Source organism: Lolium rigidum, chromosome 1 (assembly GCF_022539505.1).
Source record: "Lolium rigidum isolate FL_2022 chromosome 1, APGP_CSIRO_Lrig_0.1, whole genome shotgun sequence".
Lineage (NCBI taxonomy): Eukaryota > Viridiplantae > Streptophyta > Magnoliopsida > Poales > Poaceae > Lolium > Lolium rigidum.
The window spans coordinates 91,644,258-91,716,346 of record NC_061508.1 but is presented as its reverse complement, the minus strand read 5'-3'; the positions used below and the strand labels follow the sequence as shown (position 1 = coordinate 91,716,346).

General features: G+C 42.7%; 2 protein-coding genes and 1 pseudogene across 4 annotated transcripts; 1 reads left to right on the top strand and 2 right to left on the bottom strand.

Moving 5' to 3' along the window:
• Positions 1-20,069: 20,069 nt before the first annotated feature.
• Positions 20,070-23,050, top strand: LOC124648959 (annotated as a pseudogene).
• A 750-nt stretch (positions 23,051-23,800) lies between these two features.
• Positions 23,801-26,510, bottom strand: LOC124694257 (protein SOSEKI 3-like). 3 transcript variants are annotated; one of them, XM_047227357.1, is made up of 8 exons: positions 26,256-26,510; positions 26,054-26,117; positions 25,686-25,946; positions 25,538-25,607; positions 25,313-25,449; positions 24,347-25,235; positions 24,088-24,237; positions 23,801-24,022 (listed from the first exon to the last, which is right to left on the bottom strand). In XM_047227357.1, exons 3-7 carry the CDS (start codon positions 25,915-25,917, stop codon positions 24,132-24,134), a joined length of 1,434 nt encoding a protein of 477 aa, XP_047083313.1. In that variant the 5' UTR covers positions 25,918-25,946; positions 26,054-26,117; positions 26,256-26,510; the 3' UTR covers positions 23,801-24,022; positions 24,088-24,131. The 3 variants fall into 3 exon arrangements, with proteins under 3 accessions (XP_047083313.1, XP_047083249.1, XP_047083374.1); XM_047227293.1 differs by lacking the exon at positions 26,256-26,510 and having other exon boundaries at positions 26,054-26,249; XM_047227418.1 differs by lacking the exon at positions 26,256-26,510 and having other exon boundaries at positions 24,099-24,237; positions 26,054-26,249.
• Positions 26,511-43,710: 17,200 nt separating this feature from the next.
• LOC124694501 lies at positions 43,711-46,154 on the bottom strand. Its single transcript, XM_047227513.1, has 2 exons — positions 45,807-46,154; positions 43,711-44,922 (listed from the first exon to the last, which is right to left on the bottom strand). Exons 1-2 carry the CDS (start codon positions 45,945-45,947, stop codon positions 44,059-44,061), a joined length of 1,005 nt encoding a protein of 334 aa, XP_047083469.1. The 5' UTR covers positions 45,948-46,154; the 3' UTR covers positions 43,711-44,058.
• Positions 46,155-72,089: the final 25,935 nt, after the last annotated feature.

Below are 72,089 nucleotides of genomic sequence, written 5' to 3'. Positions count from 1 at the left end.
GTTTCTTCTTAGTTCATTTGTTAAACTTTGTTGAACAAATCTTTTGTGATTTGCGTCTTTGATATAATTTGGACAACAAATTTGTTTGGTCACACCTTTTATGCCTTATTCAATTCATTTGGTGTTTTGTCCAAAGTATATCTCTCTTGGATCTTTAAAAGTCTTTGTGCGTGCTTATATGTAATTTATTTATACTTGTGGCATGCTTGCTTTCTTTTGATCCATTATGTAGGATATACTCCATCAAATCCTAAATGGCTAAGATGTGCATGAAATTCAAACTTCATCTAAATATGCACATGTTTATATGGAGTGTGTCCTATATATTGTGGTTAGACTAACCATGTTGGACCCAATAAGTTTGGGGACCAAGATGTACTTGAATGATGTTTTAGGTATATTGGAGATGCAATGGAGGCTTGTCTCATCTATAAGGAAGGTGTAGTCACCATATGAGATTTGGAGTCAAGCTAGGATGATCGATGAACTCTTATCTACTACATCAAGTCATTGCTATCTCGGTAACAAGTATCTTATTCATGCACTCTCATATAGCATCCAACCTCTTGTAGGTTGTATCTTGGCATGAAATTATTTATTTCGAAAATATTGCGGTTCTTGAAAAACCCTTTTAAAGTAAAACTTCTTATTGAACATTTGAGTAATTTGAGAAGATGCATATGATAGGTTATATATATATATATATATCATATTTTATGATTCACCTATCACAAATATGCCCTCTAGCAATTTATTGCATATCAATTCCTCAAAGAGCTCTTGTGTGCAATATTGATGAATTTGTGAAATAAATCCGTATTTGTGATACTTGTTGCCTTTCTCAAAACACTCCAACTAGCTCTACTTCCCTTATTGTTAGTTGTGTTGTTGATTCACTAACTTAAACTATAGCTGTGTCGGCTGCTTTTAGATTAGCTATCTCCAAAGCATGCATGCGAGGGACCAACGGAGCATAAATTAGGCTCCATTCGGTCTTCGAACTCACTCGAGTATAAGCCTATTACTAGATTAGATAGGCATGCGTCGGGTGCGGTGTGTGTCCTTTCAAAACACATGCGCATGGCATAATCCGAACATCGCATAGCAACAACTTTCATACAACCGTTGATCTAAAAAAAAAACTTTCATACAACCAACTCACAGGGGCATGATACGTCTCCGACGTATCGATAATTTCTTATGTTCCATGCCATATTATTGATGATACCTACATGTTTTATGCACACTTTATGTCATATTCGTGCATTTTCTGGAACTAACCTATTAACAAGATGCCGAAGTGCCGGTTCTGTTTTCTGCTGTTTTTGGTTTCAGAAATCCTAGTAATGAAATATTCTCGGAATTGGACGAAACGAAGACCCGGGTTCCTATTTTCACCGGAAGCATCCAGAACACCGGGAAGGACCAGAGGGGGGGCACTGGGCCCCCAGACCATAGGCCGGCGCGGCCTGGGCCCTGGCCGCGCCAGCCTATGGTGTGGCCACCCCTTCGACCCTCCTGCGCCGCCTCTTCGCCTATATAAAGCCTCCGTCGCGAAAACCCTGATACGAAAAACCACGATACGGAAAACCTTCCGAGCCGCCGCCATCGCGAAGCCAAGATCTGGGGGACAGGAGTCTCTGTTCCGGCACCCTGCCGGAGCGGGGAAGTGCCCCCGGAAGTCTTCTCCATCGACACCGCTGCCATCTCCACCGCCATCTTCATCACCGCTGCTGCTCCCATGAGGAGGGAGTAGTTCTCCATCGAGGCTCGGGGCTGTACCGGTAGCTATGTGGTTCATCTCTCTTCTATGTGCTTCAATACAATAATCTCATGAGCTGCCTTACATGATTGAGATTCATATGATGATGCTTGTAATCTAGATGTCATTATGCTAGTCAAGTGAGTTTTACTTATGTGATCTCCGGAGACTCCTTGTCCCACGTGTGTAAAGGTGACCGTTTGTGCACCGTGTGGGTCTCTTAGGCCATATTTCACAGAATACTTATTCACTGTTGAATGGCATAGTGAGGTGCTTATTTATATCTCTTTATGATTGCAATGTGTTTGTATCACAATTTATCTATGTGCTACTCTAGCAATGTTATTAAAGTAGTTTTATTCCTCCTGCACGTGTGCAAAGGTGACGAGTGTGTGCACCGTGTTAGTACTTGGTTTATGCTATGATCATGATCTCTTGTAGATTGCGAAGTTAACTATTGCTATGATAATATTGATGTGATCTATTCCTCCTACATATGCATGAAGGTGACAGTGTGCATGCTATGTTAGTACTTGGTTTAGTCTTTTGATCTATCGTACACTAAAGGTTACTAAAATATGAGCATCATTGTGGAGCTTGTTAACTCCGGCATTGAGGGTTCGTGTAATCCTACGCAATGTGTTCATCATCCAACAAGAGTGTAGAGTATGCATTTATCTGTTCTGTTATGTGATCAATGTTGAGAGTGTCCACTAGTGAAAGTCTAATCCCTAGGCCTTGTTCCTAAATATCGCTATCGCTGCTTGTTTACTTGTTTTTCTGCGTTACTACTTGCTGCGTTACTACTGCTTGTTTCTTGTCCTGGGCAAAGCACTGTTACGGTGCCGTTGCTACTACTTATTCATACCACCTGTATTTCACTATCTCTTCGCCGAACTAGTGCACCTATTAGGTGTGTTGGGGACACAAGAGACTTCTTGCTTTGTGGTTGCAGGGTTGCATGAGAGGGATATCTTTGACCTCTTCCTCCCTGAGATCGATAAACCTTGGGTGATCCACTTAAGGGAAACTTGCTGCTGTTCTACAAACCTCTCGCTCTTGGAGGCCCAACACTGTCTACAAGAATAGAAGCTCCCGTAGACATCAAGCACTTTTTGGCGCCGTTGCCGGGGAGGAAAGGTAAAAAGGCACTCATACTCCGGTCTCAGGTAAAGTACTTTTCTGTTACCGTTGTGTGTGTGCTCGAAGCTATTTCCTTTAGATCCTGCAATTGCATCTTTTTGTTTCTTGTTTACACTAGTTTGGCATAATGTACAAGAGTGAGCTTCTTATTCTATTTCCTGATTTAAAACATGGATTGTTTGATGCGAAAATTAAAAAACCTATGAAATCTTGTTTGCATGCTTGGTAGTAATATTAGTATGAACGCTTTGAACACCATTGTTGATAATGATATAGAAAGTTCTAAGCTTGGGGAAGCTGGTTTTCATGATCTTTTTAGTCCCCCAAGCATTGAGGAGAAAATTTTCTTTGATGATACTTTGCCTCCTATTTATGATTATAATGATAGTGGTCTTTTGGTGCCACCTACTATGGAGAGTAAATTTTGTTGTGATTATACTATGCCTCCTACACTTGATGAGAATAATAATGCTAGCTACTTTGTTGAATTTGCTCCCACTACAACTAATAAAATTGATTATGCTTATGTGGAGAGTAATAATTTTATGCATGAGACTCATGATAAGAATGCTTTATGTGATAGTTATAATGTTGAGTTTGCTCATGATGCTACTGAAAGTTATTATGAGAGAGGAAAATATGGTTGTAGAAATTTTCATGTTACTAAAATGCCTCTCTATGTGCTGAAATTTTTGAAGCTACACTTGTTTTATCTTCCTATGCTTGTCACTTTGCTCTTCATGAACTTGTTTATTTACAAGATTCCTATGCATAGGAAGCATGTTAGACTTAAATGTGTTTTGAATTTGCCTCTTGATGCTCTCTTTTGCTTCAACTACTATTTTTTGCGAGTGCATCATTAAAACTGCTGAGCCCATCTTAATGGCTATAAAGAAAGAACTTCTTGGGAGATAACCCATGTGTTATTTTGCTACAGTACTTTGTTTTATATTTGTGTCTTGGAAGTTGTTTACTACTGTAGCAACCTCTCCTTATCTTAGTTTTATGTTTTGTTGTGCCAAGTAAAGTCTTTGATAGTAAAGTAAATACTAGATTTGGATTACTGCGCAGTTCCAGATTTCTTTGCTGTCACGAATCTGGGTCTAATTCTCTGTAGGTAACTCAGAAAATTATGTCAATTTACGTGAGTGATCCTCAGATATGTACGCAACTTTCATTCAATTTGGGCATTTTCATTTGAGCAAGTCTGGTGCCCTTTTAAAATTCGTCTTTACGGACTGTTCTGTTTTGACAGATTCTGCCTTTTATTTCGCATTGCTTTTTTCGCTGTGTTGGGTGGATTTCTTTGTTCCATTACCTTCCAGTAGCTTTGAGCAATGTCCAGAAGTGTTAAGAATGATTGTGTCACCTCTGAACATGTGAGTTTTTGATTATGCACTAACCCTCTAATGAGTTTGTTTCGAGTTTGGTGTGGAGGAAGTTTTCAAGGGTCAAGAGAGGAGGATGATATACTATGATCAAGGAGAGTGAAAGCTCTAAGCTTGGGGATGCCCCGGTGGTTCACCCCTGCATATTCTAAGAAGACTCAAGCGTCTAAGCTTGGGGATGCCCAAGGCATCCCCTTCTTCATCGACAAATTATCAGGTTCCTTCTCTTGAAACTATATTTTTATTCGGCCACATCTTATGTACTTTACTTGGAGCGTCAGTTTGTTTTTTTGTTTTTTGTTTTGTTTGAATAAAATGGATCCTAGAATTCACTTTATGGGAGAGAGACACGCTCCGCTGTAGCATATGGACAAGTATGTCCTTAGGCCCTACTCATAGTATTCATGGCGAAGTTTCTTCTTCGTTAAATTGTTATATGGTTGGAATTGGAAAATACTACATGTAGTAATTCTAAAATGTCTTGGATAATTTGATACTTGGCAATTGTTGTGCTCATGTTTAAGCTCTTGCATCATATGCTTTGCACCCATTAATGAAGAAACACTTAGAGCTTGCTAATTTGGTTTGCATATTTGGTTTCTCTAGAGTCTAGATAACATCTAGTATTGAGTTTTGAACAACAAGGAAGACGGTGTGGAGTCTTATAATGTTTACAATATGTCTTTTATGTGAGTTTTGCTGCACCGTTCATCCTTGTGTTTGTTTCAAATAACCTTGCTAGCCTAAACCTTGTATCGAGAGGGAATACTTCTCATGCATCCAAAATACTTGAGCCAACCACTATGCCATTTGTGTCCACCATACCTACCTACTACATGGTATTTATCCGCCATTCCAAAGTAAATTGCTTGAGTGCTACCTTTAAAATTCCATCATTCACCTTTGCAATATATAGCTCATGGGACAAATAGCTTAAAAACTATTGTGGTATTGAATATGTACTTATGCACTTTATCTCTTATTAAGTTGCTTGTTGTGCGATAACCATGTTTCTGGGGACGCCATCAACTATTCTTTGTTGGATATCATGTGAGTTGCTATGCATGTCCGTCTTGTCTGAAGTAAGAGAGATCTACCACCTTCATGGTTGGAGCATGCATATTGTTAGAGAAGAACTTTGGGCCGCTAACTAAAGCCATGATTCATGGTGGAAGTTTCAGTTTGGACATATATCCTCAATCTCATATGAGAATAATAATTGTTGCCACATGCTTATGCATTAAAGAGGAGTCCATTATCTGTTGTCCATGTTGTCCCGGTATGGACGTCTAAGTTGAGAATAATCAAAAGCGAGAAATCCAAAATGCGAGCTTTCTCCTTAGACCTTTTGTACAGGCGGCATGGAGGTACCCCATTGTGACACTTGGTTAAAACATGTGCATTGCAAAGATCCGGTAGTCCAAGCTAAATAGGACAAGGTGCGGGCACTATTAGTATACTATGCATGAGACTTGCAACTTGTAAGATATAATTTACATAACTCATATGCTTTATTACTACCGTTGACAAAATTGTTTCATGTTTTCAAAATAAAAGCTCTAGCACAAATATAGCAATCGATGCTTTCCTCTTTGAAGGACCATTCTTTTACTTTTATGTTGAGTCAGTTCACCTATCTCTCTCCACCTCAAGAAGCAAACACTTGTGTGAACTGTGCATTGATTCCTACATACTTGCATATTGCACTTGTTATATTACTCTATGTTGACAATTATCCATGAGATATGCATGTTACAAGTTGAAAGCAACCGCTGAAACTTAATCTTCCATTGTGTTGCTTCAATGTCTTTACTTTAAATTATTGCTTTATGAGTTAACTCTTATGCAAGACTTATTGATGCTTGTCTTGAAGTACTATTCATGAAAAGTCTTTGCTTTATGATTCACTTGTTTACTCATGTCATTACCATTGTTTTGATCGCTGCATCCACTACATATGTTTACAAATAGTATGATCAAGGTTATGATGGCATATCACTTCGAAATTATCTTTGTTATCGTTTTACCTGCTCGGGACGAGCGAGAACTAAGCTTGGGGATGCTTGATACGTCTCCGACGTATCGATAATTTCTTATGTTCCATGCCATATTATTGATGATACCTACATGTTTTATGCACACTTTATGTCATATTCGTGCATTTTACGGAACTAACCTATTAACAAGATGCCGAAGTGCCGATTCGTTGTTTTCGATGTTTTTGGTTTCAGAAATCCTAGTAACGAAATATTCTCGGAATTGGACGAAACGAAGACCCGGGTTCCTATTTTCACCGGAAGCATCCAGAACACCGGGAAGGACCGAGAGGGGGCACTCGGGCCCCGGACCATAGGCCGGCGCGGCTCGGGCCCCGGCCGCGCCGGCCTATGGTGTGGCCACCCCTTCGACCCTCCTGCGCCGCCTCTTCGCCTATATAAAGCCTCCGTCGCGAAAACCCCGATACGAAAAACCACGATACGGAAAACCTTCCGGAGCCGCCGCCATCGCGAAGCCAAGATGCGGGGGACAGGAGTCTCTGTTCCGGCACCCTGCCGGAGCGGGAAGTGCCCCGGAAGGCTTCTCCATCGACACCGCTGCCATCTCCACCGCCATCTTCATCACCGCTGCTGCTCCCATGAGGAGGGAGTAGTTCTCCATCGAGGCTCGGGGCTGTACCGGTAGCTATGTGGTTCATCTCTCTTCTATGTGCTTCAATACAATAATCTCATGAGCTGCCTTACATGATTGAGATTCATATGATGATGCTTGTAATCTAGATGTCATTATGCTAGTCAAGTGAGTTTTACTTATGTGATCTCCGGAGACTCCTTGTCCCACGTGTGTAAAGGTGACGAGTGTGTGCACCGTGTGGGTCTCTTAGGCCATATTTCACAGAATACTTATTCACCTGTTGAATGGCATAGTGAGGTGCTTATTTATATCTCTTTATGATTGCAATGTGTTTGTATCACAATTTATCTATGTGCTACTCTAGCAATGTTATTAAAGTAGTTTTATTCCTCCTGCACGTGTGCAAAGGTGACGAGTGTGTGCACCGTGTTAGTACTTGGTTTATGCTATGATCATGATCTCTTGTAGATTGCGAAGTTAACTATTGCTATGATAATACTGATGTGATCTATTCCTCCTACATATGCATGAAGGTGACAGTGTGCATGCTATGTTAGTACTTGGTTTAGTCTTTTGATCTATCTTACACTAAAGGTTACTAAAATATGAGCATCATTGTGGAGCTTGTTAACTCCGGCATTGAGGGTTCGTGTAATCCTACGCAATGTGTTCATCATCCAACAAGAGTGTAGAGTATGCATTTATCCGTTACGTTATGTGATCAATGTTGAGAGTGTCCACTAGTGAAAGTCTAATCCCTAGGCCTTGTTCCTAAATATCGCTATCGCTGCTTGTTTCTTGTTTTCTTGCGTTACTACTCGCTGCGTTACTACTGCTTGTTTATCTGTCCTGGGCAAAGCAACTGTTCCGGTGCCGTTGCTACTACTTATTCATACCACCTGTATTTCACTATCTCTTCGCCGAACTAGTGCACCTATTAGGTGTGTTGGGGACACAAGAGACTTCTTGCTTTGTGGTTGCGGGGTTGCATGAGAGGGATATCTTTGACCTCTTCCTCCCTGAGATCGATAAACCTTGGGTGATCCACTTAAGGGAAACTTGCTGCTGTTCTACAAACCTCTGCTCTTGGAGGCCCAACACTGTCTACAAGAATAGAAGCACCCGTAGACATCAGGGCAACAAATATAGTGCTTCTCGGGCGACATAATCTAAGCATGTGCTGGGCGAGACTCGATGAAAAATATTAGACACCAAAGTGGACAAAAGATGGGATATAACTCTTTCTTTAATGTTTAGATCTTCGGAGAGAATAGATGTGTACAATCTTGTGTCTATGTCTCTCTTTATCAAAGTTTTAAATAGCCAACTATAGCTCGGCTACAACTTTTCGAGAGTAGGCTAGAATGGAAATAGCCACTTTTTCGATAAAGGAAATATATTAGGGAGTGCCTATGTATCGAGGCGGCGAGAAAATGCTACGTCTCGGTCGACGTTCCAACTCCCAAGCTAGCAAGAACACCATTGCCTCCTTTGTTTTAGCATACGCACCAGTACACTACCCCACTTGTTTTCTTTCTTGTTTCTTGAGCCAGCTACTTCTTGTCCACGTTAGATTGTGTAAGGGTACATTGCCCCTATGTGTGGTTTTGGTAATTAATGACAACCCCTATGGACTAATGTTTTCATTGAGTTTATATGAAGGAATATTTCATAGGTACTACTTGTATTCCATGTGTTGGATTCAAGTATGGATGTCATGAAGATAAAGATACACCTTGTGTATTGGCATCAAGATCATTGTTTTAAAGATACATATGTGACATGATCAAGAAGAAGAAATGAAGATGGAGTTCTTATGTGGAACTCAATATTAGCCATGCTCTATCTTAAGTGAGTATGAGAAGATACAAGGTTGATTTGGGCAAGTTCAAGATGAGCATCTCAAGTGGATCACATGCTTGAAGCTTGCCGTCCATTGGTGATAATGGACATGTGAAGATGTACATCTATGGAGCTTTCCCATCATGGTGTATGGGGGAGCATTTGTGAGTCTTCACAAAGCAACATTGATCAAGTGAGGCATTCCGGCTTGTGTAGAGCTTGAAGAGTTATCATCAAGATCAAGCGGGATGCGCAAGGCAAAGGTATGACCTTGATAGGTTTTCTTTTTACCGGTCTCAAGGTGGTTGATGGGAGACCGGATTATAGGATACATAGCCGCACTATTAAGAGGGGCTTTCGGTTGGGTAACTTGATCACATCGTCTTAGGGAGCTCAATCCTTTGCATACTTTGCATATCCTTATTGCTTCTTGGTGTTTCTCCGTGTGAGGTTCTTGAGCTTGTTGCTAGCTTTACAACAAGCCCAAGTTCATCGAAAACGGAATCCGCATGCATCTTCTATTGCGTTTTCGAGTTTGGACGCCTTCACCGTTTCTTGACGGTGGGAGACTCCCTCTCTAAAATCATCTAAAAATGTTCCGTGTGGAGTCTCCATTTTTGTTGGGGTTCTATTCGTCGTTATCTTTCCAACAAAATTGGTTTCATGCGAATCGGAGTTCGGGAGCAATAGTTATTAAAGAAAAGGGAAAAAGGAAATATAAAAAGAGAAAAAGAAAAAAGGGGGAGGGACCAGCCGGCCGACCGGCCCAGACACCGGCCCACCCGGTCCGCGACAGGGTCCGGCGCTGGTGCCATCCGGGCCTCCTCCAATGGCTTTGAGGCCCAGGTCCGGTCGCAGGCCCGGTCACCGCCCGGCCCGCCCGGCGCCAGCTCCGGCCGGACCGGCCTCCCCGCCGGCTGGGCTTCTCTTCCCCACGCGCGGCCCACCGGGCGCTGCTCCGCCTGGGCTGCCTTTCCCCGCTCGGCCCACACCATGGCCGGCGCCCCCTGCTCCCCCGCGCGGCCCACACCTATCTGCCGCACAAGCACGCGCGGCCCACGCGCGTTGGGAGGAGCCAGCTTGCCCCGGCTGGGCTTTTCGCCTCCACGCGGCCCACCCGCCCCATCCGGTTGCTGGGCCGGTCCGACCGGGCTGCACGCTGGCATGTCCGGCTGCTGCTCCGGTCGGCCGGCCTGGTGACCGGCTGGGCCGTTTTTCTGCCCGTTTTTCTTCCCGTTTTTTCTGTCTTTTTCCCCCAACAGTTTTATTTGCTTCCATGCTATAAATAGCCTTTCTTCCACCTTGACCAAGTTAGTTCTTCCCATTCTCTCTCCTCCATTGTTGCATTTGAAGAACTTGCTCTTCCCTTTGATTCCTCTAACCATTCTTGCTCATTCTTGAGGGATCTAAGAGATGAGATCTAGATCTACACTTCCACCAATCCATTTCTTCTCTAAGTGAGAGAATCTCTTGGGATCTAGATCTTGGAGTCTTTTGTTGACTTTCCCCATTGTTCTTCCTCTCCAATCTCATCCTAGCATTTGTTGTTTGGGTGGGATTTGAGAGTGAAGGACTTGAACACCTCTAGTGTTCTTGCTTTGCATCATTGCATAGTGTTGAGCTCTCCACCACGATTAGTTCGAGTGAGAGACCGTGAGCTTGTTACTCTTGGAGGGAAACCTCCTAGTTGGCTTGGCGGTTGGTGCTCCGGTGATCTCTTCAAGAAGATTGTGAAGAGGCCCGGGCTTCTCCTTCGTGGAGCTTGTTAAGTGGTTGTGGAGCTTGCCATCTCCGGAGCGGAGGAAAAGCTAACCATAAGGAACGGGCCATTATCCTTCGTGGGTGTGGTTCGGAGAATAGGGTGAGCCTTCGTGGCGCGGGGAATCCTTCGTGGGACCTCCACTCCTCCAAACGTGACGTACCTTGTTGCAAAGCAAGGGAACACGGGAATACATCCTCGTCTCCGCGTGCCTCGGTTATTTCTATACCCGAGCTATCTTTGCTTGTGATAGCCATCGTGCTTGAAGTACATATATCTTGCTATCACTTGTGCTGCATATATCTTGTGCCTATCTTGCTTAGCTCTAGTTGCCATTGTTACATTTAGTTGAGCTTAGCATATTTAGGGTTTGTGCTTGTAAACTAAACATTAGTTTAATTCCGCATTCTTACAAGACAAATCCGCAAGAGTTTGTAATCGCCTATTCACCCCCCCTCTAGGCGACATCTCGATCTTTCAGATTGCTTTGTGGAAGACACTAGTGTTATTACGTACGAGAGTTATGCCAGAAAAAAACGATGGAATATAAATTGCTAGTTGCACTTTTTTAGAATAATACGAAATATTGTTGGAGTTGCATATTTTCCACGAAAAGTGTAACTTGTATGAAAAATCGGAACTAATTGCACCTTTATAGAGGAAAAGTGCAACTAGTATTAAAAAACGGTTGGAGTTGCACATTTTTAGTTAAAAGTGCAACTCATATCAAACACCGATTGATAGTTGCATATTTCATGAGAAAAATACAATTTATATTGACCACAGGTTGCTTGTTGCATATTTTTTGAAGAAAAGTGCAACTCATACTAAAATCGGTGGGAGTTACACATTTTTTGAAGAAAAGTGCAACTCATACTAAAATCGGTGGGAGTTACACATTTTTTGAGAAAAGCGCAACCCATGTCGGACATCAATTGCTGCTTGCACATTTCATGTCAAAGTGCAACTTGTATCGAAAATCAATTGCTAGTTGCACATTTCTTAAGAAAAAGTGCAATTCATGTTAAAAACGAACGCGTTGCATATTTCTTTAGAAAAAGTGCAACTCGTGTTAAAGCTCAAACGGAATTGCACATTTCCGGAGAAAAGTGCAACTCGTGTTAAAGCTCAAAAGGAGTTGCACATTTCTAGAGAAAAGTGCAATTCGTGTTAAAAATCGGACGGAGTTGCATATTTCTTGATAAAATAAATGCATCTCATGTTAAAGCTCAAACGGAGTTGCCCATTTTCTAGAGAAAAGTGAAACTCGTGTCAAAACTTTGTTGCTAGTTGCACATACTCTAGTCGCTCATGTCAAAATGATTGTAGTTGCAAATATGTTAGGGAAAGTCAAGTTGTTTTAAAAACCAGTAATTACACATCTCACGAGAATATTGCAACCATACAAAAAATATACAGGAAAATAAATAAAAAAGAAAGATGGCAGAATGGGAAAAAATAAAATCGATGTTTTAAAAAACAAAGAAAATAAACAAATTTTATGTTCTAATTATATATATGCACGTACTGTATTGGCTAGTGGCATATTGAGTCTTCTATCACACTGGTCTTGAACTGTTTGAAGGATCCGCGCTAAGTCATCTCTGGTTCAAATCACAGCAGCAGCGCACTTTTTTTTTTCCTTTTCAACTGCCCAGCACCGCGAATCTCCACGAAAATCTGACAGCCCTTAGGTCGACTGAGACTTAAGAAGTTCTCAGTCGCCTGATGACTAGCAAATCCGAATATATTAATATCAAAAGATACCAATTACACCTAGCCTCTACAACAACGCTATACTCTAATGGCAGTACGAATGCACACAACCCAAAAAACAGAAAAGAAAACTAAGAAACAAAAGTCCCACTATATCATCCTAGGCCTAGCAACAGCAATACAACCACCACCAAGACAACACCTGAAATACAAAATCTCCAAAAAAAAAGACGCTCCAAGAAGGAAACGGTGTACCAGCGCCATCGTCGCCCAACCAAAGATCTTAGGTTTTCACCCTGAAGATAGTTCCCGCTCTCAAAATAATGCCTCCAACAAGGTCATTGCCAGGCCAGACCTTGGATTTTCACCCTGAAAGGTAGGAATCTGAACTTCACCTGTGTTGCCGCCCCACTTCCACACCACTGCTGCGGAGCCCGGGAGACCAAGCAAATCCCTCAACAACGCAGAGACTTGAACCTCCCTTAGCTATTCATCCACTCCGGCCTTCATGTTATTCCCTTCTTCTGACTGCATCATGGACAAAATGTCTCTTGATACCAAACACAGAACAGAGCTTCGCGCCGCTCCCTCCAGAACCAATCGGCCGAAATAAAAGCATGGGTGCGCACGACCGAATACCACCGATCCAGCAAACTCCAGGCAAAAAAAGCACTGTTACATTCGCCGGCGGCACCTTCCGGAACACAACACTCCTGCCAGATCGAGAAGGGCAAACCTCAGATAAGTATTCATCTTCGCCCAAGAGAGACCCTAGACCGCCGCCTTTATTCAGGTCAGGCCCCCACACCAGCGACCATCCCAGGCTGGCCACAGTTGCCACAGGAAATAGCCACTAATAGGCCAACTATAACAATTTAGCCCCAGTTTAGCCATGTAGCCGCTAACTTCCAGCACAGCCGGCTCAAAAATTTTGGGCCCAAGATTTTTTGGCGGCCCAATCTGAAGCCAAAATTTTGGTCCCAAAACTTATTGCTACATGCTTTTGATTTTGTTGATTATGTAATATTTGACATAATTATATCCTGACTTGCTGCTACTTAACGATGTAAATGTGGATGTAATTATGTACTAGTTATTCGTAGCTCTGTTGTGATCATGTTAATATCTAATACTCATGTGAATTATTGATATATATACGAACATATGCTCATTTTTTTATTCTTTTTAATGTTTAGCAAAACCACTAAATGGCTTTAGCTACGCTATAACCCAGCCATAGCCTTTCAGAGCTTCTGAGATAGTCGGCGCTATAGGCTATAGCCCGCTATTTTAAACCATGCTCATTATATAGTGGACATACAAGACCGAAACTACAGCCTGAGCCTTGTTATTTTTTAAGACCCTAAAATATAACAAATTTCAATTCTATGATTTTAAATGCTAGTATTTTTTATTTTTTTTAATAAACGAGCTCAGGAGCCATTCGCCCGCTCTCTCGCATATAGGACTAGTTCGAGTAGCATTCCATAACCCTTTCTTGATTCTTGAGGTATGGGAGAAACCCCTAAGAGGTTCTTATCTTGAAAAACTCATTGGACCGTTACTCTCCCTACTCATATTATGCTCAAGCCTCGGTAAAACACTGAAGATCACGGGTATGAAAAAATGTGGATAAATGATGCTTGCGCGCTAAGTATGTGGTGCATGCATTGCCTCACTGCAAACTTGGCATTGAGAACCTTTGGTGGAACTTGATCACAGGAAAAAAGTACAATACTTTCTTGGATATGTGAAGGTTCTTCTCCTAAATTCTGCAGTTCTCTAAGTCTCATTATCCCGATCCCATGAGTAATCTAGTATGGATCTCTATAAATCTGCATTTCCACATAGCCCAATTTGCATTTTTTTGTAACGCATGCTATATTATCCATTGGATAATTGTTGATGCTCACCGGGAATCCAACCCACACAATATTTGCATCTGGTATTCCATTGCCATAACCAGTTGCATTCGGGGGTGCTTCTATGTACGTAGTGCAATTTATTCAAGTCAATCTTTATGACTTAAAAGAGCTTTAAGTTCTTCCACAAAGAATTCTTGTAATATGCGTTACTTGGATGCATACACATATTGTGGTTTACCACTACCTTGTACACCATGGACAATATGGCAGATTTGGGATCCTTGTTTCCAAGAAGCGCATGAGGACCGAAGCATTTTACTCAATGAAGTACGTGCCACGGTAACACATTTAGTCTTACAAGTCTTTACAAGGCAAATGGAACGACAGCCATTTTAGGCCAATATTGGGGGTTGGGGGAGGTGGGGTGGCCAACACCGAAATACCAACACCTTTTACCCAATTTTTCATGGGTAGGGTAGTGGGGGGCAGGTGCCCCCCGGTAGTCCACCAAGTGGCAGGTTGTCATCGCATAAAGCAATAACTTGTATGTTCTGCTGCACTACCGAAATGTTCACAAGAGGTATAAATAATAAATTGAACAAGATTTTTGCTACCTTGCTATATTGAAATGTTCTACTTCATGTTCGGCTTCCTTATTTTGTAGAAACGGAATTGTTTAATGACCTTGTGAACAGAACTTTGACAAGCATTCCTAATCTCAAGGGGCGCATAGTAAATGGTAATTAGGTTCAACTAGACAACAGTTAAGTTTAAATGTTTCAAATATATTCATTTCGTGTATATGTGACTCGGTGACTTCTTGTATGTAATTCTATGAATTTTAGAGGTTCGTCCAAAGGATGGCATCGAAAAGGATCACGCGGTCAACTATTTGTTTGACTACTTCTCAGGTTCTAACAATTCATATCAGGCATGATATGACCGATGAAGATGCATTCAAGGTGACATTCTTTAAAATATCATCTATTAATCGAAACCTCATCATTTTAAATTTTATTTAAACATTTTTCCTTTGTAGCGACCAGGTGTTTTCTATACAAGATGGAAGATTTGGGATCATTTTCTCTAAAAATACGCAGGAGGAGCCTTCTACTCCCTAAAATACTCACCTTAGGTATGGATGCATGCAATGATGTAGTTTGGGATGAGTCGCTACGAGAAAAATGGCTCGGAGGTATTTTGTCTATTATTCAGAGAGAGAGAGAGAGAGAGAGAGAGAGAGAGAGAGAGAGAGAGAGAGAGAGAGAGAGAGAGAGAGAGAGAGAGAGAGAGAGAGAGAGAGAGAGAGAGAGAGAGAGAGAGAGAGAGAGAGAGAGAGAGAGAGAGAGAGAGAGAGAGAGAGAGAGAGAGAGAGAGAGAGAGAGAGAGAGAGAGAGAGAGAGAGAGAGAGAGAGAGAGAGAGAGAGAGAGAGAGAGAGAGAGAGAGAGAGAGAGAGAGAGAGAGAGAGAGAGAGAGAGTGTGTGTGTGTGTGTGTGTGTGTGGGGGGGGGGGGCACATGGGCCAAATACGAAGGTTTTTAGGAGAAAAAAAATCATGGCATGGCTGGGGGAGTGTGTTTTACTTCGCCATTGTATGCATGTAAAAGCATTATTAAGTATATCTTGTAAACTGACTAATAATATTTGTACTTTTCATTTTGGTGAAAAATTTCTTGAAAAGGTAGTTAGCTGGAAGAATGAGAGGCTCAAGTTTCAGTTTGGTTTGCAATCTATTGACTATTTCTCTTGTCTTGCCATTCAGATTTCACGTGGTTAATAAAGAATAATAACACATCCATCTCCAGCCCCATGTCCTCCAAGGATGCTATTCATATGTTCATTGCCGATGCCATGATTCAAAATGATCATTAATTATCACTAAGATATGAGACGGTCATACTATCCAGGTATGAAGTTTAAACAGTTTATGCATGTTATACAGTCGTAATAAAAACATCTAAATAGCAGTATCCAAATACCAAATCTTTGAGTGCACTTCTAATCTTCTTGGAGGTAATATCGCAAAGTCTTTCAGCTTTCATCATAATGAGAACATATTGCATAATTATGTCCAAGTGGTCGACCCTCATTTTTCGAAAAGGGCGCTTTATTGCTCAAAAGGTTTGACGTAATACACCGGGCCTCTACATAGTTAGAATGCACACAGCCGTTCAAGAAGGTTACATAAACACATTGATCATTATAAAAAGGTAGCGAGAATGAAAAATCCTATCATGATGTAGGAGCCGCTATCCTCAGACTATGCAGCCGTCCATGTTGGATAATAAACTCCTTGGCCGAATTCTCCAATCGTGTATCCGTAAAGAGATCACGGTCCTCCAAGCGCTGAAGCGATGGCCATGAACGGAGCATAGTCGTAGACCGGTAAATTACCTGCATAAGAGAAGAGTTTTTGTCATTAAAAACCTTATCGTTTCTACATAGCCACAACGACCATATAACGGTAATCGCTCCCACCCTGATAAGATTCCTATACCTAACTTCTACCCCATTTAGCCAATTGCCAAAAATATTTGCAATGCTTTGGGGTGGGTGTAAGCTAGATCCTATCTGAATGATTGACCCTATAGCTCTAGCGAATCAGCACTGGAAGAAGAGATGTTTTATCGTCTCGTCTTCATAATAGAAAACACATTTCTTACAACCATGTCAGTTTCATTTTGCAAGGTTATCTTTGGTGAGGATAACACCACGGCGTAGGTACCAAGCAAAAAATCTTCGTTTTTAGTGGTATCCTCAGCTTCCAAATGGTCTTATTGTTATAAACCGGTTGGATAGGTTCTATTAACGCCTCATACATGGATCTTACCGAGAATATACCATTCATGGTGAGTTCCCAGCGGAACATATCTTTCCCTTTAACCAGTTGGATTGAAGCTAATCTTTGTAGCAATTCGTTCCAAGAGGTTAATCGGGGACCGACTATATCACGCATGAACATTATAGATGGTGGAGAAGTTTTCATCCCTGAAGAGTAACATCGTTATGACGTACAATCATGTACAGAGCTAGATATTGTTCCCGGAGCCTACATACTTCCTCCTCAACAAGTTTTGCCACACACCATTCTCAGTTAGAAACCTGGCCAACCATGTACCTAGTAAGGCCCAAAAAACCTGAGAAATCGCTTTTGAGCCTACATACTTCCTCCTCAACAAGTTTTGCCACACACCATCCTCAGTTACAAACTTGGCCAACCATTTACCTATCAAGGCCTTGTTTTTAATCTCCAGATCGTGGACACCAAGTCCACCTTGTCTTTAGTATGGCATATGACATTCCATTTTGCCAACCGATATTTCTTATTTTCACTATCTCCTTGCCAAAAGAATCTTGATCGGAGATAATCTAATCTATGAAGAATTCCTTCAGGCAACTGGAAGAACGAAATCATATACAATATCATGTTTGTGAGTACTGAATTTATGATTACTAATCTTTCACCCAGAGATAGTAATTTTCCGTTCCAACTACTAAGTATTTTCTGCAACCTTTCGTCTACTATTTTCCATTTGGCTAGTGTGAGTCTCCGATGATGAATGTGAATACCCAGGTATCTTATTGGAAAAGTGCCAAAACCACATCCGAAAAACTCGGCATATTGGTTAGCACCATCTTGGACGTCACCGAAATAAAACAATTCACTCCTATGGAAATTAATCTTTTCAAACGAACGAAGTGCCGAGTAATCAGGAGGATGACCAGAGAGGCACTCTAGAGGAATACCACCCTGCGGAGCAGCAGTGGGTTGAATATTGACGAGATAGGTGGCAGTGGAAACAGAAAAGTGAGGCGGAAGAGAAGCGGCAATCATCAATGCACGAGTCGTCTCAAGAAGGTGACGATGCTTGCGCTCAGCCACACCATTCTGAGCATGAGCACCAGGACAAAAAAACTGAGCAAGAGTACGCTCCTCGGTAAGAAAAGCGCGCAGTGAATGATAGATATACTCGCCAGTAGAATATGCACGAAACACACGAATAGGAGTGGAGTACTGGGTACGAACCATGGCAGCAAATTTCTTATAGATAGACAAGACCTCACTACGAGAAGACATGAAATATATCCAAGTGTGATGAGAAAATCATCTATAAAGAGAACATAGTAGCGATGACCTCCTTTCGACGGAAAGGGAGCTGAACCCCAAACATCAGAGTGAACAAGATCAAAAGGACGCTCGGACACAAACTCACTGTGAGGATACGGTATCTGAATCTTCTTACCAAGGCGACACCCTGACAATCCAAAGAAGCGTTTCTGGAGACAGACCCCAGAACACCACGATGAACTAAAGATGAGAGCCGAGAACCACATAAATGTCCAAGACGATGATGCCAATGCTGAAAAGAGCTAGTAACAATGGCTACAGATGCCGAGGAACTGGCGACGGTGGCATCAGAACAAAGACGAAGCTAGTGAAGCTCCCAGAGGCCATCATGGCGGCGAGGCCAGCACCAAGCATAGTGCCGGTGCGACGATCCTGAACAGAATAGGAATCAAAGTCGAGAGTGATGCTACAACGAGAGTCGACGATCTGACTACCAGAAAAAAGTTGCATGTTAAGTTGAGGAACATGCGCAACAGAAGGAACATGAAACGAGGAAGTACTAAGAATGCCTCGACTAATGACTGGGTGAGGGGTACCATCGGCAGTAAGAACACAAACAGGAGGGTCGACAGGTCAAACAGAATGCAACAAGGAAGAATCAGGAGTCATATGAAAAGAAGCTCCAGTATTAAGAAGCCATGGGGATGTACCTGGAGAAGGAGGAGGTGGTCGCTCAATGCCAGAAAACTCAGTTGCAGAACCAGCAGAACCTGTCGGTGAAGAATCCCAAGCATCAAGAAGGCATTGAAGCTGCGCTATCTCATGCGCAGAAAGGGGCACGACTGGAGAGGTCAAGGTACAATCAGGTGCCGACGAGGAGCTATCACCCACACACAGAGGCCGCCAAAGGTGGCGACGGAGAGCAACACGCCGATGAAGACGGAGTCGACGAAAGACGGTCACAACCGCCTGAAGAAGCCGCAAGAGTCGATGTCGAGCGGAGAGCCGACATAGACGGGGTCGGCGAAGCGCGGCCATAACCACGTGAAGAGGCCGCGAAAATCGATGTAGAGCGGCAGGCCGACGTAGACGAAGTCGGCTAAGGACGGCCATAGCCACGTGAAGAGGCCGTGAAATTCGGTGTAGAGCGGCAAACCGACGGAAACGGAGTCGGCAAAGCGCGGCCATAACCACGTGAAGAGGCTGCGAAAGTCGATGCAGAGCGGCAGGTCGACGTAGACAAAGTCGGAGAAAGGCGGTCATAACCGCGCGAAGAGGCCGCAAAGGTCGACGAAGAGCGGCGCGCCAACATGCATGGAGTTGGCGGACAAGCACCAAGGATAGAAGGAAGGCCCGAGTACAAGACGGATGCAGCGGAAGAAGTCATCGGTGGACAAGAGCAAGAAACGCCCGACGATAGGGACATTTTTTTTTTTTTGAAATAAGCAGCAGATCTGGATCTAACCCGCTCCGGTCAACGCACGAAACGAGTGGGCTCGATGGCCTCACGCATCAGGCGACGGGAGCGGAGGCCAGGGAGGCGGCCTGGCGACGGGAGCGGGAGGCAGGCAGGCGGACGGGTGACCGCGAGGGAGGTGGCCCGCGACGGGAGTGAGCGGTCGCTGACGAAGGCCGGGTGCGGGAGTGCCTCGAGGAAGTGCGCCGTGGCGGCGCTGCGGATGGAGTTCTTGATGACTGATTCTGGCCGGGGGCCACCGCAAGGGACGAAAAATTGGATCGGAATCAAGCACGAGTTGCGCGTGCGGGAGAGAGACAAAACCTAGGCTCTGATACCATGTTAGGAATAAGCAACTTGTATTATCTGGGGGCCAAAGACCATAATATGCAGGAAGCCCCCTAACATATGGGGAAACTACAATATACAAATATATACATGAACAGTGGTAACATCAGCATCCCCTACCCATTTGGTATCGAGCCTGGTTGCTACCATGATGGCTTTAACCTTACCTGTGACTACTCCTTCCCCTATCCCAAGCTGTTCCTTGGCGATGGCACCGTCGAAGTGTTCGAGATCTCCATTCCCAACAGCACGGTGCGCATCAACAGCACCAACATCATGCCGTTGGTTATACCGATGGTGCATCCAGGCCCAACACAAGCAGGTACCACACATGGGGTGGCCTGAGAGAGGGAGGACCCTTCTTCGTCGCACCAGATAGGAACAAGTTCCTTGTGTTGTCATGCAACAATATCCAAGTCATCCTCATGGGAGAGGATAACTCCACTATCAATGCCTGCGCCACTTACTGCCCATCCTTATTAGAAGACTCAGACTCGCAGTCTCACCTTATCCGGTATGGCGAATGTTCGGGCCTCGGCTGCTGTGGTGGAGGCATCCCAAAAGGCTACACCTCCTACCATATCCAGCTCCAGCCTTCTAATGACTCAAGCTTCGATGCTAAGTCGTCAGTATACATAGCCGAGGACGGGTCCTATAACATTTCAAAACTCATGTATGAACCTCGCGGTGTGGCGCTGCCTGCCTTGCTAGACTGGGTGATCAGTAATTCTTCATGTCAAAAACAGCGCTCTGTCGCTCCTGCATGCCGCAGTAGCAACAACTTTGTCAAAACTACACAAGCTATGTCTACAATGGGTACCAGTGCCGCTGCTCTGCTGGTTATCATGGAAACCCTTACATCCTGGACGGTTGTCAAGGTAAGTTAAATAAATTTACTTATATTCAATTGTTATACACGAAAATCAAATTAGGGTGACTATAATTCAAATTTAGTAGCTATCCCCACCTATTCTAGATTTAATCTTGAGCCGGTGAACTAGTCGGTTCTATAATTTTTCAAGAATATTAGTACAGTCCCACTGGGTAGTGATTGTTTTGACTTCGTTTGTAGCATATGGTTTGCTTATTTCCTGTTCTGTATTGTGATTTGAATAGATATTGATGAGTGTGTACATAAGGAAGCCCACTCATGCCATGGAACTTGTGAAAATATGCCTGGAACATTCCTCTGCCGTTGCCCTGATGGGACATATGGGAACCCCGCTGTAAAAGGGGGATGCATCAAGATCACGAATTTCTCTGCAGGTGACAACCACTTTGTATCATTGATTGCCTTTACTATCTATCCATGTAATCTGGTATTTATATGGATTATATTACAAGTACAGTAACATTTTGTTGGTACAAATTGGTAACTATTCAATGATTAATTCTAATATGTCAATTAATAATTATGATCTCCACTCCAATATATTATCCAACTGATAGTTGGGGTGTTACCTGGAACCATTTTTTGCCAAGACGCCAGACTGAACATATTTGCAGGAAGGAAAATTTATATATGTATCCCTTCGATTATTTGTTTAGTACTATTGTTTTTGTTGCTTGTAGTCTTGCATCACACCCTAACTATCTTGAAGATCTGTCTTACTGGTCAGAGTTGGAATGACTCAAGCCTATCATAGCCCTCCACTTATCAACTAATCATTTGGCTGTGGCAACTACTAATTATTTTGAGATTTTACAGACAACTTCGTAAGTTGAGAGCTTCATGTAGAGAAATTGTAGTTTGGATAGCAATCTCATCATACACAATGGAGAAAGTGGAAAACTGATGAACTGTATCACTGTCTGTGCCGTTAAGTTACATAATCTTATCTTCGTAACTTTCAGGTTTAACCATAGGCATAGTAATCAGCGGTGTCGCAGTGTTGCTTCTGGCACTTAGTGCTCCATTTGTTACACGTATTGTGAAGCTAAGGAAGGTGAAGAAAAGGAGAGCGAAGTTATTCAACCAAAATCATGGTTTGCTGTTGCAGCAGTTAATATCTCAAAAGGCAGATATTGGTGAAAGGATGATGTTTACCTTAGGGGATATATCGAAAGCCACAAATAATTTTGACAAGTCTCGTGAAGTTGGTGGTGGTGGACACAGTGTCGTGTACAAAGGAATCCTAGACCTACATGTTGTCCATCAAAAAATCAAAGATTGTAGTACAGAAAGAAATCGATGAATTCATAAATGAGGTTGCTATTCTTTCTCAGATCAACCATAGAAATGTCGTGAAGCTCCTTGGCTGCTGCCTTGAAGCAGAAGTACCATTGTTGGTTTATGAGTTCATTTCAAATGGAACCCTATATCAGCATCTTCATGTTGAAGGACCAACATCACTATCATGGAACAACCGGTTAAGGATTGCACTTGAAATTGCCAGAGCTCTGGCCTATCTGCACTCAGCTACTTTTCATAGAGATATCGAGTCCTCTAACATACTTCTCGATGAGAGTTTAACAGCAAAGGTATCGGACTTTGGAGCCTCAAGGTACATTCCAATTGATCAAACAGCAGTGATGACAGCTGTTCAAGGAACATTTGGCTACTTAGACCCCATGTACTATTACACAGGCCGGCTAACGGACAAGAGCGATGTTTTCAGTTTCGGCGTTCTCCTTGTAGAACTGCTAACTAGGAAGAAACCCTATGTGTACAGATCAGATAATGATGCCAGTCTTGTTGAGCATTTTGTCTCGTCACTGACAAAAGGCAACCTTGTTGACATAGCAGACCCGCAAGCCATGGAAGAGGACGACGATGGAGAACTCCAAGAGTAGCCATACTAGCGGCAGCCTGCACTAGATTGGAAGGAGATAGCCGACCAACAATGAAGGAAGTGGAGATGGCCCTTGAAAACTTGCGAGCGAGAAAGAAGCCTTCTCCGTATACTTCAGCATCGAAGAGATACGATGGGGATCAAATTGTTGCACCGTATAAGTCAATCGAAGATTTGCTCGCCAACAAGGAAATACCAATTGATGGGGCCATCGAGGAATCGAGTAGACAATACACTATGGAAGAGGAGATCTTGTTGTCCTCCCGGTATCCCAGATGATCTCTTTTGGAGCTGAACAAAGGAGAAGGCTCTGTTTATATGATGACAGATTAGCATGTGTTTCTGCCATTACTGCTCATGAAGTTATGGTTCAGAAAACTCTGTGTGCATGATGTCCACTGGAGCTTGTTTTTGTGTATGTCAGTTGTACCTATGTTTTCTTTGTCTCGGGTTGAGTACGCAGATTTCATTCCCCAGTTTGTTTTAGCTTAATTAAGCAAGAAAAATCGTCAGGAGTTCTTGCTTGCTCCATGACTGTTGAACTATATCTCAACAAATGAAAGCAATGGTTCATCACAGCTCTAATCAAATTTCAAACTGATCAAATTAATTAAGCAAGAACCCATTATCTATCCATCGATCGCAGAAGGGCCTCGCCAACGTGGTTATCAGAATTACACATGTCATGCTGCGTACGTCATCTGTTATTGCTGCCTTTCATCACGGACGACTTGCCATCTTTTTCGTCCTCCTCTTATTTGCTAATGTGTACTCATGCGCAGTCCTACTGTACATGTGAAAACATAATGGCTGAAGAAATTAAGGAGACACCAAGCTGCCAGCTGAAACAACAACAGCCAATTATGTCCATAAGCGTACGTGCGTACGAAGGTTTCCTGAGCAGTGACCACCTCGTACTCCACTTCATTAGCAGATAGCTGGATGCAAGATCTGAATCTCATCTTACATTTGCACTATGTACCCTTCTCCCACTCCACTTTATTAGCAGTAACTACAAGAGCTTAAGGCACGATAGTTACTTCCTCCCAAAGCAAAGTTAGTAGAGTAGTTGGTACTACAAACATTGTCATTATTATTGTTCTGAGAAGAAATTACTAGTACAGCAATATACTTTCTGGTCACTTATTATCTCCTTCACACAGCACCCTATTTCGTTGCATTGACACCGAAACAACTGAGTTTGTTCGAGCAGTTAACTTGTGGATGATGACCCAAGCTCCTGAAGAAAGCCTGCAATATCAGCTCATGGTCAAATGTGAAAAAAAAAAGTGAGACTCAGAGAGATGATTTTATACCGCTGTACCACCTTTCTTCCATCTCGGCCATCTTCTCCTTTTCATCATGGAACCACACTGCCCGACGATGACGGGTCGCCCATCCTTTTGCTCGTGCTCCTGGACGGGCTACCCAAGTCCCCTTTCGACAAGCGTGCTTCCTCGCAAACTCTGCAAGACGTTGTGTGTACGCTTCAGGATCTATGTAAATCGAGTGTAGGGATAAATCAGCACGAATATGTCGGGACAGACGATGTCCACAGTAGTCGGTAACACATACCCATCCTGGTGACCGCGAGATGAAGAAGAGCGTTCAAGCCTGCCTGCAACACCGCCAACTAGGCTACCGGTGCAGTTCTCTGTTTCTGAAGCTCTGGCGGTGGACGCGCTACTAGTCCCAGGCTTCAGCACACCAAGAGGGGACAGTTCTGGAGACGCCGATGGGTACTCGAGCTGCGTCAACTGTGGCTTGTATGATGTCCGAACAAGGCCGAAGCCAGGGTTGTTCGGTCCGCAGGCCATGAGGCGCATGAGCAAGTTGGCTGGCTTCAGCCTGCCGCTGACAGAGCCCGTTGTAGCAGTCCTTTCATCCTCCTCCAGTAGACCTCTCCTCCTGCCAGCCGCTTCTGCCCTTATAAGTGACTGCAATGTGCTACTCCTACTGGAACGGCGCTCTCCTGCAGGTGGATGCCTGTGATGGGACTCGACAGCAATTTCTGGCCTTTCCGGGGTCATGCCTGCTGCATCCTGTCTCTGTTGGAGTGTTGTATTGTTCCCTCTGGCTTTGTCGTCTGTTTGTGTGGCCATGTCGTGCGCTACCGCAGGATTGTTGATGCCGGGTGAGCTTGCACCGGAGGAATGTGTGCTTGTCTTGGGGGACGAGTTGCTTGAGGAACCTGAATGTGGCATCCTGCATCGCTCGTCGTAACCGATGGTGGAAGAAGATGGTGATGACAGCAATGTTGGCTGGACAGCTGCCTTTTCTATGGCTGAAACAATAACAGCGGAAGGTGGTACTGCCTCTTTGATGATTGAAACAGCAGGATCAGGGCATGGAGACATAGAAGGCCACCCTTGATTCAATCGATGGGAAAGAGGTGACTGTTGTTGTCGAGTTGCCTTGTGGAGCAGAACCTTTCCATCGCTTATACTACTATTCTGCTGATGGCCTGAAACAGCATCAACATATCTAAGTGGTGGTATTCCAGGAACAAAATACAGTTGCTCGATATTTGTGAATTGCTACCTGGTACTAGTGGCAGCGGTGACTTTGACTGGTCGAGTTGGAGCTCGGAGCCCTTGAGGACATACTCGGTGCCTTGTGCGGGCAGAAGCAGATCACCCTCAGACAGATCGTGCCACACAAACCCATTCTTGTATCTCCTGCATGACATTGTTGCATCATCAATATAATGTTGGATAAAAAGATGGAACTTGCGATGGGCAATTCAGTTGATATGTATGCTCATACCTTTTGCAGGACCAGGAATACTTGGCTGCCATGCCCTTCCCTCTCAGGGTGTCCAGTCGGCTAATCACATCTAAAAGAATTTCAATTATTGTAAGGCATCACTACAACAATCACTAGCAACACTGATCGAGCGCCAGTGACAACTAACCTCGCAGGTAGAGACCTTGCGGGGAGGCGAGGGGCACCTCCATGAAGTGTGGATGCTCCAGCTGGTGGTTGCAGCACAGGTAGTACACCACTGCCACCCTTGTCGTCCCTACCTCATGCTTCATGGTCGGTGGAGGCTCCGGCTCCACCCTGACGGGCCTGGTACGCATCCCTGCTGGGCTGGCATGTCTCCTCGCCTTCCCCTCCATTGTGTTTTGCTGCTCCTCCGGCATATATGGGTGTACAATCTGATCAAACTACACTGCAGTCATATCAGAAGCAGATAGTTAGAGATCAAGCAAACTATGAACAAGACAAAGGCAGGTAAGAAACAAGGAGGTAGAATAGGGAAGAACAAGGGTGAAATACCTGCTGCTTCTGGATGGATCATCAGGCATCGTCTTTACTCTGGGTTTAGGAGAAAACGAGAGCCCTTTTGTAGGGTGGGTGTAGTGCACGGCCACGGTACGAGGAGGAGAGGAGTGTTGGGTAAGAAAGACATACGGGAAAGAGCTGTTGTTGCTGCCCACATGGGGCACATGTAGGATGAGCAGAGTACAGTTGGACTTACTTGTTCTGCTTGCTGGGTGTTGTATGTGAGATTTGGTTGCTTTTGCTTTTACTCCATGTAATGCAATGCAGTGCAGTGCAGATACATTTCTCCTTTCCTGAGCTTTGATTTGCCTTTGTATCTCCCCCTCTCCAGCTTTTTTCCGCAGCCTAGTAGAGCTCCTCCTTTTTCTGCCCTCTTTGATTCCCCTGATCTAGACGTGATGTAATACAAGTCAAAAAACTTCCTTACATAGCCAGAATTACTAAAGTAAAGTAAAAAAATAAACAAAAAGTTGAGTTTGAATTCTAATTTCTGAAGGAAAGAGAGACCTTCGCATGCACAGTCAGAGTATACCATGCATCAGGCACTGGAGTCTGGGGATTAGAGGAGTAGAGCTGAGATATACCCTAGACTTATACTGGTATAAACGAGGAACTCTTAGAAAACCACTACCACTCTCCAATGGGTCTACAGTAATAAAAAGCAAAACTGTTACCTGCAAGTATCTCAGATTAACCCCTGGTCCTAGCACGTGCAAAGATATCAGGTGCTAACCACTCTAGCAGACATGAGCGACTTAGATCACAATCTTTATACGTTATGCTCTGCAAAGAGCAGTTCAGTGAGAAGGACCTGCTCTGTTTGGTATAACCCCTTCCAGGATTTCTAGAAAGGGCAGAATTATTGTTGGTTATCTCACTAACTTTTTGTTGAATGGAATGTCAATTAAACAGCATGTCTAATCAACCTAATGCATGTCTGCCATAAATCCATAATATCATGGCAACAATATTTTTGAAGCTATTTATTTCCTTCTTTTGTTAAACCTCACATGCTGGAAGATCTCTGTTGAAAGTTGCAACTAAGCTATAAAGGTTCCCCTGAGGGTGAGTAACCAAACAAATTTTGGATAAGATGCAAGTAATAAGGTTGTTTCGTCAAGTAATAAGTTTAGCGAATGTCTAATTTCCTGGAATTTAAGAAAATCCATACAGCAATAACAGCCAATCATTTTAGCGACGAACAAACATTGTTTATCTCAAATGCCGTAACATCTGGAAAATAGCTATATTGCAGTTATCTCTCTACCATATCTACTCTATGGAGGAGATAGCGCAGAGTGAAGAAACAAAAACGACATAAACTAGCTAGTGTAAATTGTGCTTCCTGAGCTAACATAGTTCATACCTAGAAAGACCATCAAACAGTCAAATGAAGTCTTGATCATAGAAGGTTCCACAGAAACTCATGAATGTCGATCTGTCACTATGTGTTGTTTCAGTCAGACCACAAAAGAAATGTTCCCTGCTTACCACAGAAATGCCCTTTGCTTACGAAAGAAATGTCGGTTGCGACCAGGACTGCAGGTCAAGCAACACTGTTGCATGAATTGAGATGCTTTTTTTTTCACGAAGGACGAACTACATATTTTCTTAACGCAATATTTCAATTCCGCAACCTGTAAGTAATCAAGGAAGACATTGTATTGTTATGACTAGCAAGCAAATGCTCCTAGGTATATCCATAATCTATAGCATGCTGCATGTAGTACAAAACAGGACTCGCGAATCACGAGTTCACAACTGTACTCTAGGTGTCACTTAAAGAGTAGATGCGCAGAGCACCTATGTGGATGACAGAGCTATAAATTGTGGAACACGCGTAAGTATTTATATGTTGTAATGTACTGGAGAAATGCAGAGTCATGAAAATAACTAAATAGCCTTAGGATATGATGTGAAATAGTACAGCATTTCCCTACAGGAAATGGGCAGCTGTCAGTAATGCTACGAAATTCTTTGCAGCATGAAGCTATACATAGATAGCTGCCAGAATTTAGTTGAAAGTGATATCGACTGAATCACCTATAAGCAAACCTGACAATACAATTAAGACACGATTGTACATATGTGCGTCACTTACAGAATGAATGCTCATAACACCTAGTATGTGGATAATAAAGCTATAAAAAGTGGACCACTAATACCTACCATATGTGGAAATGCACCGGAGAAACACAAAGTCATGAAAAGAACTAAATAGCCAAAAGGACATGATGATGTGAATTAGTACAATATTTCCTTACAGGAAATGCGCAGCGATTTTTTTTTTAAAGCTGAACTGCAAATTTCCCCACTGCATATTTTATAAATTTTCATATAAAAAGTCTGTATAATGCAAGGAGATGGAGAGAAGCTCCCAAGCAGAGACTAACTATTAGTGCTAAGAAACTAGCCGATTGAGCGGAACTAGTACCCGTCGCTTAGCACAGAGTGATACATTGCTGGTTACCAAAATTTCCCTCAAGGTGACAGTGACTGAATCATAAATAGGCAAACCAAACAACAAAATGCAGATTTCAGACACGATCTATGCAAGACTCACTTGATAAAGTATTTGTGTTCTTAACTCGGAGAGGAATCAGCGATGCACCTGGACCTTCTTCTTCCCCTTGAGGAAGACCTCCTTGTCGACTAGCTCGCTAATGTACCCATCAAATTCCACGGGAACTCCACCATTGAGCCTCTTCATCTCCAAGAACCCCTTGCTGCCTTTCCTCCACTGCCCCAGAAACTGATCCAGGTAATGAATGTTGGTGTGATCTGCCTTAAGCGCCTCCACCAAGACCATGTTAACCCCCTCTCCAGCAACACCTGCTGCCTTACATCGACGCTCCCCTCGATTTTTTATTTGAGGTCCTCGGCATTGACATCGGCATAGACTTTGCTTGCTTGAGATGATGGCAACAACGATGCTCATCAGGCTTGGCGCCAAGCGTATCGCACGGTCTTGTGGGGCGAGCAAGCGTTCCGCCGCGCTACCAGTAAGGCTGTAACTCCACGGCTCGATGTCCCCGAATTTCCTGATGAGGCGGAACCCAAGCTGGCCCTGCGCTCCCCACCTGTTCCAGTCCTCCCGAGGTGTTTCCTTCCTCCGGCATGCCGGCGGCGGTTTAGGTAGCGGCGAGGCAGAGGGTGAGTTCGAGGCCGATGGCGATGGCGAGTGGGAGGCGGAGCGTGCGCGCCAGGCCCATGTCGCAGGAGGCGGAGGGCGGGTCGCCGGGGCGGGCCGGGCGAAGTGGATGGCCGGGAAGGCGTCGATGACTCTGCGCATCATGAGGTGGAAGAGGCGCCGGTCAAGCACGGTGCTGGTCCAGCGGGGAGGAGAGGTCGCAGGAGGAGGAGCTCTCATCCTGTTGTTTCACGGCGATTGAGAGGGGGAGGCGGAGGAAAGCGATGAGGATTACGGCGGCGACGGCGTGGGCGGAGCAGGAGAGGAATGCGCCGCGCCCCAGGAGGCATGCTCCTTGGGTCCATGGCGGCGGCGGCGAGGTCTGCTTCAGCCTTCAGTTGGGCTTCTGGTTGTGTTGTGGGCGCGCGCAACGGTAGAGCGTCCGTCCGGCCCATCATCATTTTCTTTTTGTTGTTGTTGAGAAATGTTCATGTTGAAACTTTGAATATATGAAATCTGGTTGGAGCAGGATTGAAATGAGATAGTAGAAGTATACTTTGGCTGAAGCACATGCTTCCAGAGAAGGGCTTATGTTGGCTTAAAATTTGAGGTTTAACAAATTCGTTATTTATAAACGGACTGCACTAAGTGGCGGAGACAGTGAAAAAAAAAGGTGGGTTCTCAGCCACACCTGTAGCATTGTCCTCTACATGATTTTGATTAAGTATCAATAGAATACTGCAATAGGGAGCCCACTGTGGTAGCCATGAGCTAGCTGGGCATGCTTTTATTTCAAATTTAACATGTAATTAGATCGATGAATTCCCTACTTTTATTTTACTACATCTTGGGAACGATGTAACTATATTTTCAAATCAATAAAGCATGTCACATTTGATTTTACCTACACGTGGCTTGAATGCAACTACATGAACAATGTTAAACCGCGTTGGCGCCGCACATAATGAGACCCCGTGCGACGATTGACCACTCCCGGAAAAAAGTAGCTCCTCTGCAGTTTGCCCCCATCAGTCTGTGTAGGGTTCCGTAGCAGAAAACAAAAAAATCCTACCAACGAGAATGAATAGCCGAGATCTATTCTATGCAGATGTAAGGTAATGAAGGAGTGTCGATGTTCATACCCTTGAAGACCGAATACGTTACGTTCCAAACGAAACGTTGTTGATGAAGGTGTACAACGACGTCGACCTCAAGGTCGAGTACAAGTACATGCGGCAAAGTGCTACAGCTGGCAGCACCTCCGTAGTTCAACACGTGTACGGTGTAGATGACGTTCCATAGGCTCCGATCAAACAAAGCAGCAAAAGAAGTTGATCCGGACCGAGGATCCAATAGCATGACGGCGTTCGTACGATGGAGATCTCCAACCCTGTGTGCAGGCTCCAAAACTCATGAACCACACGTGAGGGAGAGACGCAAATGAGCCAAGGGGATGAATGAGGAGAGGGGTCCTCCCCTCCTTATATAGGTGTGGGGGAGGGGAGGTGGAGCCTCCACCTCATGTGTTGCCACCCTCTTGGGCCGCCGCCCCACCCTAGGGTTTGGTGGGGGCGGCACCAACATGCCCTCCCCCCCCCCACATTCCCTTGGTGGAGGTGCCCCCTAATGGGCCGCCATATGTTGGTCCATTAGGGGTTAGCCTTTATTTTAAATCCAAATTTAATATTTAATTCACTTAATTATATACTAAAACATGTTATTAAGTCTCCTAGCAATTCTTTGACTCTGGTTCGATACCTCCCCGGAATAATTTCGGAGCTCTCTCTTATTACTCTGATGATCATGAACCAAACCCTAAGCATCGTATACCATTAAGCATGCCACCCTATGGTCCATGAATGCATAGACATGATCGAGACACCTCTCCTATAAATGATGAACAACACGATCTAGAAATACACGATGGTCCCTTTGCTTTCCACGAATTAACCTTGTCGTTTGAACCTTAACATGGAGTCCTATTCCCTTTGTCTCACGGTACCTAGTTTTTCCGAGATTTGATCTTTGGTATCTCGATGCCTAGTTCAATCTCGTTACCGATAAACACATTTGCTCGTTCCTTTTCTATCACATTCCCGTGACCTAGTCATATTCTTGCAAGTTTCATAGATGCAATATCACCGAGTGGGTCCATAGTACCTATATGTCACGTGGATGGATAAATCCCGATCTTGACACATATGTCTCAGCACATCCCTTCGGGATAGACACCTTTATGATCACCCTATTACGGTGTGACGATTGATGCAGTAAAAGCAGCCTCCGGTGATACCGATTAGATATGGTCTTACGGTCTAAGGAGTAGGTTACATCGTTTCTTCAGTTACGCAATGTTGAACTTTATGAGTGGATCACATTGCAATACCTAGGTTGGGTGTGTGTCCATAAGATCATTCATCCAATGACATGACTTCATTATCAATTGACAAATGTCCATGATTAGGAAACCTTGATCATTTATTAATCAATGGACTAACTTACTAGGGACAGTGTTTTGTTTACATACCACACGCGTACTAATGTCTCTACTTAATATAATTATAGCATGTCATAAAACTTATTATGAACATTATGGATATGACAATAAAACATACTTTGTCTCTAGGGCACATATTCAAGAGTTCGTGGGTGCACTGCCACATATTTTGCAAAAAATAGGGACTACCAGACAGTGACATCATACACTTCCGCTACAAGAGAAAATAATCTTGCTAGCTTCCTAAAAAGAGGTTGCTAGGTACCTAAAAAGGATGCTAGGTGTGATTGGCTGGTAAATTTCATTTGGTTGTCAGGTTTTAACATGAGGAGAAAAACATTAGGCCCCTAATTAATCCTGCAATTAGTCTCATTAACTTGGCAACTATTTGAAATTAATCTCGCAATTAGGATCTAACTACTCTACAAATTAGTAAATATGGCTACATGTCAAAAAGAAAAACTTAGAACATGAAATTGTTTTAAAATGGTGATATGAAGTTACCCCCTCAAATAAAATTTCAATTGATCCATCATGTGCGATGAATTTAATTAAATTCTTCGAAAAATCCAAAAGTGAACACAAAATAAATCTTTAAATACTTGATGAAACTACAAACTGGTCACGGAAATGGAATCACAACGTCACGACGTCTCTCTTTTCATGCACAGCTTATCTCGAACCGAAGCATGGTCGGGTAAATTAAAAGGGACTGAGACGAATTACTTTAATTAACCACACAACACCTCAACGCCTCATGTGTTAAGCAAGGTAGCCAATTTCCGTTCCTATTCTGCACTTGGGTTTAATGTGGGAGACCAAACTAAATACAAAACATGAATTTAGACTTGGCCCGACAAATCATGGCTCCGTGGAGAAGACCTTCGCATATGCCCAAAAGCATGCGAGCAACCAAACTGACCCTACATTGGGGAGCCATCATCCACACGCTACATAAAAAGGTTTTCCTACACATTGATAATGTGGGTCAAACATTTCCTAACAACATCCAGAGGCAAATATTAGCCAATGGCATTGTAAGATTGGAATTCAAAATAGGGGATGGAGGCGTCATGCATATTATTTATTTTTGATACAAGTCAAAAGGTTTGCCTATTTTATTAATTAAGAAGAGTTTACATTACAACAATACAAAATGGCTTCTTTGGGAATATCAAAGACACCACAACACGGAGCTTGTGAGAACATAAACAAAGAGCACATTTTATGGTCGACGCTCTACCAAATATACAGCTAAAATGCTAGTGTGAGCCAAAAAAGTCTTGCCCTGGTTCTTTTTCCAGAAAGAACCTGCAACCCCTAACCATGGGCCCAATCATGTATAAGGTAAGGAAATCCTTAAAAGTTGTTATCCTCGTGTTTTTCAGGATGAATCACCGGAGGTGGATGGAAACACCTTTGTTGTTGGTCATATGATTTAACAGTGGCAGCACTATGAGTTTGAGCTCGTGAGGGTCCTTCAATCACTACTAGGAAAATGCCTAGCAGTGGCGCACCTATTTTTCCTATTAGTGGTGCACTACTGGTGCGTCATTATAAGCACGCCACCACTAAGTGTTAGAAGTGGCGCACATTTGGTGCACCAATGGTAATCCAGCTAGTAGTGGCACACGAGCTAGTGCGCCACTGCTATTTGACGGGTGTGCCACTCCTATTCTCCCTAGGTGTGCCACTGGTACTCCCCTAGGTGGGCCATTGCTATATTTGAAATGTAGATTTGGATCTGGATCTGGCACCATTTTATTTGCGATTTTTATTTTCAATTGTTTGTTTCAAATTTCGTTCTGCATCTTCCATTCCACATCTTGGTGGTGCTCGGCGTTCGAGAGGAGGAGCCGTGGCGTCCGGCGTCGGAGAGGAGGGGTGTGGCAAGTTCATGTTATAATTTGGAACGAAGGTAGTATTAGCTCTGTTCTCAAGAGTCATGTAATCATGTACCATGAACCTCATTGTTAATATAACCTGGTATGTTCAAAATAAATAAAATGAAAACAAGTTAAACTTTTAAAAAAAATAAAGTTCATACATTAAGTATTAGCTTTCCAGCGAATCAAGGTGGTTAGGAGGATGGTTGTATCCCCAGCCCACCAGAGTTCAAACCCCAGGTTTGACATCTGTGTGTCTCATAAAAGGCGGAATATTCATTCAGTGGGAGGCGACGTTCCCGTCGACAGCGAGGCGCCTGTGGTGACTTCGTCAATTTTAAGACCCAATCCACCGACTCAGTCTTCCGGAGGTGCTCATAGGGGTAGGGTGTGCGTGTGTGCGTTCATAGGGGTGAGTGTATGCGCGTGTATGTGAGCGTCTGCGTTTGTACTGTGCTTCTCAAAAAAAAAAAAAAAAAAGCAAGCCACTCAAAGGGAACCTAGACAGTATTAGCTTTGCACCGAATTAAAAGGCATGTGCATATGCATGGCCTGTTAAAGGGAGAAATAAAAAAGTCTGCCTTTGTTCATCTGTCCAGTTGTTGGAAAAGACTCCACATGACATGAAAGGAGAAGGGTACATGAGGTTATGGAAGGGATACACGGATGGATCGATCGACATGCCACCCCCTCTCTAGCTTTGCTGGTTGAGTATATCCTGGTTGGAGAATTGGAGATGCCACCGCCATTTGGTAAAGTTGAAAAAGGAATGAGGTGGATATCCCCAGGGAAGATGCCACCCATCGACCGATCACGACCAACTTTCTCCATCACTCGCTGTATAAAAGGCTCTCGTTCTCATCTCGGAGCGTCACACTCACACACCGCCGCCCCAACCCCTACACAGATAGATGCCGGCCGGCCGGCGTGCCATGGCCACCATCTGATCGATCATGTGGCGGCGCCGCTGCATTTGTCTTGCCGGGATGGATGAGGCGGTGGCAGATTCAGGCATGCATGCAGATGGAGGAGCTAGCAGGTGCATGGTTGCTGCCCGATCTAGCTAGCTGATTCCCCTCTCCTACAGGGCAATTTCAAACCTTTGGCAAATCTCTTCAATCGACATGAAGATTCAAGACAAGTAATTTCTTTCATTCCGCGATGGATATACTTACACAGTTACACTATATTTGAGGATTAATTGATGGTGTAGGCAATAATTATGATGTGAGTTAGTTCTTAGCTCTCTGTACTTTCCATGAACTGTAATGCGTTTTTCCTTTCAGTAGCATTATGTTCTCGGTCTGGTGACCATCAATATATGTCATGTGGAGATTGACTGAAGAATCGTCGATCATGAAATGTAGAAACAATTGTAACGGGATGTTGGTGGCTGTCGTGATGATTAACTAGTATGTCTACTTGTTGTTAGCAGGGACAGTTGCAAAACAGGGGAGGCGGCCGAACATATTTGCATGTACTTGTTCTAAATGTCTGTGTCTACTTATTCATTTTCCAGAGATATATGTGTCTTACTCGCACGTAGAGTAGATGCACGATTTGTCGATTTGCCAACAAGCGAAGTGCTAATGTCTTATATTTTTTTGCGGCTGTGCAAAGCGCTAATGTTCTGACCGATGTACAGAGAAACACCACCGTCCCCATGGCAGCAGGCAGACGTGGTTGTAGGGCGCAACATGTGCCCATGTGAAGTTGCATTTGATAAAGTATCTCGACCGTATTTCAACTGGAATTCCGAAAATAATCTAGCAGGTAGACCCATCAGTGATCAGTCAACTATACTTTATTATAGTTGTTTAAATTTTGGCTCTCCATGACATTCCTCAGAACAGCAGACAACCAATTGATGTTAAAATCGGAACTTTTACAATATATGTGGATTGCCCACCCTCTTTTCACCCGTTTAGAATTTTGGTTATACTAGGAAAATTGTCCCTGTGTTGCACTGGGTGAGAAAAATACACCTTGTTAGCCGAGCATGAATGCATCACCGAGATGATCGTCACCGGCTGATTGGAAATAAAAGCATGTGTGAGCGGGCTGCCAACATAACAACACATACACTGACCTTTGGATTGCCATAATTATTCCCTCGTGGTCGCTCCAATGGCGGCATAGGAGTTGGTGGCAATGAAAAAAATAAGAACAAATTTATTAGTTAATCAGTTTCTGTATACACAAATCGCTAGTAAACAAAATAAAACATGGTAAATAGCCCCGAATCGCTAGTAAACAAAATAAAACATGGTAAAAAAATATTTTGCCCCCCCCCCCCCCAGCTTGTTATAACCCATAAAACATACTAATAAAAAACAGATGGAAGTTCATATATACGAGCGAGGTGGGACTATTGCAGACAGAGAATTTCTGTGCGTGACCCAACCCAGAACGTGAGAGAGAACCATAACAAAGATCGGGTCGTCTTTTTATTCCACCGCGCCGCAGCCCAACTTAGCGACGAACCAAAGGAACAAGAAAACAATTGCTTGGCGAGGCAGCGAACTGGTAAGGGCAGCGAACCGGTAAGGGCAACATTAGTATTATGTGAATCTGTGGGAGGGTAAAACCATCCAAAAAATATTATTGACGAATATTTTTGGCCATTAGTTCCTTTATTATTAGGTACGGATTGGTTGGTGAACATAGGAGAGATTTTAGGTTTAAGTCTCGGTTTTCACAATTTAATAAAACAAATGATCTTATAGGCCTTATCAAATATTCTATTCACGTGAAGGTCTCATCAAGTCAAACGTGAGAGTTGGTGTTATAACAGTATATGTGGTTGGCCCACCATCGATTGGTACATGAAAATTAACAAAAACAATTAAGACTACGCTCATTCATGAATTTCAAATTACACTTCAAATTATCTCTATGAATGTCAACCCTCTTATACAAATACACAAGCTAGTGGAGCCCCTTGACCTCGAACAGGCCTAGCTCTCGCAAACGGCCAGTTTGAACGTTTCTTCATATGCAACTGTTTGCTGCTCTAAGTTTTGTGAGGATTTGGCTCAAGTGCAAGCAACCAAGGTTAATTTCCAATATCAGGATAGTAGATAGTATAGTTTTCTTTTCAGCAGTATTGCATCATAAAATCATATCAAGATACTATGAGATTTTTGACATAACATATTCTTATATGTATATAAAATATAAGTCAAATGCATTTAAATGTTAATTAATAATTTATATTTTCTGCATAGTCTATGTTTTTCATAGAGGATGGTCATTAAACGTTGCATTCATATATTGAGCATCGGCCAATGCCTAAGGCTGGTCATAGTGCATAGTATCATATATTAGTATCATGCATATGATATTTGTATGATACTATCTCTATAGTGGATGGTATTATAGAGTAATATTATAATTTTGTATTATTTTGTAGAATCCCAATGTAAATCAATGTACAAGATCTATTTGACATTTACTTTTCTCGTAACGTGCGATATGATACAGTATCCACCTATGTTACTATAATTATATCTCTCCTCCTTAATTATATGTCACATCAACATTTTTGTGGGTCTAAGATGCATGATATTATCTAACATATTAGCACTATGACCAGCCTAATGCATGATATGGACATAAATATATACGGATCCACAAACCAAAAACACTTGCGGCCACATACTTTAAAGCCACTAAACACAAATAGCTAGTTGACTTTTTTTCTTTCATTACAAATTTAGTTTTATAAACATCACGCTCAAACTGTAGAAGCTCTGTTATTTAAATATTTAGTTTACCTTGTGACTTCAATTTTATTTTACTCTTTTTTAGATAAAGGAGCATAGCTCCAGCCTCTGCATCCAAGGGATCCAAGGGATGCACCCAGCTCTCTGCTTTATTAAATTATTCGCAACGCCTTACAAGGGGAATACAAAGATCAACTTGAAGCCTCCTTCCTACGACAACTCGCTATATCTACAATGACGGGGTGACCAAGAACAAGGCCATACTCCCTGACGGTACACCAACACACATCATCCAAAAAGCAAAACCCTGAGGGTGTGCCATTGCACACGTCGCAGAGTTCGCAACCGTCATCTATCTCGAACTCATCTCCAAGTGAGATCAACGCATTGACCGTGCCAGGCCTGCCGTCGATGTCACCATGACGCCAGACAGCTCCACCATACTGCACGCGCCCAGCAGTCCTCGCCCGTCTTCGATACCCCGTAGCTCCACGCCGCTGAGAATCATCGACGACAACGTGGTAGATGAAAACCACTCCACCAAGATCCACCTCCATCCAGCTGCTGCTCCAAAAACGATGCTCCAAGAGGTAGAGCGACGTAGGGAGCGCCGTCATCATCCGATCCAGATTGGATCTAGGGTTTCCCCCGGAGCAGCACGAGTGAGTAGCCGCAGACTGCGACGACGATGCCTTCAATAAGGAAGCGATGCTTAACGCCGCCATCGCCCGCCAATCGTGGCACGGTTTTCACCGACAGCCGCGAGTCCCCAACTCGGCGAGAGCAAGCGGAGAGGCCAACAAAGATGATGCCTTCGCAAAGGAACGACGCCAATAGCCGTCGCCATCATCCGCCAAGAACAAAGTCAAGGCGCGGTTTTCACCGGTGGCCCCTTTACCGCTAGCTCGTCGTCGACTAGATCTTCATCACCGAAGTAGACGGATCATGTGATCCGCCACCCCAGCACCCAGCTGACCTCCGACGACGAAGAAAGAAACCACCACCACCACCAAACCCGGATCAGCCCAGGCATCCTCGGAGAAGCAGAGGTGGCCTGAGGATGATTGCCCATTGAGGGAGAACGTAGATCAGGCGTGAGCCCGTAGCACGCCTAGACCCACGGCCCAGATCGAGATCAACGAGCGCCGCCCAACTACCGATGCCGCCAGCCAAAGAAGATTGCTCTGTTATTTTACTCTTTAGCTTGTTAGGCCTTTGCATACTTTTTTTTTAGCATAAGCACGTTATCATATGGAACCAACATTGTATCAGGATACTAAACACACCACGATATGTATCAGATACATGTAAGATGTTACCACCGAATCTATACCTAATAATAAAGGAGCTAAGGTTTCTGCCAAAAAGTTTCGTCAACGCTTTTTTGAGGACAATTTTGCCCTCCCACCAAATCACATAATAGGTTAAATTACCAACGTACCGGTTCAGTTTATACCGTTTCGGCTGGGAAGCCCGTCGGTCCAAGCGGCAGGTTAGCGCGCGTCGGCAGGGGAGGTCAAGCACGCGTCGCCCGTGAGCTGAGCTCGGCCTGCTCGAGAAGGCGGCAGGGGAGCGTGAGCCGCGTCCCGACGAAGTCGCCCACCTGCTCAGGTCCTAGACGCACCTCGCCGACCGTTTGCTGCCCAGCAACCTCCTCCGCGAGGCCTCTCCTCCCCTCCCCACGCCATCGCCTCTTCCCCCGTCTCCGCCGCATCATCCCGGCCTTCTTCCCCCAACGAATACACCTTTCCTTCATTCTCACTGTCGTCGCTGCCAGCCCTGCTCCTCCCCCTTCCGAACGACGGCTGGTCCGCTCACTGCACGCGCTCGCCGTCGCGCTCGGATGAAACGCGCACCTCTATGTCTCCAACGGCCTCATCCATGCCTACGCTGCCGACGGCCACTTCGCCTCCGCGCGCCGCGTCTCCTACGACGCCTGCAGCAGGGACGCCTGTTCCTGGACCTCGCTCCTCACCGCCTGCGCCAGGGCCAGGCAGTTGGACGAAGAGCGCGTCCTGTTCGACGGAATGCCGCACAGGATGCCCGTCGCCTGGAGCACGATGCTCAGCGTCTATGTCGGCGCGGACGGCTTCACGGACGCGCTTGAGGTGTTCAACGGGATGCTCAGAGCCTGCGTGCGGCCTAACAGGGCGGAGCGTCGTCGGCGCGCTGACCGCGTGCGGCGCGCTCGGGGCGCTGGGGCAGAGACGGTGGTCGCACGCCCTCGCTAGGAGCGGGATGGACGAGGTGGTGGCCAACGGGCTGGTGGACATGTACGCCAAGTGCGAGAACCTGAAGGTGGTGACACAGGTGTTCGCGGCCATGCTGGAGCGCGAGCGGGACGTGTCCGCCTACACTGCCATGATATCCGGGTTGTCAGACCACAACCGATGCAGGGAGGCCGTCGAGCTGTTCGGCCAGATGAAGGACGAGGGTTGCGCCCCAACGAGGTCACCTTCATCTGCGTCATCAACGCGTGCGTCTGCGTGGGCGGCGGGCTCGTGGACGTCGCCAATGAGATATTCCGGACCATGGCCACCATCCGCGACGTCGTGCCTGGAGTGGAGCACAACGGAAGCATGGTGGACGTGCTCGGCCGCGCGGGGCTGCTGGCCGAGACCGTGGGTTTGGCGCGGGCGATGCTGATGAGCCGCGCGCTATTGGGCTTCGATTTGGCTGTCTCATCTCAGTCATCTGGGCTTTATTAACTAGGGTGGTTTCAGGCCTAAGAACGCACTAATAGAGAGTTGTATTGATATTCTCTGTTGAATAGTCCCACATCGACCCTGTATAGCGAAATCATCCAGTTTATATACCGCTCGAAAATTGCAATCATCACCAAGCAATTACATGAGCTGATGGACCAATGGCAGTGAGAGACAAGCGCCAAGATTGCATATGCGGACGGGATCGGAACTGTGAGGAGTTTGCCAATAAGGGCTCTATCCACTTGAGAAATATGACAGATGTTGCCTCTGCCAATGGAGCCGGACGGCGGAGGCGGAGTAGGCTGCTGCCAAGAAATCACCGGCGAGAGAGAATTTGGAGGATGCACGGGTTGCCCGGAGAATCAGCCGGCGAGAGAAAATTTGGGGACCTACGACGAACGGCGCACATGCTGCCCAGAGAATAACTCAGCGAGAGAGAATCTGTGGCCCCCGGGGGTGGCGCGCACGAGCTGGGCATCATGACGATTGAAATTTGAGATGTGAGATCATTAATAGCAAGGGAATTTGAGCTCGAGGAATACTCACTCCTTCACAGCGTAGGATGCCTATAACTGTGAGAATTTTTTACTAATATGAACTATTTTGTTAATTTTTAAGAATAAATATACTGTACATGTTTTTAAGAAATTGCAACATTATGACTCCGTCGCCTGTCGACGGCAGCTGGTCATCATGAGGATTGAAATTTGAGATTGACCATCTTGCCGAGAGTTCATTAATAGCAAGGGAATTTGAGCTCGACGAATACTCACTCTTTCACAGCGTAGGATGCATATAACTGTGAGAATTTTTTACTAATATGAACTTTTTGTTAATTTTTAAGAATAATTCATGTTTTTAAGAAATTGCAACATTATGACTCCGTCTCCTGTCGACAGGTCGGCGGGTAGCTTGCCGGGAGCAGGGCTGAGCAGGGCGCGGCAGGCCGGTGCGCGTCAGGGCGGCGCGCGCCCGAGGGCACGATAGGGCGGCGCGCGCCCGAGGGCACGATAGGGCGGCGTGCGGCTGAGGTGCATCAGGGCAGCCAAGATCGATCGACGAGGCAACATGTGATCGGTGCCCGGGCCAATTTGGGTCGGTCGGCCAGGGCCCTGGAAGGCGACTGTCTTGCCGACTGAGTCGTATTTTTAATATTTAAATAAAATGTGTATGAGTTTTGAAAATTAATAGATAATTTGTATTATTTAAAAAATCGCCCTATAACTTCTTGTCAAAATCAAATTCTTTGAAGTTGATCAAATATATACAAAAAAATGTCAAAATCTACGAAATGAATTGCATGTGTTATGAAAATATATTTCATGATGGTTCCAAAAACATTGATTAATTTGTGATTATAAATGTTGACATATCTTTCAATAAAGCTGGTCAAATTTTATGAAATTTAGCTTTGTCAAAATATTATAGGCATCCTATTGAGAAGCAGGGTAGTATCAACTATTATATGAAAATATTATTTTATCCAAGAAAAAAGAATGTACCTCCGCGGATACACGGGAGCACAACAAGATTGGTCAGAGATGCCCCTTTACCTAGCGTACACAACAGAAAAGAATCGAAATATGTATTTACATTGAATTGTAAAGACTAAAGACTGACGAAACGATGTGAGGGCCGGCGGCGCAGCCGGAGACGGAGCTACGAGCAGCGGCTGTCATTTTCTTCCGGCAACAAACTCCCACGACCCAATTCCTATGTGAATTGATTCTTCTATGATTTCTTCCCGATAATTATCCCATTTCCTTTCCTTTTGTGCTAGATCCAGATTAGTTTTCTTTCTGTGCTAGATACAGAATGGTTCATGAAAAAGATGGGTTGATCCAGATTCATTTAATAGTCTGTTGTTAATACACCCAAATGACCCATAAATCGTGTCCGCAAGAGCTCGGGCAAGACCAGCATGGCGCTCGCCTACGCGCTCAATCCTAGGTAGCTTCACGAAATCCGAATCATAGAAGAAGCAGTACCGTCTTGAGCTGAGATTTGAGTTACCACCGTTTTGAATTAACCGGTGTTGCTAAGAGATAGAAGATCCAGTCCGGCCAAAGATTGGACACGCAGGGCGCAGGCAGTCATGAATCTGTTCAGCTCTGGTTGTCCTTGGTCTGTAGCTTCGAGTTCTAGGAGCATATTGCTTTGATTTTATTTTCTACATTTATGTGCACGTCCTTGATTGCATACCCAACTTAAAATTTGCAATCGTTGCTCTGGGGAGGCACTACGGTAGAGCACCGTTGGGATTGGGAGAGGAATAGGATTTGTGTGGATGGTTTTGGGCTGGGGGAAAATGATATTGTACTAGACATATGAGATGGGTTGAGTCAGTTGACCTCATAGTGGTTTAACGGTGGGTCGCACATTTTTAATCAGTTTTATTTGCTGAATAGGATGTGAAATTTTGGCGGGAGTGGACAAATGTAGGCCGAGCTACACGTACCCTTTATTTTTAAAAATCGGAAATTATATTTTAAGTTTAAAAAACATAAAAATCCTAGATGTAGCCAATGATAAAATCTAGAAATATGCAAAATCACAATCTAAAATTCATTGTATTTTAGACTACACAAAAACGAAAAATGTGTGGATCTGATTTTAGTGAATAATACACATTTCATACGAAACTTGTCAGATTTTGCGGTCTTTGTGTATCTAGAATACAAAGAATTTCACATTGAGTTTTTGCACGATTATAGCATACATCATTGGCTACATCTAGAAAAATAATTATATTTTTAGAGCTTTGAAAATATAACTTTGGATTTTTAAAATAAAGAGCTACATGTAGCTTGGCCTCCATTTGCAGTTTTTAAATTTCAGGCATGTTATTTCCCTCTATACAATGTCGGGAACAAAATTCACCAGACCATAATATTTCTAAAAGAAGTGCGGATCTTTACCGCCATGCCACGCAATTTAAATTTATTAATCTATCTTATTGCATTGAGGTCATTGGCCTAACTTTTTGTTGATCGCAATCCACATTTCGTATTGGCGTCCAAAGATGTAAACCACTCGTCAAACCTTCCTCAAGCTGAAAACCGACGATCCGACCACTAAGATACCATCGAGATTTTTGTACATTTTCGGGGCGTAGATTTTATTACGTCTGCGGGATTGGCTATAGGGGGGCCGACGGCGGGCCAGACAGAATCGTGCTTGTCATACGAATGAGCCCGTGGAGGGAGGCGACATGCGCTACTGGATTGGCTATAGGCGACAACATCTCCATGGGCCTGTTTTTTCTCAACATTGTGCAATGAGCCATCGCTTATGGGCCGCGAGACTGGCAAAGCCACCACTACGTATATTACGAAAGAGACAAACATGACGCATTCATGTTTCGCAAATAGTACCACCTCGCTACCTTGCATTCAGTCGCACTAGCTCATATACAATCCGCTCAGGTACCGTGGCAAGTTGATTGAAATCAACAAGATCACCTGAGAATCCCCATTGCTTGATAACTGGCTTATACTGTCCTAACGGGAGAAAAAGAGGCACGCCGCATGGCCTATATGGCTTAATTGAAAGGGAGAGGCCCGGTGCAACGCACGGGCACTTTTGCTAGTTAAGATACCAAAGTATCAATTGGCAGCAGGCCAGCAGTAGCATCGTAAAATCGTAAGACACTACGTTACGCTTAGCGTTGCATAACCAATCATCAAAAAGATGCGTCCGGGCCTGTTGTACAAATATGTTTCTTTTAGAAGATACTGACGAAATATTGGCAACTAATTTGAGGGAGATCAACCGCAAACATCCCTTACCAAGTGTTAATAAAGCTACTCAGCTTGTTGTACATAGTTGTATGTATGTGCATGCTCAGGAATTGCAATTACAGCACGTTGGCACCGGAGAAGGCTGATGAATAGCTGAAAAACTAGACCAGGGTCACTATATCTAGTTGCCTTCAAGCAGGCTCGCCACTTCACGGCACATGTTGTTAGTAACTTGCTGCACGAGTGTCTGACTCTAGCTAACAACAACCAAGAGCAGAGCAGAACAGACCAAAACTGAATGTGGTTGTGAAGTTCACTGCTTGGGTAAGATCATGTCATGCTCAACCATGGGAAAGAAATGCCAATTCTTGCGAGCCTCGCCGTCCATGTCCTCGGCAGGACCATCGGCACTGCCGAACACGAACTCCCCGCTCCTGGGAACCTCGTCATCACCGTGTTCTGCCTCCCCACCATGACCCTCATCGCGAGCGGTGCCAGGGACAACCAAATCCATGCCGCCCCCGCCGGTTGACACGGGGATGTGGCCGTCGAGAAGCGACCCCTCGTCGCGCCGGTGCAGCTTTTTCCGGAACAGCTGCCGCGTCGGCGAGGAGGGTCCCGGCGGCGAGACGAGCGGGATGGGGCTCCCTGGCTGCAGCTGGTACGCATGGAACAGCCCGGACTCGCCGCTGCCGGCGACGGTCATGGAAGACGAGGACAGCGACGAGCCGAGGAAGCGGGCGAAGGGGACCTCGGGGGAGGAGGGGTTGGTGATGGCCGTGGGCGTGCGCGGCGCGGTGGACGGCTCGGTGGTGAAGGCGGAGTACTGCACCGGCGGCGACACCAGCTGCTGCGGCCCCTCCGCGTACGGTCCCACGGCGAACATCATCGAGCTCCTGCCCGGGCTGGGCGAGCTCGCATGTCGTAGGCCGAGGAGCACCGGCGACGGCGACTCGGAGGCGTAGAGGGAGGAGGCGGGCGACGACGGCGGCGCCACGAAGGCGAAGGCCGGTGGTGGTGGGTGAGACGCGTCGTGGACGTGTGCTGCCGATGCGATGTGCGCGGCGGCCGGTTGTGGCGACGTGTCGCCGGCGTTGGCGATGCGGCGTGGGTGGCCGTGGGGCCGGAAGCACGCCAGGTTCGGCTTCGGCAGCCACGACCACCACCATCGTCTCTTCTGCAAAATACAAATTCAGACTTTCAGAGCACTATCCGTCAGTTTCCTAAACACTGTAGTATCAGACTATCAGTCACTGAACTAGTTTTTTGATGAAGTTGGAGCTGAATTATTCAGGTGATAACAAGCATAGTCAACCAATCAGGTGACGGAAACCACCCAGGAGTAGCGCAGGTAATTCGGCATGTGCAGAATTCAGCTACTGGCTGTGGTGGCATATCAAGAATATTTTCTCCATGGATAGCTAGCTAGTACTCCTACTACTATGAGATTCGTGGAAGATTGGCAGAAAATGGTGTGGCATGCGTGCTTTGCTTTTTGAGAGGTGGAGGGAGACTTTTGCCGCCAAGTAGATGATGACATGACATGACATGACATGACACGGACACGTCAAAGTAAACTAGGCTGAGTATGGATGGACAGGCACCAGTTCCACGTGCATCCTGATTCCTGAGGCTGAGATGATAGGCACTCACCGGACGCCTCCTTCGTGCTTGTGGAAATACTAGCCTAGCATAGCAGGCAAATCTAACTTGTTTTTGCTACTTGCTGCTGCACATGTCAGCAAAATTATGTCGTAGATGCTGGGCGTAAAGAAAATTTGACTAATTAATCCAGTTCCTCAATTACGAAATGTAGAGACGAACGTTGACCAGACGGTCAAAATGAGGAATGCATCGATCTTTAGCATATGGAGTAGCGAAGCAGGGCAAGCAACTTAAGCGCATGACAGCTTTCTATGGAACAGAATCAAGTGTGAAATTGATCAACCGCAACCTACGCATGGAGCTTGAACAATCACGCGCTGCTAGAAAGAACATGACCTGAACTTGATAAACGGACAGCGACTGAATCAGTTGAGCTGGGCGGTGAATTTGTCTTACTGGAACGGCTGTGGCGTGGTCGTGGAGCTGCAGGTGCTGGTGGTTGTGGCGCTCGAGGCCGGCGCTGCTCCGGGCGGCGGCGGCCAGAACGACGGCCGCCGCGTTCACCGTGTGCGCGCTCTCATCCCGGCCTGCCTGCATAACAGTCCTCTTTCTCTCTCTACCTATCTACCTATCTTGTTTACGACGGGCCGGAAGCAGAATCCCTAGCTTCATGGATTGAATTCCATGCAAGGCGCCCTAAGTTAGAACTGAGGACGGATTGGCCGGCAGAGCAGGAACGAAGCGAGCAGAGTAAAGTTAGCTGGGTGATGGTGGGGCGAGGAGGGGATTCCCGCGTATATATCTCCTCTTCTTCCTCCGTGTGGAGCGGGGCACCCATCCCCATCGACGTTTTGTTTTCTGGAGTTGAGTTTGACAGAGTCCAGCCAAGCTCGCACGCTCGTGCACCTCGACCGTGACGCATGTAAGAACCACATATACAGCTTGTCTACTGAGGGTGGGTGGTTAGGATGGTGGTCGTATCCCTAGCCCACCAGAGTTCAAATCCTAGGTTTGATATCTGTGTGTCTCATAAAGGCGGAATATTCATTCAGTGGGAGGCGATGTTTCCGTCGATAGCGAGACACCTGTGGTGATTTCGTCAATTTCAAGATCCAATCCGCCGGCTCAGTCTTCCGGAGGTGCTCATAGGGGTAGGGTGTGCGTGTGTGCGTTCATAGGGATGAGTGTATGCGCGTGTATATAAGCGTCTGCGTTTGTAATGTGTTTCAAAAAAAAAAAATCTGTCCATGACCAAATATTTCTTATATTTTGCTCTATTTTTTTCAAAAAATCGGTAATTTTCTGGACAATTAGTTACAATTAGTACAGTATTACATATGCATTTTGAAATATAATTTGATCCGGAAATCTAACTCTAAGCTGACCTGGTTATAAGCTAAAGCCAGATAGGTCGCTGTAGCCGCGCGATCATCATCCGAAGGCCCGCAGCGATCTCCGTGGCGTGCCCATCAAGGGTCCCACGTGCAGTGTCTGAAGGGTTGGTACCTGAAAAATTGGACGAAATCAACGCCCAGGGTCCTATTTTTACACGAAGCTTCCAGAAGTCCGAAGAGGAAACGAAGTGGGGCCACGAGGTGGCCACACAACAGGGCGGCGCGGCCCAAGTCCTGGCCGCGCCGGCCTACTGTGTGGGCCCCTCGTGACGCCCCTTGACCTGCCCTTCCACCTACTTAAAGTCTTCGTCGCGAAACCCCCAGTACCGAGAGCCACGATACGGAAAACCTTCCAGAGACGCCGCCGCCGCCAATCCCATCTCGGGGGATTCAGGAAATCGCCTCCGGCACCCTGCCGGAGAGGGGAATCATCTCCCGGAGGTCTCTTCATCGCCATGATCGCCTCCGGACCGATGTGTAAGTAGTCCACCCCTGGACTATGGGTCCATAGCAGTAGCTAGATGGTTGTCTTCTCCTCATTGTGCTATCATGTTAGATCTTGTGAGCTGCCTATCATGATCAAGATCATCTATTTGTAATGCTACATGTTGTGTTTGTTGGGATCCGATGAATATTGAATACTATGTCAAGTTGATTATCAATCTATCATATATGTTATTTATGTTCTTGCATGCTCTCCGTTGCTAGTAGAGGCTCTGGCCAAGTTGATACTTGTGACTCCAAGAGGGAGTATTTATGCTCGATAGTGGGTGCATGCCTCCATTAAATCTGGGACAGTGGATGAGAAAGTTCTAAGGTTGTGGATGTGCTGTTGCCACTAGGGATAAAACATCGATGCTTTGTCTAAGGATATTTGTGTTGATTACATTGCGCACCATACTTAATGCAATTGTCTCGTTGTTTACAACTTAATACCGGAAGGGGTTCGGATGATAACCCGAAAGTGGACTTTTTAGGCATAGATGCATGCTTGGATAGCGGTCTATGTACTTTGTCGTAATGCCCCGATTAAATCTCATAGTACTCATCATGATATATGTATGTGCATTGTTATGCCTTCTTTATTTGTCAATTGCCCAACCGTAATTTGTTCACCCAACATCTCGCTTATCTTATGGGAGAGACACCACTAGTGAACTGTGGACCCCGGTCCTATTGTTTATATACTGAAATACAATCTACTCGCAATTGTTCTTTACTCGTTCTTCGCAAACAATCATCATCTTCCACACAATACGTTTAATCCTTTGTTACAGCAAGCCGGTGAGATTGACAACTTCATCGTTACGTTGGGGCAAAGTACTTTGATTGTGTTGTGCAGGTTCCACGTTGGCGCCGGAATCCATGGTGTTGCGCCGCACTACACTCCGCCGCCATCAACCTTCAACGTGCTTCTTGGCTCCTACTGGTTCAATAAACCTTGGTTTCTTTCTGAGGGAAAACTTGCTATTGTACGCATCACACCTTCCTCTTGGGGTTCCCAACGGACGTGTCGACTGCACGCATCAAGCTCTTTTTGTGGCGCCGTTGCCGGGGAGATCAAGACACGCTGCAAGGGGAGTCTCCCACATCCAATCTCTTTACTTTGTTTTTGTCTTGCTTTACTTTATTTACTGCTTTGTTTGCTTCTTATATCAAAAACACAAAAAAAATTAGTTGTTAGCTTTACTTTATTTACTGTCTTGTTCTCTATATTAAAAACACAAAAAAATTAGTTACTTGCATTTACTTTATTTAGTTTGCTTTATTTACTACTGCTAAAATGGGTACTGTTGAGAATACTAAGTTGTGTGATTTCACTAGCACAAATAATAGTGATTTCCTATGCACACCTATTGCTCCACCTGCTACTACAGCAGAACTCTTTGAAATTAAACCTGCTTTACTAAATCTTGTTATGAGAGAGCAATTTTCTGGTGTTAGTTCCGATGATGCTCGTTGCCCATCTTAATAATTTTGTTGAACTATGTGAAATGCAAAAGTATAAGGATGTAGATGGTGACATTATAAAATTGAAATTGTTTCCTTTCTCCTTAAGAGGAAGAGCTAAAGACTGGTTGCTATCTCTCGCCTAGAAATAGTATTGATTCATGGACTAAATGTAAGGATGCTTTTATTGGTAGATATTATCCTCCCGCTAAAATTATATCTCTGAGAAGTAGCATAATGAATTTTAAGCAATTAGATAATGAACATGTTGCTCAAGCATGGGAGAGAATGAAATCTTTGGTGAAGAATTGTCCAACCCATGGACTAACTACTTGGATGATCATCCAAACCTTTTATGCAGGACTGAATTTTTCTTCACGGAACCTATTGGATTCAGCTGCTGGAGGTACCTTTATGTCCATCACTTTGGGGGCGGCAACAAAGCTTCTTGATTATATGATGATAAATTACTCTGAATGGCACACGGAAAGAGCTCCACAAGGTAAAAAGGTAAATTCTGTTGAACAAACCTCTTCCTTGAGTGATAAGATTGATGCTATTATGTCTATGCTTGTGAATGGTAGATCTTATGTTGATCCTAATAATGTTCCTTTAGCTTCATTGGTTGCCCAAGAAGAACATGTTGATGTGAATTTCATTAAAAGTAATAATTTCAACAAGAATGCTTATAGGAATAATTCTGGTAACAACTATAGGCCATATCCTTCTGCTAATGGTAATAGTTATGGTAATTCTTATGGGAATTCTTACAACAATAATAGGAGTATACCCCCTGATCTTGAAGCCATGCTTAAAGAATTTATTAGTACACAAACTGCTTTTAACAAATCTGTTGAGGAAAAGCTTGATAAAATTGATATTCTTGCCTCTAAGGTTGATAGACTTGCCTCTGATATTGATCTTTTAAAATTGAAAGTTATGCCTAATAAGGATATTGATAATAAAATTGTTACTACAGCAAATGCCATCCAAATTCGAATTAATGAGAATATTAGATTGATGACTGAATTGCATGATAGGTGGGAAAGAGAAGAAAACGAAAAACTAGCTAAAGAGAATAATGTAGCTAAAGTTTGGAGTATTACCACCACTAGTAATGTTAATGCTTCACATGTTGCTACACCTCCTACTATCAATGGTAAAATAATTGGTGTTGGCAATGTTTCTACTCCTAGTACAAAGCGTGCAAAATTACCTGAAATTGCTAAAACTGCTGAAATTGATAAAACTGCTGAAATTTTTTGAAAATATTGGGGACAATGATTCCATTGCAGTAGATCATAATGGTTTAGACTTTGATGATTGTCACATCTCTGAAGTTATAAAGTTCTTACAAAAACTTGCTAAAAGTCCCAATGCTAGTGCTATAAATTTGGCCTTTACAAAACATATTACAAATGCTCTCATAAAAGCTAGAGAAGAAAAACTAAAACTTGAAACTTCTATTCCTAGGAAGTTAGAAGATGGTTGGGAGCCTATCATTAAGATGAGGGTCAATGATTTTGATTGTAATGCTTTATGTGATCTTGGTGCAAGTATTTCTGTTATTCCTAAGAAAATCTATCATATGCTTGACTTGCCACCATTGAAAAATTGTTATTTGGATGTTAATCTTGCTGATAATGCTATAAAGAAACCTTTGGGGAGGATTGATAATGTTCGTATTATGGTTAACAATAACCTTGTCCCCGTTGATTTTGTTGTCTTGGATATTGAATGCAATGCATCTTGTCCCATTATATTGGGAAGAACTTTTCTTCGAACTGTTGGTGCTACCATTGATATGAAGGAAGGTAATATTAAATATCAATTTCCTCTCAAGAAAGGTATGGAACACTTCCCTAGAAAGAGAATGAAGTTACCTTATGATTCTATTATTAGAACAAACTATGATGTTGATGCTTCGTCTCTTGATGTTACTTGATACACACTTTCTGCGCCTAGCTGAAAGACATTAAAGAAAAACGCTTATGGGAGACAACCCATTATTTTACTTCTGCACTTTATTTTATATTTGAGTCTTGGAAGTTTTTATTACTGTAGCAACATCTCCTTATCTTTATTTTATTGCATTGTTGTGCCAAGTAAAGTCTTTGATAGTAAAGCCAATACTAGATTTGGATTACTGCGCAGGAACAGATTTCTTGCTGTCACGAATTTGAGCAGTAGTCTCTGTAGAAAATTTATAAAAATCTGCCAATTTACGTGCGTGATCCTCGGATATGTACGCAACTTTCATTCAATTTGGGCATTTTCATCCGAGCAAGTCCGGTGCCTCTTAAAAATTCGTCTTTACGAACCGTTCGTTTTGACAGATTCTGCCTTTTATTTCGCATTGCCTGTTTTGCTATGTTTGATGGATTTCTTTTTTCCATTAACTTTCAGTAGCTTTGTGCAATGTTCGAAGTGTTAAGAATGATTATGTCACCTCTGAATATATGAATTATGCACTGACCCTCTAATGAGTTTGTTTTGAGTTTGGTGTGGAGGAAGTTTTCAAGGGTCAAGAGAGGAGGATGATACAATATGATCAAGGAGAGTGAAAAGTCTAAGCTTGGGGATGCACCGTGGTTCATCCCTGCATATTTTAAGAAGATCCAAGCGTCTAATCTTGGGGATGCCCAAGGCATCCCTTCTTCATCGACAACTTATCAGGTTCCTCTAGTGAAACTATATTTTTATTCCGTCACATCTTATGTGCTTTACTTGGAGCGTCTGTTTGTTTTTGTTTTTGTTTTTGTTTGAATAAAATCGGATCCTAGCACTCTTTGTTTGGGAGAGAGACACGCTCCGCTGTTTCGTATGAACACATATGTTCTTAGCTTTATCCTTAATGTTCATTGCGAAAGTTGAACTATTTCATTCATTGTTATATGGTTGGAAACGGAAAATGCCGCATGTGGTAAATGGTATAATGTCTTGAATAATTTGATACTTGGCAATTTTTGTGCTCATATAGATCATGTTTAAGCTCTTGCATCATGTACCTTGTACCCATTAATGAATAACTACATAGAGCTTGTTAAAATTTGGTTTGCATGATTGATCTCTAGAGTCTAGATATTTTCTCGGTTGAGGTGTTTGAACAACAAGGAGACAATATAAAGTCTTATAATAGTTACAATATGTTCATATGTGAGCTTTGCTGCACCTTTTATACTTGAGTTTGCTTCAAACAACCTTGCTAGCCTAGCCTTGTATTGAGAGGAATTCTTCTCGTGCATCCAAATCCTTGAGCCAATAACCATGCCATTTGTGTCCACCATATCTACCTACTACATGGTATTTCTCCGCCATTCCAAAGTAAATTACTTGAGTGCTACCTTTAAAATTTCTATCCTTTATCTTTGCAATATATAGCTCATGGGAAAAGTAGCCATAAAAACTATTGTGGTGAAGAATATGTACTTATGTGTCTTATTTCTTAATAAGTTGCTTGTTGAGCGGTAACCATGTTTCTGGGGACGCCATCAACTTTTACCTTTGTTGAATATCATGTGAGTTGCTATGCATGTTCGTCTTGTCCGAAGTAAGGGCGATTTTCATGATCAAATGGTTTGAGTATGCATACTCGTTAGAGAAGAACATTGGGCCGCTAACTAAAGCCATGATTCATGGTGGAAGTTTCAGTTTGGACAATAATCCTCAATCTCTTATGAGAATATTAACTGTTGTTGAATGCTTATGCATTAAAGAGGAGTCCATTATCTGTTGTCTATGTTGTCCCGGTATGGATGTCTAAGTTGAGAATAATCAAAAGCGAGAAATCCAATGCGAGCTTTCTCCTTAGACCTTTGTACAGGCGGCATAGAGGTACCCCTTTGTGACACTTGGTTGAAACATATGCTATGCAATGATAATTTGTGTTAATCCGAGCTAATTAGGACAAGGTGCGAGCACTATTGGTATACTATGCATGAGGCTTGCAACTTATAGGATATCTTATACATAACACATATGATTTATTACTACCGTTGACAAAATTGTTTCTTGTTTTCAAAATGAAAAGCTCTAGCACAAATATAGTAATCAATGCTTCCTCTCGCGAAGGGCCAATCTTCTACTTTATTGTTGAGTCAGTTTGCCTATTCTTTCTATCCAGAAGCAAACACTTGTACCAACTGTGTGCATTGATTCTTACATGTTTACCTATTGCACTTGTTATATTGCTTTGTGTTGACAATTATCCATGAGATATATATGTTGAAGTTGAAAGCAACCGCTGAAACTTATATCTTCCTTTGTGTTGCTTCAATGCCTTTACTTTGAATTTATTGCCTTATGAGTAACTCTTATGCAAGTCTTATTGATGCTTGTCTTGAAAGTATTATTCATTAAAAGTCTTTGCTATATGAATCATTTGTTTACTCATTATCTTCATCATTGCTTCGAATCGCTGCATTCATCTCATATGCTTTACAATAGTATGATCAAGATTATGATAGCATGTCACTTCAGAAATTATCTTTGTTATCGTTTACCTACTCGAGGGCGAGTAGGAACTAAGCTTGGGGATGCTTGATACGTCCCAAACGTATCTATAATTTCTTATGTTCCATGCTACTTTTATGATGATACTCACATGTTTTATACACATTATATGTCATTATTATGCATTTTCCGCACTAACCTATTGACGAGATGCCGAAGAGCCAGTTGCTGTTTTCTGCTGTTTTTGGTTTCAGAAATCCTAGTAAGGAAATATTCTCGGAATTGGACGAAATCAACGCCCAGGGTCCTATTTTTACACGAAGCTTCCAGAAGTCCGAAGAGGAAACGAAGTGGGGCCACGAGGTGGCCACACAACAGGGCGGCGCGGCCCAAGCCCTGGCCGCGCCGGCCTACTGTGTGGGCCCCTCGTGACGCCCCTTGACCTTCCCTTCCGCCTACTTAAAGTCTTCGTCGCGAAACCCCCAGTACCGAGAGCCACGATACGGAAAACCTTCCGGAGACGCCGCCGCCGCCAATCCCATCTCGGGGGATTCAGGAGATCGCCTCCGGCACCCTGCCGGAGAGGGGAATCATCTCCCGGAGGTCTCTTCATCGCCATGATCGCCTCCGGATCGATGTGTGAGTAGTCCACCCTCGGACTATGGGTCCATAGCAGTAGCTAGATGGTTGTCTTCTCCTCATTGTGCTATCATGTTAGATCTTGTGAGCTGCCTATCATGATCAAGATCATCTATTTGTAATGCTACATGTTGTGTTTGTTGGGATCCGATGAATATTGAATACTATGTCAAGTTGATTATAAATCTATCATATATGTTATTTATGTTCTTGCATGCTCTCCGTTGCTAGTAGAGGCTCTGGCCAAGTTGATACTTGTGATCCAAGAGGGAGTATTTATGCTCGATAGTGGGTTCATGCCTCCATTAAATGCGGGACGGTGACGAAAGTTCTAAGGTTGTGGATGTGCTTGTTGCCACTAGGGATAAAACATCGATGCTTTGTCTAAGGATATTTGTGTTGATTACATTACGCACCGTACTTAATGCAATTGTCTTGTTGTTTACAACTTAATACCGGAAGGGGTTCGGATGATAACCTGAAAGTGGACTTTTTAGGCATAGATGCATGCTGGATAGCGGTCTATGTACTTTGTCGTAATGCCCTGATTAAATCTCATAGTACTCATCATGATATATGTATGTGCATTGTTATGCCTTCTTTATTTGTCAATTGCCCAAATGTAATTTGTTCACCCAACATCTGCTTATCTTATGGGAGAGACACCACTAGTGAACGTTGGACCCCGGTCCTATTCTTTACATCTGAAATACAATCTATCGCAATTGTTCTTTACTGTTCTTCGCAAACAATCATCATCTTCCACACAATACGTTTAATCCTTTGTTACAGCAAGCCGGTGAGATTGACAACCTCACTGTTACGTTGGGGCAAAGTACTTTGATTGTGTTGTGCAGGTTCCACGTTGGCGCCGGAATCCCTGGTGTTGTGCCGCACTACACTCCGCCGCCATCAACCTTCAACGTGCTTCTTGGCTCCTACTGGTTCGATAAACCTTGGTTTCTTTCTGAGGGAAAACTTGCTACTGTACGCATCACACCTTCCTCTTGGGGTTCCCAACGGACGGTGTCGACTGCACGCATCAGTACCCATAGCCCGAGCTGTCTTTTCAGAATTAATTGGGAATTGTCGGTAGGAGAATAGATGTTCCCCATTTCCTCTCCTCGTCGCAAGCGTCTCATCACATCAGCTCCACCACAATCCCAAATCCGGCGATAGGGGAGGCCGCCGGAGTCGATTTGGTTTCATCTGCGACGGATACTTACTCGCCGGAGACGGATTTCGCACTCGGTTTATTTCGCCCCACTTCTATTGGTCTTCCACATCCTCCCGCACCCACAATTTTTGAGCTCGTTTTCTCAGGTGGCATCCTTCGCCACGGGCCTCATCTTCGCACGGCGGCTAGTGCTGTCGTTGAGTCGCGCAGCCACGGTCTCCTGTTGTCGGGCGCATCTTCTCGTCCTCGGCTTCCTCGCGCCGTGGGCAACATCTTTTTTGTGCCAGCTGTAACATCTTTGTCTCACCGAAAACATCCCCGCCTTATCTCATCCCTCTCCTCCACAGCAGGTATGTGTGTTTCTGCGCAACATCCTAGTGCAGTTTTTACAAGATATTCCCAGGGTCAGTGAGGATGTGTGTTTTTTTTCAACATCTAGGAAAAATTCTTACTCTAATATCCTCCGGCCACATTCTATCATCAGTGAGGGCGTTATCGGGAGGCCAGCCACATCTATCGCAGATAGCAAGACTTAATTGAGGCGTCTCAGCAACATCATGGGCCCATGGCACATCTTCTCCATGCATATGTGTGTCTTTTGTGTGCATCCAATCAATTTGTGGACATGTAGTTTCTTCATGACATCTAACTATGTAATCAGGGATGTGCTGCTTGTTGCTTTGTTTTTATGTAGATAATATTCGATTTACATAGGACACCCAATTTACATTGAGTTACACCTCTATTTTACCCCCCAACAGTTCCGATTACCATGGGACACATAGATGTTAATATCTTGTGTGCAACATAGAGGATAAATATTTTTTCCCATAGATGTTAATTGACATTCCACTTTGTTAGCACCCCCAACCAGTTTATTTGGCGTGAAAAAGAACACCAAGTATAAATGCTAACATCTATAAAAAAATAACATCACAATTTATTTGCCTACTATGTGACTTCTGCACTGTGATATTTGCTATGTGACATCTGCTATGTTATTTTGTTAAGTGTGACATCTATTTTCCCGGCAATTTTCATCAGGCATCAATGACAAAGTCAGGCAGTTAGAGGAAAAACAAGTCTACGAAAAAACACTCTAAGCTAAGCATAATGCGCTAAAAGCTTAAACTGAAGCATCAGGTTTCACCGGTTCACTATGAGATACTATGAGATACCCACTGAAGATGAAGTAATTTTTGATGATGTTCATGATGAAGAAAATGTTGATGTGGAAGATCATCTACAAAATGAAGCAAATGTTATTGTGGAAGAAGTAAAACCTCTGATAATATCGCAGATGCGCTAAGATGTCTATAACTTGTTTTATATCTGCATTACTTGATCTTTCCCTAGAAATCGGAGCACATCTTTTGTTCTGCATTAGTTGTAATTGTTACCAGTATAACATACAACTATCTACAAACAAAATGATATCTGGGGGCCTATGTAAACATGTGGAAGTAATCTACAAAAAAAAAGTACATGTAACTCCTAATTAAATAACCATTCTCCTTAGCTTCAGGTTCTTACCGACATTATGCAATTAAATCTTATCGCATGTCTATCTCACTATAACTTGTTACTTAGGAATAATCATTTTTTTGGAAACTTTTGTTTTTTAACATAACATGTATGTTCATGATTATTTTCTTTTGGCTTACTAAAACACCTTTTACATTTACTAGGTGAAAAGGAAAAAAAATTGCTACAACGTGCATCACCAATGAAGTTGGTGAGGTTATATCCAAGCATATCGATTGATCAGAAAACAATGATACGGAATGCAGATCATGGTGGATTATTGGACATCAAGTGTTCAAAACTGTAGCCCGAATTGTGCAAGTACCTGATGAAAAGCTTTGATTCAACATCATTTAGTTTGGTGTTTCCTGGACGAGGGTCAATCTCTATCACTAAGAACTATGTAGAGAAGGTTATAGTATTCCACGTGGCAAGTTAGAAGTATCCTATGAATTAAGTCATGATGCAGTAAAGTTCATGAAAGATGAGATAGGGATTGGAAGAAACCACCAGTCAACCATCAAATCCTTAGAAAATAAGCTATGTCAATGAAGAAAGCTGACAGCAGGTTCCTTAGACTATTTATAACATATGGGATGTACTCCATGCTTTCCCCTACAACAAGCGTACACATAAACCCCAGGATATACCCCTCTTTTATTAACATCAAGAAAGCAAAAAAATCTAAATATCTGCAAGTTTGTGATAGCGATGATTCAAAAAGCAACTCAATCAACTTCCGAGAAGGAAATTCTCAAGTCATGCATGTTGTACATCATGTTAATTTTACTCTAACTCAATCAACTTCCGAGAAGGAAATTCTCAAGTCATGCTGCACTAATCAAATTCATGTTACTACAAAAGGCTTATAATTTCATACCAGAAAATAATACCTTCCCTTACACAAATGCATTTTATATATGTTACTAGGTGAAATACCTAGATTCATTGCAACTAAGAGATATGGATATCAGCGATGAAGGGACATGAGTTTCAGTTTGGCGCAATGCAATGATCAAGAAAGCTATTATGCAGGATACAACAAATGATGGTTCGTTTGACATTACACCGGTAAGTATATAATCGAGAAAAAATTATACCAAGAAAATGTTTGTTTTACCTTTTTGTTCTATCAGTGACTATGTATGTTCTTTGTATGTACATATACAACGATGTAACTAATAATTCATTGTCCGATTTTTTGTTTTTAAACCATCTGATTGTTTTTGATCTATTTGTCTCTTTGGCTATGCATGTGAAGTTGAAGCATGAATATGCATAGATAAATGCATCAGAATCAATCGAAAGAGATGTATCTGTCGAACAATCAGATGCGCATGTCCAAGATCAAATCAACATAGAACAGCAAGACCAAAGCAAAAAAAAAGTTTGCTGATAGAGATGAAATCTCTGTAACAGTCACATACACATGGACAAAATGAAACCAACACATAACATCAAAGACCAAAGCAACAACACACATTTCGCAGACCCCATCGAAGAATAAGGAAAGTATGGTGATAAAAATGAAGAAGAATATGAAGGTGCCAAATCAGAAGCGTATAATGGGGAATAAGGCATTCTTTTTGCAAACCCAGATGTTGTTGAAAAGTTTAGCAGACACAATGCTAGCCCGTAAGCATGAAAACACATTCTTCTTCTTTTTCTTTTTACATCATGGTACCTTGTTACCTCTAAATTCTCAAATATTATTTCTAGTTAACTACTAGAAAAATAATATCAGGGTCTTTAATTTGTAGTTAACTACCGTATGATATGGATGTTAACTTCTATATACTTTTTCAACATGTATAGCACCCTTGTTACATATTACATCTCACCAATATAACACCCTCAGCAGAAGAAAAAATCTATAGACTTACCGCCATATATAAAACTAGCATCTAAATGAACATTCGTTGAATTAACATTAACTTTCTACGTGTACATATGTGATGTCAATTTCCATGCTTAGTACATATTGCCACCCCCTCCTAGGAAAACAAATCTAGGGATTTTGACAAATTATCTAAGGAATTGGATGTTAACATCATGGACTTAAATTGTAGTTAGGTACCATAGGATTTGCATGTTAAATTATATTTTTTCTAAGTTAATTACATCACCATGTTTCCATACTACACCTCACCAATATAACACCGTACATCAGAAGAAAAAAAATCCAAAATAACTACTGGCATCTAATAAACTAACATCTAATTAACTTCCAGTGAATTAAGTACCTTCCAGTTTTTACTACTTATAAAATATGCACATGTTAATTTCCATGCTTAGTACAAATTTTGTCTCCTCCCCCACGGAAAAAAACACCTAAGGATTTTGCGAAACATTCGGTAAAATAACATCCATTTATAATACAACACTTTAACTGCACTTCGAATCTAGGGTGCAACATTTTCTCCCTCTTTTCCTTTTATACAAAATCATGATGACTAAAACTAGTTTGAAAATACTATCTTTTGCAAGACACATCTAGATTCAAAGAAGGAATCGAACACGCTTGCCACGGTTTTGAAGCAAGCTTGCAAATGTTAGTTCGGAACTTACCAGTCTAGCCGAGATAGTCAACACAGTATGACAGTTAGAAATCGCTAGATTATCTCGCAAGAAGCACCAGGGAAAACTAACGATTCAACAGCCAACAGAGAGTTCACACCAACAGCCACAAATCATTTGGGCATCCCAAGTTCACCAAGTATGATCCAATGAATAGGAAACTAGACTTTGACAACACAAAATCTTAAAAGAGAATGCATGCAATAATGATGGCTCTAGACCCACCTAGTTTTGACCTTAGCACACCACCAGAAGCCAATGATCAAGACACAGTAGTTGTAAAAGAAGGTAACACGTAGATGGAGATAAAAGAACCAGCAGATGTGATTCAAGCATCACGCAATAAAATAAATGCAGATCCATCATCAAGAAGTATTACACCCGTGACACACAAGTACGAAAAGAGAAATATCAGGGTTGGCGAGTTAGCAAAATTGCCATTCGTCAACCTAAAAACCAAGAAGAACAACAACATTTCCAAGTCAGTGGGAACTCCGTACAACATGGTGTGTTAGCATGGATGGAAGACACAGTCATTTATGTAACAAGCTTCTATTGTAACCTCGCGCAACTGGCAGATTCAATTTCACCAGGGAAGATGCTTATAAATATAGTCGCTGAGATTGCAATACACACAATTACCTTAGAGAACAAAAACCCCCAAAAATACATAATGTCGCTACGTGTTGCTGCATGTCGACACTCTCAAAAATGTTGTTGTTCTCCTTCTATTCATATATTCTTTTTCATCTTTTTCAAATGGTTGTACAAACACATGATGGTTCCCTATATCTTATCATTGTAGTATATACTTCTTGTGCCATACATGCTAATAAAAAATTCATCATTGTGCATCTCTTATAACGAAACACCTCATTGATTCCTGCTATGATCTAAAAGAGGTAACGAGGTGTTTCGAGAACAGCCCATCCAACAAACTTGATCACAAAGAGATTATGAGTTGCTTATTACTTGCTCTAACCTAATTCCTCCATATTTAACAGTTTTTAAACTGTAAAATGTAAGCTATTCTATGTTGGCACTAAATTGGCATCCTTCTTTTTTTATCTGTTTTACACAAACCAATCAGATATGTTTCCCGACACTCGAGAAGTGGGAAAGAACACTTGCTAATTCTTATGGACATTACTGGTTGGTTGTTCTAAACATTGAAAGATTCGAGATAATAGACTTCTTATTATCAAAAAAGGGGGAGGCACTCATGATGTAAGCGTGTCACTTCCTCATAGCGGGATCAAGATTATGTGGGTATCAGAGTACAAAACTCAAAAGCAAAAAATTGTGATCTGGCCAATCGAAGTTATTGATAGTCCATGTCAAACAAACACGTAATATTTTTTACCTTTTGCTTGACTTAAATAGTTTTTATATACAGCTTTCCATGCTACATCATTTCAATCTCTTATACAAAACCTTCCGTGACACACAACTATGTGCACAAAAAATGTAACATCTAGATTTGTCCATACTTCGTTTTTTAATAATTAATTATGTCACGTTTCCATTCCATCACATATATTTTCTGAACCGTAACATCTTGTGGCATATAGACAATCCATCCATGTGAACCTAAAAAACTTTTATGTTATTTTTAAAATTTTCCATATTCACACATAACCAGATTTTTTTATCAGGTACGACTGAGGGTTCGTTATGCTGAAAAACCTTGAAGAAAAGCATGGAAGGATGGCTTCTTCATTCACACATAAGGACTTGCACAACATAAGGAAATTATAGGTTTTGGACACGGAACAAAGCAGCATGGGATTTATACATCTAGATATTTTTCTTTCAGGTAATGTAGCTATTTCTTGTTCATCCAATTTTGCCATATTGTCATGAAAATTGAACCAAGCGGTAAACATAACTTTAGACTCAATTCCCAAAACAAAGGTGTCCTTCTTTCTCTGAATCCATGTCTACATGACTAAAACGGAAAGTCTAACAATGGAAAATAACAAACTCTGAATTCATTCTACATGTTCATATACCAAAGCTCCGAATTCATGTCTGCATGTCTAAATGGTTATTGTACCAACAATTAATTGTTTTTTTACTAGAAGAAGTGATGAAAACGGAATTTCTCTTGATTTTCTATCCTTGCTCCTTGCATCATGATCCATGATACGTCTCCGACGTATCGATAATTTCTTATGTTCTATGCCATATTATTGATGATACCTACATGTTTTATGCACACTTTATGTCATATTCGTGCATTTTCTGGAACTAACCTATTAACAAGATGCCGAAGTGCCGCTTGTCGTTTTCTCGCTGTTTTTGGTTTCGTAAATCCTAGTAACGAAATATTCTCGGAATTGGACGAAGTTAAAGCCCAGGGGCCTATTTTCTCACGAAGCTTCCGAAGTCCGAAGGAGAGACGAAGAGGGGCCACGGAGGGGCCACACTATAGGGCGGCGCGGCCCCCCTTGGCCGCGCGGCCCCGTGGTGTGGGGCCCCCGTGCCGCCTCTTGACCTGCCCTTCCGCCTATAAAAAGTCTCCGTGACGAAACCCCCAGCACCGAGAGCCACGATACGGAAAACCCTACCGAGACGCCGCCGCCGCCGATCCCATCTCGGGGATCCAGAGATCGCTCTCCGGCACCCCGCCGGAGAGGGGAATCATCTCCCGGAGGACTCTACGCCGCCATGGTCGCCTCCGGAGTGATGAGTGAGTAGTTCACCCCTGGACTATGGGTCCATAGCAGTAGCTAGATGGTTGTCTTCTCCTCATTGTGCTTCATTGTTGGATCTTGTGAGCTGCCTAACATGATCAAGATCATCTATCCGTAATTCTATATGTTGTGTTTGTCGGGATCCGATGGATAGAGAATACCATGTCATGTTAATTATCAAGTTATTACCTATGTGTTGTTTATGATCTTGCATGCTCTCCGTTATTAGTAGAGGCTCGGCCAAGTTGATGCTAGTAACTCCAAGAGGGAGTATTTATGCTCGATAGTGGGTTCATGTCTCCGTGAACTCGGGGAGTGACAGACAACCCCTAAGGTTATGGATGTGCTCGTTGCCACTAGGGATAAAACATTGATGCTATGTTCGAGGATGTAGTTATTGATTACATTACGCACCATACTTAATGCAATTGTCCGTTGCTTTGCAACTTAATACTCGGAGGGGGTTCGGACGATAACCCGAAGGTGGACTTTTTAGGCATAGATGCAGTTGGATGGCGGTCTATGTACTTTGTCGTAATGCCCAATTAAATCTCACTATACTTATCATGTCATGTATGTGCATTGTTATGCCCTCTCTATTTGTCAATTGCCCGACCGTAATTTGTTCACCCAACATGCTTTTATCTTATGGGAGAGACACCTCTAGTGAACTGTGGACCCCGGTCCATTCTTTAATACCGAAATACAAATCTGCCGCAATACTTGTTTTACTCGTTTTCTCTGCAAACAATCATCTTCCACACAATACGGTTAATCCTTTGTTACAGCAAGCCGGTGAGATTGACAACCTCACTCGTTTCGTTGGGGCAAAGTACTTTGGTTGTGTTGTGCAGGTTCCACGTTGGCGCCGGAATCTTTGGTGTTGCGCCGCACTACATCCCGCCGCCATCAACCTTCAACGTGCTTCTTGGCTCCTCCTGGTTCGATAAACCTTGGTTTCTTTCTGAGGGAAAACTTGCCGCTGTCCGCCTCATACCTTCCTCTTGGGGTTTCCCAACGAACGTGTGAAATACACGCCATCAAGCTCTTTTCTTGGCGCCGTTGCCGGGGAGATCAAGACACGCTGCAAGGGGAGTCTCCACTTCTCAATCTCTTTACTTTGTTTTTGTCTTGCTTTATTTTATTTACTACTTTGTTTGCTGCATTATATCAAAACACACAAAAAATTAGTTGCTAGCTTTACTTTATTTATTGTCTTGTTTGCTATATCGAAAACACAAAAAAATTAGTTTACTTGCATTTACTTTATCTAGTTTGCTTTATTTACTATTGCTAAAATGGCTACCCCTGAAAATACTAAGTTGTGTGACTTCACTAGCACAAATAATAATGATTTCTTATGCACACCTATTGCTCCACCTGCTACTACAAGCAGAATTCTTTGAAATTAAACCTCGCTTTACTTAATCTTGTTATGCGAGAGCAATTTTCTCGGTGTTAGTTCCGATGATGTTGCTGCCCATCTCAATAATTTTGTTGAACTATGTGAAATGCAAAAATATAAAGATGTAGATGGTGACATTATAAAATTAAAATTGTTCCCTTTCTCATTAAGAGGAAGAGCTAAAGATTGGTTGCTATCTCTCGCCTAAGAATAGTATTGATTCCTGGACTAAATGCAAGGATGCTTTTATTGGTAGATATTATCCCCCTGCTAAAATTATATCTTTGAGGAGTAGCATAATGAATTTTAAACAATTAGATAATGAACATGTTGCTCAAGCTTGGGAAAGAATGAAATCTCTCGGTTAAAAATTGCCCAACCCATGGATCGACTACTTGGATGATCATCCAAACCTTCTATGCAGGACTAAATTTTTCTTCGCGGAATTTATTGGATTCAGCTGCTGGAGGTACCTTTATGTCCATCACTCTTGGTGAAGCAACAAAGCTTCTTGATAATATGATGGTTAATTACTCCGAATGGCACACGGAAAGAGCTCCACAATGTAAGAAGGTAAATTCTCGTTGAAGAATCCTCTTCCTTGAATGATAAGGTTGATGCTATTATGTCTATGCTTGCGAATGATAGGACTAATGTTGATCCTAATAATGTTCCATTAGCTTCATTGGTTGCCCAAGAAGAACATGTTGATGTAAACTTCATTAAAAATAATAATTTCAACAACAATGCTTATCAGAACAATTCTAGTAATAACTATAGGCCATACCCTTATAATAATGGTAACGGTTATGCTAATTCTTATGGGAATTCTTACAACAATAATAGGAATACACCCCCTGGACTTGAGGCCATGCTTAAAGAATTTATTAGTACACAAACTGCCTTTAACAAATCTGTTGAGGAAAAGCTCAATAAAATTGATATTCTTGTTTCTAGAGTTGATAGTCTTGCCTCCGATGTTGATCTTTTGAAATCGAAAGTTATGCCTAATAGGGATATTGAAAATAAAATTGTTACTACAGCAAATGCCATCCAAGTTAGAATTAATGAGAATATAAGATTAATGGCTGAACTCGCGTGCTAGGTGGGATAGAGAAGAAAATGAAAAACTAGCTAAAAAAGAAAATGTAGCTAAAGTTTGGACTATTACCACCACTAGCAATGCTAATGATTCATATGTTGCTGCACCTCCTACTATCAATGGTAAAATAATTGGTGTTGGCAATGCTTCTACTCCTAGTGCAAAGCGCGCAAAATTACCCGAAACCGCTAAAACCGCTGAAACCGCTTGTGATAAAACTCGCTGAAATTTTTTCCAACCTTGGGGATGATAATCCCATTGCTTTAGATTGTAATGATTTAGATTTTGATGATTGCCACATCTCTGAAGTTATAAAGTTCTTACAAAAACTTGCTAAGAGTCCCAATGCTAGTGCTATAAATTTGGCTTTCACAAAACATATTACAAATGCTCTCATAAAAGCTAGAGAAGAGAAACTAAAACTTGAAACTTCTATTCCTAGAAAGCTAGAGGATGGTTGGGAGCCCATCATTAAAATGAGAATCAAAGATTTTGATTGTAATGCTTTATGTGATCTTGGTGCAAGTATTTCTGTTATGCCTAAAAAAGTCTATGATATGCTTGACTTGCCACCATTGAAAAATTGTTATTTGGATGTTAATCTCGCCGATAATGCTAAAAAGAAACCTTTGGGGAAAGTTGATAATGTTCATATTATGGTTAACAATAACCTTGTCCCCGTTGATTTTGTTGTCTTGGATATTGAATGCAATGCATCTTGCCCCATTATATTGGGAAGACCTTTTCTTCGAACCGTTGGTGCTACTATTGATATGAAGGAAGGTAATATTAAATATCAATTTCCTCTCAAGAAAGGTATGGAACACTTCCCTAGAAAGAGAATGAAGGTACCTTATGATTCTATCATTAGAACAAATTATGATGTTGATGCTTCATCCTTTGATGTTACTTGAGATACACTTTCTGCGCCTAGCTGAAAGGCGTTAAAGAAAAGCGCTTATGGGAGACAACCCATGTTTTTACTACAGTATTTTTGTTTTATATTTGTGTCTTGGAAGTTGTTTACTACTGTAGCAACCTCTCCTTATCTTAGTTTTATGTTTTGTTGTGCCAAGTAAAGTCTTTGATAGAAAAGTAAGTACTAGATTTGGATTACTGCGCAGTTCCAGCATTTCTTTGCCGTCACGAATCTGGGTCTATCTCCCCGTAGGTAGCTCAGAAAATTACGCCAATTTACGAGCATGATCCTCAGATATGTACGCAACTTTCATTCAATTTGAGCATTTTCGTTTGAGCAAGTCTGGTGGCCTAATAAAATCCATCTTTACGGACTGTTCTGTTTTGACAGATTCTGTCTTTTATTTCGCATTGCCTCTTTTGCTATGTTGGATGAATTTCTTTGATCCATTAATGTCCAGTAGCTTTATGAAATGTCCAGAAGTGTTAAGAATGATTGTGTCACCTCTGAACATGTGAATTTTTATTATGCACTAACCCTCTAATGAGTTGTTTCGAGTTTGGTGTGGAGGAAGTTTTCAAGGATCAAGAGAGGAGTATGATGCAATATGATCAAGGAGAGTGAAAGCTCTAAGCTTGGGGATGCCCCGGTGGTTCACCCCTGCATATATTAAGAAGACTCAAGCTGTCTAAGCTTGGGGATGCCCAAGGCATCCCCTTCTTCATCGACAACATTATCAGAGTTCCTCCCCCGAAACTATATTTTTATTCGGCCACATCTTATGTACTTTGCTTGGAGCGTCGGTTTGTTTTTGTTTTTTGTTTTGTTTGAATAAAATGGATCCTAGCATTCACTTTATGGGAGAGAGACACGCTCCGCTGTTGCATAAGGACAAATATGTCCTTAGGTTCTACTCATAGTATTCATGGCGAAGTTTCTTCTTCGTTAAATTGTTATATGGTTGGAATTGGAAAATGCTACATGTAGTAACTCTAAAATGTCTTGGATAATTTGATACTTGGCAATTGTTGTGCTCATGTTTAAGCTCTTGCATCATATACTTTGCACCCATTAATGAAGAAATACTTAGAGCTTGCTAATTTGGTTTGCATATTTGGTTTCTCTAGAGTCTAGATAACATCTAGTATTGAGTTTTAAACAACAAGGAAGACGGTATGGAGTCTTATAATGTTTACCATATGTCTTTTATGTGAGTTTTGCTGTACCGTTCATCCTTGTGTTTGTTTCAAATAACCTTGCTAGCCTAAACCTTGTATCGAGAGGGAATACTTCTCATGCATCCAAAATACTTGAGCCAACCACTATGCCATTTGTGTCCACCATACCTACCTACTACATGGTATTTATCCGCCATTCCAAAGTAAATTGCTTGAGTGCTACCTTTAAAATTCCATCATTCACCTTTGCAATATATAGCTCATGGGACAAATAGCTTAAAAACTATTGTAGTATTGAATATGTACTTATGCACTTTATCTCTTATTAAGTTGCTTGTTGAGCGATAACCATGTTTCGGGGACGCCATCAACTATTCTTTGTTGGATATCATGTGAGTTGCTATGCATGTCCGTCTTGTCCGAAGCAAGAGAGATCTACCACCTTCATGGTTGGAGCATGCATGTTGTTAGAGAAGAACTTTGGGCCGCTAACTAAAGCCATGATTCATGGTGGAAGTTTCAGCTTGGACACATATCCTCAATCTCATATGAGAATAATAATTGTTGCCACATGCTTATGCATTAAAGAGGAGTCCATTATCCGTTGTCCATGTTGTCCCTGTATGGATGTCTAAGTTGAGAATAATCAAAAGCGAGAAATCCAAAATGCGAGCTTTCTCCTTAGACCTTTGTACAAGCGGCATGGAAGTACCCCATTGTGACACTTGGTTAAAACATGTGCATTGCAAAGATCCGGTAGTCCAAGTTAATTAGGACAAGGTGCGGGCACTATTAGCATACTATGCATGAGACTTGCAACTTGTAAGATATAACTTTCATAACTCATATGCTTTATTACTACCGTTGACAAAATTGTTTCATGTTTTCAAAATAAAAGCTCTAGCACAAATATAGCAATCGATGCTTTCCTCTTTGAAGGACCATTCTCTTTACTTTTATGTTGAGTCAGTTCACCTATTTCTCTCCACCTCAAGAAGCAAACACTTGTGTGAACCGTGCATTGATTCCTACATACTTGCATATTGTACTTGTTATATTACTCTATGTTGATTATTATCCATGAGATATACATGTTACAAGTTGAAAGCAACCGCTGAAACTTAATCTTCCTTTGTGTTGTTTCAATACCTTTACTTTGATTTATTGCTTTATGAGTTAACTCTTATGCAAGACTTATTAATGCTTGTCTTGAAGTACTATTCATGAAAATTCTTTGCTTTATGATTCACCTGTTTACTCATGTCATCACCATTGTTATGATCGCTGCATCCACTACATATGTTTACAAATAGTATGATCAAGGTTATGATGGCATATCACTTCGAAATTATCTTTGTTATCGTTTTACCTCGCTCGGGACGAGCGTAACTAAGCTTGGGGATGCTTGATACGTCTCCGACGTATCGATAATTTCTTATGTTCTATGCCATATTATTGATGATACCTACATGTTTTATGCACACTTTATGTCATATTCGTGCATTTTCTCGGAACTAACCTATTAACAAGATGCCGAAGTGCCGCTGTCGTTTTCTCGCTGTTTTTGGTTTCGTAAATCCTAGTAACGAAATATTCTCGAATTGGACGAAATTAAAGCCCAGGGGCCTATTTTCTCACGAAGCTTCCGAAGTCCGAAGGAGAGACGAAGAGGGGCCACGGAGGGGCCACACTATAGGGCGGCGCGGCCCCCCTTGGCCGCGCGGCCCCGTGGTGTGGGGCCCCCGTGCCGCCTCTTGACCTGCCCTTCCGCCTATAAAAAGTCTCCGTGACGAAACCCCCGCACCGAGAGCCACGATACGGAAAACCTTACCGAGACGCCGCCGCCGCCGATCCCATCTCGGGGATCCAGAGATCGCCTCCGCACCCCGCCGGAGAGGGGAATCATCTCCCGGAGGACTCTACGCCGCCATGGTCGCCTCCGGAGTGATGAGTGAGTAGTTCACCCCTGGACTATGGGTCCATAGCAGTAGCTAGATGGTTGTCTTCTCCTCATTGTGCTTCATTGTTGGATCTTGTGAGCTGCCTAACATGATCAAGATCATCTATCTGTAATTCTATATGTTGTGTTTGTCGGGATCCGATGGATAGAGAATATCATGTCATGTTAATTATCAAGTTATTACCTATGTGTTGCTTATGATCTTGCATGCTCTCCGTTATTAGTAGAGGCTCTGGCCAAGTTGATGCTAGTAACTCCAAGAGGGAGTATTTATGCTCGATAGTGGGTTCATGTCTCCGTGAATCTGGGGGAGTGACAAGAACCCCTAAGGTTATGGATGTGCTCGTTGCCACTAGGGATAAAACATTGATGCTATGTTCGAGGATGTAGTTATTGATTACATTACGCACCATACTTAATGCAATTGTCCGTTGCTTTGCAACTTAATACCGGAGGGGGTTCGGACGATAACCTCGAAGGTGGACTTTTTAGGCATAGATGCAGTTGGATGGCGGTCTATGTACTTTGTCGTAATGCCCAATTAAATCTCACTATACTTATCATGTCATGTATGTGCATTGTTATGCCCTCTCTATTTGTCAATTGCCCGACCGTAATTTGTTCACCCAACATGCTTTTATCTTATGGGAGAGACACCTCTAGTGAACTGTGGACCCCGGTCCATTCTTTAATACCGAAATACAAATCTGCCGCAATACTTGTTTTACTCGTTTTCTCTCGCAAACAATCATCTTCCACACAATACGGTTAATCCTTTGTTACAGCAAGCCGGTGAGATTGACAACCTCACTCGTTTCGTTGGGGCAAAGTACTTTGGTTGTGTTGTGCAGGTTCCACGTTGGCGCCGGAATCTCCGGTGTTGCGCCGCACTACATCCCGCCGCCATCAACCTTCAACGTGCTTCTTGGCTCCTCCTGGTTCGATAAACCTTGGTTTCTTTCTGAGGGAAAACTTGCTACTGTGCGCATCATACCTTCCTCTTGGGGTTGCCCAACGAACGTGTGAAATACACGCCATCAATCCACCTCACCACAAACACCACAAGTAGTTGGGTTAGGTTTCTTTAGTTGCAATCCACCTTTTTCCCGTTTATGACATGGTCTTCCTTTAGTTGTGGTAACCGGGGGATCCCTTGCTATTTTGTTTCTAGACTGGACATGATCTTCATCCATTCTTGCCGCACCAGGAGAATCTGAAATATTCACAACGGCAACTGATTTCCCTTTCTTCTTCTTTAACGCATCTGCATTAGCTTTCTTCAGAGCAACTAGTTATTTGCTCATTGCTATCACATGCTTGTCTGCAATTTCTTTTGTTTTTTCTGAAACTACCAAAATGACAACAAGCTTCAAAAAATCATTGCAAAGATTACCATAGCACAATAACCTCATATCTTTCCTTGACATTTTCTCAGTTTTATGTACTGGCTCAACAATCGGTGGCACAATATCAGGAGAGTAGCGAGCACCTAGGGAGAATTTAGTGCTCGGGTATCTCTCTTACTTCACCTATGTAAGACATTACTTTCAAAACATGACAACATAGAATGTCATCCTTGTCAAATTTGCAACATTGATAGTTGTATATGAGATTTTCAAAATCAACATCAACCACATAGGTCCTCCAGCCATAATCAAAGACAGAACCTTGCACTGTGAAAATGTCAAACACACCACCGCCACAATCCCTCACACTGTATATAGGATGCTATCTTCCGCAACTCTAGCTAGAAAATGTTCTAAATGGGTAGAGTGTATGTTTGCAAAATTTGATCCTCAATTGGGTTAATCTACTACTTAAGAACTACATTAAAACCCTTCACTACGAGCAGTCGTTTTCAAGAATGGGAAGAACCATTTCATGAGATAAGCATAAACAAAACATTTCCTTAGATCATAAACATCCTTGAAATGCTCATTATCAGCAACGTCATGTTTCTAAATAATTTATGACCATTTAGTTTCAAATTATTCTTCAGTAACACCGTAGTCAATGACATCGTCGAAATATCTCCTCAAATCTTCACTTTTTTGCTGCCATAGGACCGATTTTTTCATGAACCTTCTGCATAATATGCCATATGCAGTTTCTCTGAATGTTGTCATGGAATACTATCTGAATTGTAGTCCTCCAAGCGCCATCATGGTCAGTAATGATGTTCAAGGGATGTGTTGTCGAAAATTTCTGAAATAGCCACTCAAAATTTACAATCATGTCGTTCCTCAAAAAGGTACAACCAACCTGTATGGACTGGCCATATCTATCGATGCCAATGAATGGCGCACATGGCATATTGTACTGATTAGTTACGAAGGTTGTGTCAAATGATATGCAATCATGATAGAGCTTGTACACATCTCTTGCTGCGCCATCAACCCAAAAAAAATGTTCTCAACCCTGTTGTCATCGTCGAGCTTGTAGCCATGGCAAAACCTAGGATCATCTTCTTTTAGTTTCTCAAAGTATTTCAACAACTCAGGGGTGTCTTTGATTTTGTGCTCTTCACCATGTTGGGCTCTGTAATTTCTTATTGTTTTAACATTGTAAGGCACATTCTTCTTGCTCCCATATAATTCTCCCATGATGTCCATAATCCTACGATAACTAAGGTTGACATCACTTAGCAAATCAATAAACTTCCTCTCTTCTTTTGGAATTTTTGTGGGACCTGAGGTATTTCTTCAAAGAAAATTTCTCAACAAATTTACGTGTATGTTCCTCAACAAACTGAGTAATTTCCCATCTTTCACCAACTCGTTTAATCCGCATTTGCCTTGCAATCAACCAATTTATTGACAGAACGGTTTCTCAGTTTCACAGGGTAGGTGGTAATTCAACATTCTTCCATATATTGTTGCAAACAAGCAAGATCTTGTCCTTATCTCCATCTTTCGTAGACTTTCTAGATGATTCAATCCTGACAGAGAAGCCAACATGATGTGCATACCTATTGTAATGTGACAATGCAGATTCCATGGTGTCAAATTTCATGCGAGCAAACGTGGTCCTAGGAAGAAGCCCTTCTAGTGTTGACTGGACTTCACATTTGTCACCACTATCCTCGCTTGGTAAAGTTACACTAGTATGAAAACCTGGACCGACATTTATATCTCTATCCGAAATGACCATTGGTTCCCCATTTGCATCACCCCTCTGACCAACCAAACAAGCACTAGAAGTGCCAGTTTCATCAGCATTTTGCCAAGCAGGATGACCAAATGATGTTCCAGCTTCATTGTCGTTGCAACCAGCAGCAAAACCTTGGTCAGCTGGTTGATTAAGGTCAATTCCGAACAATAAATCAAAACCTCTCAGCATATGCAAGAGTTGTCTGGAAAAAATCAATACCAATTTTTTAAAACATTTATGTATTTGTATCACAAGAAAAAAAATTCGTCGGTGCTGTAAAAATTGTTAAGTGTATGAACAAACAAAAGTACCTAGTACTGCAATTTGGATGTTGTTTTCTATCTTTTAATATTAATTCATTCCAAAATATGCCGGTACATGTTATGTTGCAATCAAAATCGAAGAGGCTACAACAAGCAATGGGGGATTGAAAGAAGCAGGTTACTAATATGTGGAATTGAGAAGAAAACACCAAATAACTATAGATATTAAATTGATGATGTAGCCTACATACATGTTCATTGCAATTACAACAGATCTTTGGATATGTTAAGACTGATACTATGGATGTGTTGGCTGAATCCTATCGTAAGTATCATATTTAACTCCATATCTG

Excerpts from the sequence above, each read along its gene's own strand:
- LOC124694257 (XM_047227357.1), bottom strand. The coding sequence starts at position 25,917 with ATGCCGGAGGAGCAGCAAAACACAATGGAGGGGAAGGCGAGGAGACAT. Across the intron at positions 25,608-25,685 it reads GCAAGGTCTCTACCTGCGAG|ATGTGATTAGCCGACTGGAC; the intron begins GTTAGTTGTCAC and ends AAATTCTTTTAG. Across the intron at positions 25,450-25,537 it reads TATTCCTGGTCCTGCAAAAG|GAGATACAAGAATGGGTTTG; the intron begins GTATGAGCATAC and ends AATGTCATGCAG.
- LOC124694501 (XM_047227513.1), bottom strand. The coding sequence starts at position 45,947 with ATGCAGGCAGGCCGGGATGAGAGCGCGCACACGGTGAACGCGGCGGCC. Across the intron at positions 44,923-45,806 it reads ACCACGCCACAGCCGTTCCA|AAGAGACGATGGTGGTGGTC; the intron begins GTAAGACAAATT and ends TGTATTTTGCAG.